General features: G+C 48.8%; 4 protein-coding genes across 6 annotated transcripts; 3 read left to right on the top strand and 1 right to left on the bottom strand.

Moving 5' to 3' along the window:
• Positions 1-3,055: 3,055 nt before the first annotated feature.
• CTDSPL2 (CTD small phosphatase like 2) lies at positions 3,056-17,457 on the top strand. Of its 3 annotated transcripts, XM_027733952.2 has the most exons (14): positions 3,056-3,135; positions 4,841-5,049; positions 6,245-6,383; positions 7,208-7,276; positions 8,518-8,667; positions 9,104-9,313; positions 10,114-10,192; positions 10,466-10,577; positions 10,872-10,958; positions 12,309-12,371; positions 12,466-12,545; positions 14,404-14,530; positions 14,850-14,945; positions 15,435-17,457. In XM_027733952.2, exons 2-14 carry the CDS (start codon positions 4,858-4,860, stop codon positions 15,498-15,500), a joined length of 1,470 nt encoding a protein of 489 aa, XP_027589753.1. In that variant the 5' UTR covers positions 3,056-3,135; positions 4,841-4,857; the 3' UTR covers positions 15,501-17,457. The 3 variants fall into 3 exon arrangements, with proteins under 3 accessions (XP_027589753.1, XP_027589754.1, XP_039241288.1); XM_027733953.2 differs by lacking the exon at positions 3,056-3,135 and having other exon boundaries at positions 7,211-7,276; XM_039385354.1 differs by lacking the exons at positions 3,056-3,135; positions 7,208-7,276.
• Positions 17,458-21,765: 4,308 nt separating this feature from the next.
• EIF3J (eukaryotic translation initiation factor 3 subunit J) lies at positions 21,766-30,246 on the top strand. The gene is made up of 8 exons (XM_027733921.2): positions 21,766-21,804; positions 21,887-21,987; positions 25,943-26,000; positions 26,239-26,330; positions 26,724-26,838; positions 27,652-27,810; positions 28,818-28,891; positions 29,248-30,246. The coding sequence occupies exons 1-8, from the start codon at positions 21,777-21,779 to the stop codon at positions 29,374-29,376; spliced, it is 756 nt and encodes a 251-aa protein (XP_027589722.1). The 5' UTR covers positions 21,766-21,776; the 3' UTR covers positions 29,377-30,246.
• A 481-nt stretch (positions 30,247-30,727) lies between these two features.
• On the bottom strand, positions 30,728-60,428 carry SPG11 (SPG11 vesicle trafficking associated, spatacsin). Its single transcript, XM_027733919.2, has 41 exons — positions 60,350-60,428; positions 59,570-59,906; positions 58,523-58,707; positions 57,554-57,781; positions 56,470-56,668; positions 55,759-55,896; positions 54,595-55,058; positions 54,222-54,367; positions 53,610-53,742; positions 53,357-53,512; positions 52,736-52,914; positions 52,420-52,596; positions 51,922-51,993; positions 51,375-51,502; positions 50,562-50,740; positions 49,626-49,833; positions 48,926-49,129; positions 48,133-48,239; positions 47,177-47,322; positions 46,684-46,845; positions 46,253-46,319; positions 45,645-45,810; positions 44,677-44,882; positions 43,997-44,105; positions 43,546-43,705; positions 42,208-42,438; positions 41,805-42,005; positions 41,402-41,509; positions 40,201-40,363; positions 39,867-40,081; positions 38,700-39,441; positions 37,861-38,003; positions 36,786-36,984; positions 36,154-36,291; positions 35,400-35,533; positions 34,443-34,550; positions 33,746-33,914; positions 32,987-33,075; positions 32,369-32,524; positions 31,572-31,723; positions 30,728-31,110 (listed from the first exon to the last, which is right to left on the bottom strand). Exons 1-41 carry the CDS (start codon positions 60,426-60,428, stop codon positions 30,930-30,932), a joined length of 7,464 nt encoding a protein of 2,487 aa, XP_027589720.2. The 3' UTR covers positions 30,728-30,929.
• Positions 60,429-60,521: 93 nt separating this feature from the next.
• CIAO2A (cytosolic iron-sulfur assembly component 2A) lies at positions 60,522-65,505 on the top strand. The gene is made up of 5 exons (XM_027733922.2): positions 60,522-60,659; positions 61,849-62,013; positions 63,202-63,251; positions 64,298-64,343; positions 65,068-65,505. Exons 1-5 carry the CDS (start codon positions 60,536-60,538, stop codon positions 65,163-65,165), a joined length of 483 nt encoding a protein of 160 aa, XP_027589723.1. The 5' UTR covers positions 60,522-60,535; the 3' UTR covers positions 65,166-65,505.
• Positions 65,506-68,490: the final 2,985 nt, after the last annotated feature.

The following is a 68,490-nucleotide window of genomic DNA, read 5'->3' as shown; positions in this document are numbered from 1 at the left end:
TTCAAATGGAATTGATTTAGTGCCCTGGAAGATGGGGAGGAGCAGAAAAGGGAAACAGAGAATTTAGAGGTGGTGTTTGCATTGCACCTTTGATAGTTAAAATTCCTAACTGTTGTTTTGGTGGAACTTGTGGTTTCTTTATACATTTTTCCAGATTTCTTAACCCAGTACCAACATTTGAATAGTACGTATTGTGTGATTTGCTGTTTTAATAAATCAGTGTCTTTTAATTTTGCTTTTATCTACACTAGACTAGCACCACTTCCAGACTCCTTTGAGTCAGGGTTTCCTGGATAACTGCTCTCTCAGTTCTGCAGTTGCAGACAAACACACCTAAAGATTTGAGAAGTCTGACAAGTAATATACAAAACACATCCACCAGAGTAACACGAAATTGCTGTAATTTTCTAGGGAAGGGGAATAAATCAGTTAAAGAAAGGCCAAGAGTCTTTGGGGGGAAAAGCCTCAATATCTTTGAACTAATAAAAAGCATTTCCTTGAAGTTTGTGAAGTGCTTTGGGGCCTGTGTGGATGAAAGGCTTCATCTGTCTGTCGTTTCTGTGGCTGTGCTCGAGTCCAGACCCGGGGGGTCCTTACACGTCACCCTTCGGCTCCCCACCCAGGGACCAACTCGTCCCTTCTCTGTGCAGCAGGTCTGTGTTTCCTTGAAGCATCCCGAGCCCCGTGTGAATGGATCTCAGCCAGCCCAGGTTGCTCATCCCCTCCTTGGGATGTTTCCTCGTGTTGAAATCTGGGTCACATCCCAGCGATGAAATGTGCTGACGAAATACCTCTGGTATTACTTGTTTAAAAGCAAACTGAAGAAAATATTTGTTCTTGGTTCCTCTGTCCGTGGATCTGCACAGAGATCCAGGAGTGTGTGAAAGAGCCACCCACAGCTCAGCAGGGAGGTCTGGGGGAGCTGGGCTGGGACCCTGAACCTGCCGCCCCTCAAATCCAAACCCCTCCGTTGTCACAGCACTTAAATCTGGGGACAGACCCCAGCTGTGTGTTGGTCATGTATCCATCTGTATCCACGCCATGCATTGATGCTCTTGCTCAAAATCTAGAAGTTAAAATAATTTACTGCCTTCTTGGCTTTGTCTACAAAACATTTCAAGACAAACCCCAGATAAATAACTTTTTGCCTCCTGTGTTCCTGTCACTGGACTTACACTCCTGAATCCTCCAGGGCTCCTCTGGTATGGAGGCTTGGGGTGGATGGATTTCCACAGTGGTAGTTCTGTGTTATTTCTGAGTGCCAAAATGAATGGGGAGAAATCCTTCAGCACTATATTTAATTTTTCCTGTCACTTATCTCTTCCTATTGTTCGTCACTATTGTTCTTTTACCATCTTCAACTTTTTCCTGTATCAGAAAGCCCTAAACCCTGTAATTAGATGTGCCTCACCTAATTCCTCTTTTAATAGTCTAGGGAAAAATAGAGAAACAGCAGTGTCATATGGTGGGAAAAAGCCATCCCTAGCTGCAGATTCCAGGTGTGTTCTTAGTTTGAAATATGAGTCATTCACAGGAATTTCTTTCCTGTAGGTACAGTGTACCTGTGCCACAGAATAACAACAGTGTTCACAGGTAGGGAGCCTGACACTCGGGCTGTGTGGATCAGGATAGTGAATTCATTGCAGCCATAGCTCCTTCAGCTGCTGTGTTTTAAGAGCTCCTTCATTTTATTTTCCCGTCCCACGAATTGTTGTTTGAGAACTCCACTTAGTCCCTCTTTGCCAGGTATTTCTCTTTTGAAGAATGGGTTTTTCCTCCCCCCCCACTTTCTGGTTTATTCTAACTGCAGCAGGAGTTCATCCCACATCACCCTGCCCAGGCTGGGTTCCCCTCACACACCTCCCTGCAGAGCCCTGGCTCGGTCCCTGGTCACCCGGCCAGGGATGGCACTCAGGGGAAATCCAAATCCTGCAGCTTTGAGGAGACAAATTCTCCTACGTGCTTGGACTTGATTGTTTTCACTGTGTTAAGTTTTGTAGCCTGGTTTGTGCTTGGTTCGGGGAAGAACCACGGCAATAATTCAATAAAAACTCCCCTGCCAAAGGGATCAAGCACTGGGAGAGCAAACTCGTGTCTCTGAGAGGATTGTAGGTACCTGTTGCTAAGTCCATTAGCGATATTTATAACCCCAGGCATGATACCCCGGGTGTGCAGTGAGCCACAGGACTGTGGCAGGGGTGTGCAGAGGAGTTCAGCTCATTGAACAGTAGCAATATGTACTTGCCACTGACAAATATTCCATTGGTTCATTTTTTGTCTGCCCAATATTTGCTTCAGTTCTAGAAAAGTCAGGCGACTTGTACCATAGCAAATTTTATGTAACATTTGCATTCTCAAATTGGAATTTGTCTGGTGTGAGTCTTCCTTCAATGTTTTACAGTTTTCTCTAATTCCTTTTTACACGTATTTGTTTAGTGTGGCCAATACACCAGTGTGGGCACAGGCCCAGGGCAGTGCCCTCCCTGTGCTGGCACTGCTGGGGCACCTCCAGTCCTGGGGGCTCTTCTGGGCCCTCATGGCAAGAGAGACCTGGAGGGGCTGGAGTGTGTGCAGGGAAGGGAACGGAGCTGGGAAGGGGCTGGAGCAGCAGGAGGGGCTGAGGGAGCTGGGGGGCTCAGCCTGGAGAAAAGGAGGCTCAGGGGGGACCTTCTGGCTCTGCAGCCCCCTGACAGGAGGGGGGAGCCGGGGGGGGTCGGGCTCTGCTGCCAGGGAACAAGGGACAGGAGGAGAGGGAACGGCCTCCAGCTGGGCCAGGGGAGGGTCAGGTTGGATATTGGGGAAATTTCTTCATGGAAAGGGTTGTCCAGCCCTGGCACAGCTGCCCAGGGCAGGGGTGGAGTCCCCATTCCTGGAGGGATTTAAAGGACATGTGGATGTGGCACTTGGGGACGTGGGTTAGTGTGGCCTTGGCAGTTCTGGGGGACAGTTGGATTCCATGGACTCAATAGCCTTAGAGGGCTTTTCCCACCTCAGGGGCTCTGTGACATCACTGGCAGATCACAGAGGTCACAGAACCTTGGCCTGCAGTTGGACCTGCCTGGGGCTGGGCCTCACCCAGTCTGCCCACCTTTGCTGCAGGATGTGGGGGCTGCTGTGAGCCCGGTGCTCTGCCTGGTGAGTGCTCTGGGAACGGAGCCTCCCGGCACTCCCAGCTTCCCTCCTCCCATCCTTGCACCTCTACCCTCCAGCTCCGGAATCCACCAGCTCTGTGGGCTCTGTGCTGTCCAGGTGTAGCTGCAACACCTTTGTGTGAGATTGAGATATACCTTTGAACAAACACAGCTGTGTACAGGCTTTGGACTGGTTCTGAAAAACACAATCAGCATTTGTCTGTCTGTGACTCATCCCAGCGCCACCGTTGCCTTTCCCTAAACCTGTTGTGACATTACTTACATGCTAAATGTTACAGACTGTTTATTCTGTCTGTGCAGCGATCAGATCCACACTAAATGGACTGCAGAAAGGCAACTTACATGTTAAATGTTACATTTATTCTGTCTGTGCAACAGTCAGATCCACACTAAATGGACTCCCGAAAGGCAGACACTGATTCCTGTCGTGATAAGCATACAATTTCTTTAAAAACCTGCTTTTTGTCATGACTTCAGCTAGGAAAGGCAAAGTACTTTCTTACCAGTGTTTCTGTGCGTTGCACCTCAGATGGATTTCTTGCTACTTCATTTTTCTGCTCCTGATCCATCAGATGAATGATTTTAGGCACATGAGGAGTCCCCTTCAAACCAGCCCAGCTCTGGGCTCCAGGCAGCTGCAGAAGGCACGTCCCCAGCCCAGAGAACAGTGACACTGAGGCACAGGAGTGACAATACCAGCAGTCCACTGGAAGGCTGGAGATAAATGGGATGCAATCCCTGGAATGGCCTTTAACTCTGCTTTAATAAATACTACCCTTGCACCAGTCTTCCTGAGGTCTAATGTGCTTCCCAAACTTGGCTCTAGTGAAGCTCAGTTTGGGTTCCTTTGCAGAGCTCTCTGTCCTCACCCACACTGAGTGCACAGGCTCATGATTCCTTCTGTGAACACTTCACACAAATTTAGATTTATGCCTCATCTCAAATGTAATGTGGAGACTGAATGAAGTGTAGTGAGGAACACGGGGTGGAAAGGCCTTGTCACAGTGTCCAGTCGTTTGGGGCTGGAGCCACCATGCAATCAGTCCTTTCACCGAGGCAGTGCCACCATCCCAGCTGACGAGGTGGGATCAGTCCCAGGCTGCACTCGGGGATCTCAGAGGTCTTTTCCAGCCTGGACGATGCTGTTGTTCCGAGCAGGTCGATTTTTCCTTCCTGCCACTCGGGTTGTGCCAGAGCTCGTAGATGTGCTGGTTGGCTGTGTCCGTGCCCGGGTGAGATCCATGTGCTCCCGTGCCAGTGTTGTGCTTCCCCCGAGCAGCTCCTGTGCCATGGGTGAGGCCGTGTGTCGGGACGGCAGAGCTTGGGATGGCAGCGTTTGGGATGGCAGAGCTCGGAATGGGAGAGCTCGGGATGGCAGTGCTTGGGATGGCACTGCTCAGGATGGCAGACTTCGGGATGGCAATGTTTGGGATGGCAGTGTTTGGGATGGCAGTATTCGAGATGGCAGAGTTTGGGATGGCACTGCTCAGGATGGCAGAGCTCCGGATGGCACTGCTCAGGATGGCAGAGTTTGGGATGGCAGTGTTTGGGATGGCACTGCTCAGGATGGCAGAGTTTGGGATGGCAGAGCTCAGCACGGCTCCGCTGTTATGTAACTGTGCAGTTCAGCAGCCGAAGCCTCACGCGTTTCTTCAATGACTGAGTATTCCTGGTTGTGCCTTTTATAGCTTTCCATGTGGTGCCCATGAAGATGAGGCTGAGAACGCGGAAAGCTTCTCAGCAATCCAACCAGATCCACCCGCAGCGGGCGCTCCGGGCCAAGCGGAAACACTCGGAGGTGGAGGAGACCTTACCTGGGGGCGGGGGGAAACCACAGAAAAATGACACCGGCCTCTTGTCTTCGATCAAAAAGTTCATTAAAGGAAGCACACCCAAGGTAAGCCAGCTGTGGGGCTCTGCTTGGCTTTCAGTTGGGTCATAGTCAGTTCAGTGTGTTCTAAACCCATTTCTACTGAGAATAAATAATGTGGAAGCAAAACGTAAAGAGATGGAAGGCAGCAAGTGCCTGTGAGAGTTGTGTCAGGAAAAGCAGACTTGGAAATCCTTCAGGAGTCAGTCATAGGTGTACTTAACAGTCTAATAAATCACAGGATTTATTACCTGGTATTTCTTTGTGAAAGTGTTGGCTGATGAATCCAGTAGATTTTTAACTGCTGTTTTAAAGAGTCCTTGAATCCAAATTCGAGGAATTACCAATATTGGCAACTAAGGCAAGCCAGTCTGTAAGCATAAATTTACTGAGTGTTTTTAGCATTTTTATTCAAAACTGGTTAGGAGTCAGTCAGTCAATAAAGGTCAAACCTCACAAATCCATGTGTCAGGGAATTGCTGCAACTGTGTGATTCCTGCAGTGGGCACTGCCCTGCTTAGGGCATCAAATCCAGGTATTGCCAGGGAGAACCACGAAATCTTATCTTGGTCCAGACAGAAATCTGAGCTTTACTGATCTTCACATGTGAACACCTGTCACATATACATTGAGAGTGAATTATATATATACATGCATACATATATATATATATATAAACTTTGATAGGCTGAATGTAACCTTGCTTCAAAAACCTGTGGTTTTTTCTCTAAATGAAGGCCAGTCTAAAAAATCCATCTTCATTCAGTCCCAGCAGTTCAGATACTGACATTATGTAACTGTGAATTTTAAAGAGGAGTAGCTGAGAAGTCGTAACTAATTTACAGTGTATCCCAGATCAGCTACATGATAAATAAAAATCTGATATAAATTCAGAAGTATTTTCTGGGGTTTGAACTAAAGTGTTAAAACAATAACTTTGTAACAAGCTGAAGTTCAGATAGTTTTAAAGTAACTTTAAAGTATCCTTGAATTGTGAAAAATATAGTCAAATAGAATATTTCATGACATGTTAAACCAGGTCAACCTGTCCTGGAAACAGAGAGGTACCAACCAAGAAACATTTCAGCAACAGTTAAATCTGCTTCCAGTTTGCTTTTCATTAAACTGTGACAGTTGATCTATTTTACAGACCTGGTCTATTCCATGGAAAAAAGAAGGCACTGTTCAGTATGTTTCTTTTTTGCCTCCTTTCTCCTTTAAGGAAGAAAGAGAAAACCCCACCAAAAGGAGTCGAATTGAGCGGGACATCGACAACAACCTGATCACATCCACCCCTCAGACGGGGGACAAGCCCAACAAACAGCTGTCCCGGGTGCGGAGGAAAAGTCAGCTCAATGGAGGTGGGTACAGCCCAGCTGGGCAGCCAGGGCAGGGAATCCAGGGGGTACAGCCCAGCTGGGCAGCCAGGGCAGGGAATCCAGGGGGTACAGCCCAGCTGGGCAGCCAGGGCAGGGAATCCAGGGGGTACAGCCCAGCTGGGCAGCCAGGGCAGGGAATCCAGGGGGTACAGCCCAGCTGGGCAGCCAGGGCAGGGAATCCAGGGGGTACAGCCCAGCTGGGCAGCCAGGGCAGGGAATCCAGGGGGTACAGCCCAGCTGGGCAGCCAGGGCAGGGAATCCAGGGGGTACAGCCCAGCTGGCACTGCAGGGCCTGGAATCCAGGGGGTACAGCCCAGCTGGCACTGCAGGGCATGGAATCCAGGGAATCCCAGCTCGACCTGAGCCGGACATTCCTGCAGCAGGGAGGTTACAGGGTTTGATTGACTTCAGTGAGGGCAAGGCTGAGCTAATCACAGCAAAACAAGAGTTCCAGGGCTGCAAGCAACACTTACATCACTCCTCAGACATGGTCAGTGTAAGGACTCTGTAAGAAATATTTGGATCATCAGCAGCTATTTTGGAACTAATTTAACTTTCTTTTTTTTAATTGTAATTCTAAAAAGCCAATAATAGTTATTTGATTTAGCTCTTCTTACATTTTCTCACAAATAAAAGTGAATTATGACTCCCAGCTCATGACCTTTGTGGAAGTAACCAGGTGTCCTTAATACTGAAAACACTTGTCAAACACACAGACAGGTTTCTGTCATAGAATTGTAGGAGACTTTGGATCAGAAAGGAACTCTTAAAGGTCATCTGGACCAGTTCCCCTGTTCCCCTCCCAGCAGTGATGATCCAGCTCAGAGTGAGATGTGCCTCTGGAGTTAGATCAGGCTACTCAGAGCCTTGTCCAGGCAAGTTTTCTATCTAAGGATGGAGATTCCCTGTTCCCTCTGAAAACTGTCTGTTCTTGAATATCTCTAATAATGACATGATACAATTGTCAGTGATATTTAGAACATCGTCCGTGGTTCCAACTTTAAAATACCATTCTTTAAACTTCCTTTCTAAGGAAACTGTGAGGGTGGGGAGGCCCTGGCACAGGTTGCCCAGAGAAACTGTGGCTGCCCCTGGATCCCTGAAGTGTCCAAGGCCAGGTTGGACAGGGCTTGGAGCAACCTGGGACAGTAGGAGGTGTCCCTGCCCAGGGCAGGGGGTGGGATGGTCCATAAAGTCCCTCCCAACCCAAACCATCCTGTGACTCCGTGCTGTTCCAGGGCATGTGGAGCACCCTCAGCCTGTGTTACTGTTATAGGGATACAAGTTCTTAATTCAAGTATTCCCCATTGGTGGGGGCTTGGAGCTGCAGCTGGGACACTCCACGTTCCATACAGGAACAGAGCAGTGTGGAGTCCCTGTGCAGCTCCATCAGGCTCAGCTGAAGGGACATTCTCAGCTCATGTGCATGAAGTCCATTCCCTAGCTTCCATATGGACAGACATCTCAGAGCCTGGGGGCTGGGAAGAAAAGAATTCTTCATCTCAGTCTCAGAACTGCCATGAGATGGGAATTGGAGTTCTGGGATATACATAACTGTACCTGCACAGTTTGGGAAAACCTTCATTGTTACATGTGATATTGTAATGTGTAGATTTATTTAATTCTGCCCTTTGTTATCTGTGATAACAACTAAAAATTATTTCACTTTGGAATTGTATTCATGCACATATGTGTGTGTATGTGGAGACAAACAAATTCTGGACTCGAGGCGGTGCAGTTTGGAGGCTCAGCCTTGGGAGTTCACTGACACTTTCTCTTGGTTCCATCTAGTGGAGTCCCCCTGACACTGACACCAATGTGCTCTGCAAGGGGCACAGCAGCTCCAAGTCTGTCTCCCACCAAGTCCATTGAAAGGATTTAATCTTCTATTATTTATGTAAACAAGGAGTGTTTCCTAATCTGGAGTGTTAAATTTACGATGGTGTTGAAAATTGACTTTTTGTTTTGATGCTGATAGTAAATGACTGGCTCCTGTGGACAGAGCTGAACCCTGAACAGGAGGGATCAGTCCTGGAGAGCAAATGCTGACAGCAGAGGACAGGATGTGACTGAAAACAGCAGTGTGGTGTTACAGGTCATAACTTTTCTCTTGCAGAAGCTGGAAGTTATGAGATGACAAACCAACACGTAAAGCAAAATGGAAAATTGGAAGATAACCCCACCACTGGCAGCCCCCCACGGACAACGTTACTGGGAACCATATTTTCTCCTGTTTTCAATTTTTTTTCACCAGCAAATAAAAATGGTGAGTCTTAGGTAAAAAGCCAGTGGTGTTAAACCAGAGAGTGAGATTTTTTTTTATGAAGTTGCTGTTCTGAGCAACAGTACACTTTGCATTCTGATTTACAGACCAAGAGTTACTGCTGCCAGATAAAGGGCTCTGCAATTCTTAGATGGGTTGATCGTTAAGGAAGGAAGAATAAGTTTATAACCATTAGAATATCTTTGTGCACCTTTCAGTAAAAAAAAAAAATAAGAAAGAAAAAAAAAAGGATTAAGTTACTTGTCCCAAATGTATCTTAAAGCCATTTGTCAGGGCCATCATTTTGGTTCTGGATTTTGTAACGTGACCCAACGCAGGTCCCTTCAGTTGTTCTGCAGCTTTGCTGTGTGTGGTTAAGAGGGGCTGTGAGTGTTGGGGGGGAACTCAGAGGTAACGAATGTCCCAAAATCCCCCACAGGAACATCGGGGTCGGACTCTCCGGGCCAGGCTGTGGAAGCTGAGGAGATCGTGAAGCAGCTGGACATGGAGCAGGTGGACGAGATCACCACGAGCACAGCGACGTCCACCAACGGCGCGGCCTTCCCGGGCCAGGCCGTGCCCCTGCGGGGCCCCCCCGGGCTGGGGGACACCGAGGAGCCGGGGGACCGGGACCTGCCCCCGCTCACGGGTACGGACGGGGACCTGCTGCCTGCCCCATCCTGCTGCCTGCCCAGCCCTGCTGCCTGCCCCATCCTGCTGCCTGCCCAGCCCTGCTGCCTGCCCCAGCCCTGCTGGGAGCTGCTGCCTCGCCTCAGCCTGGGCCACACAAACACTGCTCGTGCTGGTTTTTGTGGTTAATGCACTAATCTGGCTCGTGCACCAAAGGCACAGTTTGGGCAAGACTTGTCTGTTCCTGGTGCAGCTCGGGTGGTCTCACAGCAGTTCCTCACATGGAAACAAAGGTTCCAGAGGAAAAGTGTTTCTGTGAGCATTGAGTACCCCCCCGCTGAACATGCACACTCTGGGCTTGCTGATCTCCAAAGAGAAATGGGCTACATTTTGGTATCTTATATTAGAACCACGTGGTGAATGAGAACCACACAGACCCTACACACAAATCCTGATAAACTGTCCATATTTCCTTCAAAAGACTCATCATACATCTTTTTTTTTGGACAAAAGTTGTAGCCATAAAATGCAGTTTCTCTGTGGATGGGCAGCATCAAATCCTTAACAGTTCCCTAAACCCTGCCCAGACCCTCAAAGCTTTGGGGATGGATAGTTTTTGAAGGCTCCTGCCAAGGAGGTAAATGTGACTTCTGAGCAGCCCCTGGGGTGGGAGGTGGGGCTGGGGACAGAGTATTTCACTGTTGCTTCTTCCCTCGTGTCTCAAGTGCACATTGTGGCTTTGAAGAACTGCACTAATAAGACCAGCTCTTGTGGTTTTTTGTTTTATTTTTTGTTTTGGTCATTTTCGTTGAATTTTAGCACCAGTATCTCCAGACAGTGGCTACTCATCAGCTCATGCAGAAGCCACCTATGAAGAGGACTGGGAAGTCTTTGATCCGTAAGTGCCAGTGTTTGTACTGAAAACAGTCAATTGATCATTTTGGGTATTGGATTACGATATTTTAATTTATATTTATTATTATATTAATTGCATCATTTTAATATTATGATAATGAGCTCCAAAAGCCCTTAACTTAAAAAAATAATTGTAATATTGTTGTGGGGTTTATTTAAATTTAAAATACTTATTTCCTGTGCATCCTTAAATATTTCAAATATTTAGTTGACCTAAAGCATTACAGTTTTACAGCAAAATCTGCGTTCTTTTCAGATATTATTTCATCAAACATGTGCCCCCACTAACAGAAGAACAGCTGAACAGGAAGCCAGCTCTCCCACTCAAAACCAGAAGCACACCAGAGTTTTCATTAGTTCTAGACTTGGTAAATATCTTTATAAACACAAACCAAAGCAGGGGGATGGGGCATTTCCCTTATTTTGCTTGTGGAAATCAGTCATGTTTGCTTTAAACAAAAAGACTGTTGAATGTCAGATAAATTTTAGTATTTTTAGTCAAAAATAATAGTTAAAGTAGTTAAAAGTAGTTTGAAAAGAATTAATAGTGGCGGGAATAGAATGCTTGTTGTATTTGTCAAATACTTGCATCCTTTTTTTAAAGAAAATTACAGTTTTTATAATTTCACAATCTTTTCTTTCTTTTATGTATTTTTTAATAGGATGAAACATTAGTGCACTGTAGTCTAAACGAATTAGAAGATGCTGCACTCACTTTTCCAGTTCTTTTCCAAGATGTCATTTACCAGGTAAAAAGAATAACAGAAACCCGTTTACTTTGTTTAAGGTGGGAATCCTTGGGGTTTGTATTTGTTCTTATCTTGTGTAAAGAGAGGGAAGCCTGGTGATCAAGTTACACCATCCTGGTGATGAGCTGCGGGTGGCACATTTGGCAAGAAACTTTGTATTCACTTCAACTGTTCCCCTTGTCTTGCCCTCTGGTCACTTGGTTGTGTCCACATAGAAATGTGTTATAATTCAGTTCATGCACTACAACTCCTTGTGGACATTTACTGTGATGAGAATGGAAATTTAAGCCTATTCCTAAGTGACTGTTAAAAAAACTGATAAAGCTGAAATCACCCTGAAATGAGGCAGTTCAGCATCCTCCCTTCTCTCCCTGGATATTTCAGTACCTTTCCTCAAAGCTGTAGTTCTGTGTGGGCAATCTCTGAACCAGAAATAACTGTGAGCAGAGCCTGGGGCTGCTGGTTTTCCCCTTTGTGTTGTGACTGTGGGCTCAGGTCACGGCCAGGTCTGTCCAACACACACCAGATATCACCTGAGGGTTGGCCCAGGTACAGAACAGAGCCTGGCACGTGCCCTCACTGCCACCAGGTGCTCCAGGGCCCTGGGGCTGCAGATTTACAGAGGTGCCTCCCTGGGAGCCCAAATCCTGTATTTGGAGTTCAGTCAGAGGCAGAAATCTCCTGACTCGGTGTCTCTTTTGTGAGTCCACAATTTCTTACAGGGAATGATTTCTCTGTGTGTGCAGTTCTGGGCTGGTGGTATCCAAGCTTATGGAAATTTGGAAGTAGCTGAAGCCTTTTCCAATCCCTTCTACCACCCCAGGCTCAGGTGTAACTGTGTTCAGGTGTGACTGTGTTCAGGTGTGACTGTGTTCAGGTGTGACTGTGTTCAGGTGTGATTGTGTTCAGGTGTGACTGTGTTCAGGTGTGATTGTGTTCAGGTGTAGTTGTTAGTGGTGGTTAAGATGATGATTTAGTTCAGGTGCTGGCTCACGGTGTCCAGTGCTGGAACTGGTGCTGCCCCTCTGCTGAGAGCCGAGTCAGGATGTTCAGTCAAAGCAACCAGTTCCATTTTTAATTTAGAGACTGTTCAACTTTTATATTTTATTGAAATTATTTCTAATTCCGTCCAATTTCCCAATAGATCAATGTTATCATCTCACACCTTCACTCAGAGCTGCTCAGGCTGTGAGCCAGTGGAATATTGGTGTAATTAGGTTATAATGGAAGTTACTATTTGCTGTTTATTTCTAATGCCCATTTTGGCCTCCTCTGTAGCAGGTGGCACAGTGTGGGGTGGGGGAGGGCTGGAGGAGTCTCAGTGTTCACTAAAGCCCATCTCTGCTCCAGGTCTATGTCCGGCTAAGGCCGTTCTTCCGAGAGTTCCTGGAACGTATGTCTCAGATTTATGAGGTAAAACAATTGGACACTACTTTTGAATTTCATTTTTAAGTTATATCCACACACTTGCATGTCAAGTAACGACTTTTTCCCCTTCAATCCCCAGATCATTCTGTTTACTGCTTCTAAGAAGGTGTATGCAGACAAGTTATTGAACATCCTGGACCCCAAAAAGCAACTGGTCAGGTAAAAACAGAACATTGTGAACATACCCTCAAGGACCAGCACCTGTACCTGCTCATCCTCTGTTAGGCTGGCTCATGGCAAATGTCCTCTTGAGGACCAGAAATGTGCTTTGGAACACACACTGCAAATAAAGGAAATTAACTGAATTAACAGATTACCTTTAAACTACTCAAAATCGATTTATTAACTATAAATTATGACTTGTATAACTTCTACAATCAGCATGCTGTTTGTTCATATTCAATCACAAAATCATTTGTCTGTTGGTTTTGTATTAGAGCTGGTTTGGTTTATCATTTCTCAGTACTGAGCTTTGCTGGGAAGTGATTGGCTTTTCCAGTTCCTTGAGGCAGAAAGAAATTCCGGGGGGTGAGATTCTGTTATGCTCCCCTGGAAGGAGGACTGTACCTTAGGAAGTTGGAACCAAAGAGATTTCTGCTCAGGGGTTCCCCCTCCTGGGGTGCCCCAGGTCAGGGAAACGAACACCTGCCTGTTGGTGGTCAGAGCTGTGTGACCTGTACCCAGCATCTCTGCACAGCCCTGCTCTGCATCCTGGTATTGTATATTCTGAGGGAAACTGGATTTTCCTCACACACACAAGAAAAGACAGTGGTTTTCTCCATTGCGTTCACTCGGTGGCGTGGGCACATCCCAACTCACTTTTGAAGTGCAGGAATTTAAGATGTCACTCATTTTATCCAGGAACAGTTGTATTGTGTCTTGGTTTATGTGACATCCACCACAGAATCTCAGTCTGGGCCTGGTAACCTCCTTGCCACTGTGTAAACTAGACTTGGGAATCCTTTCAGTCCTTGGAATACCTGAGCCTGGCTGTGTCAGCGGGTGGGACGGTGGGCAGGAGGCACTGGCACCTCCAGAGCGTGAGCCTGGCTGTGCACCGAGGTGTTAAACCCCCTGCAGGCCAGGACTGGGATCATTGCTGTGTTAGGGCAGGGGAAGGCCAGGGTTTGGGACTGGGCAGAGCTGTCCCCGAGCTGCCCCAGCGGGGCTGTGGCTCCCGTGCCTGCAGCAGCCGTGGTGCCCGGGCTGTGCCCCAGCCCGAGGTGCTGCCAGGCCTCCTGTGACTCACCCTCTATATATAAATGCTGAGGCAGCAGCTCCTTCCCTCCATGGCAACGTTGGGAGCTCAGCTCCTGTATGGAATTAAGCACACTATGTACAGCTTCTGAAAACTCCATTTAAAAATATAAGCAGCCCGGAAGGGACTGCACTGTCATAGGGCTGGGCAACCCCAAACCTGCCCAGTTTACAATTTATAATTCTGTTGATGTGCCATGAAATGTGAGTTTTATTCCTGCTGTTTTTTTAATCTGACTCCTTCTAGTCAATCCATCCATTTCTTCTGCCATGACTTACACAGGAGCAGATTAATTGGAAAGGAAGGAATTGATGGGATGTTTTGGCCTCGAGGCTTTTTTTTCGAGCTACAATAACTGAAATAGGTTAATTGCCAACAGAGGTGTAATAGGAAAGGAAACATTTCTTGTGGGACAGAGTAAAGGGATAATAACCCCCAATAAATTGGCTCCTGTGCAGCACCTGGGGCATGGCACATCACTGGGGTGTTTTGGGTCCCTTTGTCAGTCTGAAAGGGATCAGAAAGCAAGAGCTGTTTAAATACACACACCCACAGAACTGGGTTAGTGCAAAATTACCTGAACTGGGCATTTTACCAGTAGAAAGCTCTAAAGTGAATGGGAAAGGAGCACAATTCTTTAAAAGGGGCAAGGAGATTGGAAGAGAAGAGGTCGGGTAAGGCCTGGCAGAGTCACCTGTTCCTGACGCAGCGGGGATGTTGTCATTGACCTCATTAATTAGTGTCTTCCTTTAATGACAGGCATCGACTTTTCCGTGAGCATTGTGTGTGTGTACAAGGGAATTACATCAAGGACTTAAACATCCTGGGCAGAGACCTCTCCAAAACCATCATCATCGACAATTCACCGCAAGCCTTTGCTTACCAGGTGAGGGGCTGTGGGCAGCAAACCCCTCAGGGAGGGCAGAGCTCCCTGGGGCAGCACACTGCAGCCCTGCAGCTGGAGTTCCCTTCTGACTGAAGTCTGGGGCCAGTGAAACCCTGCACTTGGATCTCTCTGCTTGTTTAAGTTTGGGGCTTACATTTGTTTTTGAAGTTTACAGACCAAAACTGTGGGGAAAATACACGTTAATGAACTCTGACTTGGAAACATATTTCCTCCAGATGCTATTTCACAAGTCATATTTGTAAATAAATTAAGTATAAATCATGTCTTGATGATTTTTTTTTTCCTTTTTTAACTTTAGCTTTCCAATGGAATTCCTATAGAAAGCTGGTTCATGGATAAAAATGACAACGAACTCCTAAAATTGATTCCATTTCTGGAGAAACTCGTAGAGCTGGTGAGTGTTTCCTTTCTGTGGCTCTTGCCAAAAACGTCAGTAAGCTCTTTTAAGTATTTTCACATATTTTAAGGGTTTTGAGTCACTGAGGTTTAGGCTGATGAGGGTCCTGTGTGTCCCTGTGTGACTAGGCTGCTGTGGGCTGGATTTTAGAGTGGGCACAGGGACGTGTTCACACAGCAAAGGGGGGACCGCTGGCTGTGCTGGAAACCAAGGGCAGTGGGGTGGGAACATCAGTGATAAGGAAATGGGGGGTCTGGGGACATTGGCATGACACAGTGCCCGTTGTTGGGAGTGCTGTGTGCCTTTGTTCTTGAAACAGATAAATCACCCCAAATCGTTGTGGGTGTTACGTAGTTATTTCTGTAAACCTCTTGAATGACATCATTCATTGCTTATGTTTTGTTATATTAAAATAGGGGTGTTAGACAGTGAACCCTGTGATTCCTGGCTGTGTTCATTGCCCTAAACCTGCACTTCTCCCCCCAGAACGAAGACGTCCGACCTCACATCAGAGACAGATTTCGCTTGCATGACTTGCTACCCCCCGATTAAAGCCTTTGCTCTCGCTGCCGAGGGGAGGAAATGCAGGACCCTGTTGGACTAATACAAAACATTGCCATTACTGTTGAAATTTTGCATTTTTGTACCCCGTCTTGCTTTTCTTATCTTTGGTGCCCAACACTGATCAAGGGTTACAGAAAGAGACTTTCTACACCTGAGGTTGCCGCCATCAGTACAATCCAGTACCCGCAGTAGGGAGGCTAGAACAGAAAAGGCTTTAGAACTAGTGCAACTCCAAGGAAATTTTTTATGTACAGGACATCTGCAGTTTATAAAGAAAATTCTGTTTCTGCCACCAGCAGTTTGACCTGTAGAAACACAGGATTTTATGATACAACAGAGATTGAAAATGGACTCGGATTTTCTCTCTGTTCGGTGCTCTAAGTGGGTTTGTAGCCACTTTTCTGTTACTTTTAAGATTCTCATTTCAACAGGAATGGCCAGTAAAAGTTGTTTTATTTTTCCTGTTAAGGTTTATAACCTTTTTACATTTTTGACCTGTATTAGATTAGAATTTCATTATGCATTCCTTTTAGTTGAGGCGCTTCATAGTTTTTCTGAAACTAGCCAAATTTTGTTAGTTTTTTATTAAACAGTTGGCTGGCCGTTTCCCTGCTTTGTCTGCCTGCATCCTGTATATTTGTTTAAAAATATTCTCTAGTTTTAGCCCACGTAAGTTTCATTTAGAAAGAAAAAAACCCCCCTGCATTTATATTTTCTTTCTGTAATATTCTACTGTAGTCGAAACCTTTTCAAAAATCAAGAGACTGGCTAGATAAGAAGATAAGAATTACTAATATTCCGAATCTTTTAAACCATTGTGATGGCACGTACTCCGGACAGAGCACACCTGGCAGCGGCCCCACGGATGGACAAGGAATACCTCACACTGTGCTGTGCATGGACCTGGCCAGGAGGAGGAGCGTGGTGAGCTGGCGGGTTTGCTGGGATCCCATTCCTGCTGCCTCGTTTGCTCCGGGACTGCCGTGCTCCGCTCAGTATTCCGGGGAGTCGGGCCTGGGCTGGGCACCCCTGTGACACTCCCGGTTCCAATCAGCCTCTCCCGGGGAGCAGCCCTGGCAGGGCTCCACCTGCCATCCCAGTGGTTTCCCGAGGGAATAGGCCCCAGCCGTGGCTCCTAATGCAGCGCCCCGGAGGTGATATTTTTGTAACGGTGGGAAATCTGCTTTTCCGGAGGCTTTTTATGGAAGGTAGAATTTGTACAAGGTAGGAAGCTTTGCCTCTCGACTGCATTACCACGCCACAGGCTCGGACTGGTTTTGTGTAAAAGATGTCACAGAACGGCACTTTTTCTAAAGAGAAGTTTGCTATTTTGTATGCTTGATAAGAAAGTACAGTATTGGAAATTAAAGGTGGACAGCTGATAATTGAGAAGTATGTCAATTAATTTTTTATGTATATTACCTGTTTACTTGTACAATTTTATTGTACAAATTACATGCAGCTTCATTTTCAAATGAGTCCTTAAAATAAGGAAAATCTTTTTAGCAAAACATTTAATTTTTGTATTTTTGATTTTAAAAGGCATGAGTTATGTCAACTTTTTCCAGTGTATTAATGAAGATTTTAACTTTTCATCAGGTTGAGTGTTTTCTTACTATATTATCTGTTGTGTATGTAGCTAGCACATGGTGTCACTGAACTGTTAAACTTAGCATGTAGAGCAAGCCTGTTTTGTGGAAAATCCTTATTCATTAAAAACAAAATCATCATGGCAGATTTTCTGCAAAAAAGTGAAAACATTTGCAATTCAGAATACTGATTTTTTTTGTATTTAAAGAAAGGTATTTTGCTTGCAGGAAAGAAATACTACAGATTCATTTTAATGAGAATCTTTTAAATGTATTTATCTTTAGGGCATCTGGGCATCTTTACGCTGTTTGTCTTATGTCTTTATTGAAATAAAATGTACAGAACATTACCTTTACATCTGCTTCGTGCAGCCGTGTCGCCCTGGGCAGCCCTTCCTCGGGGGCTGTGCCCATGGCTCTGGAAGGATTGCTGGATTTTGGAAGTGGGCAGCTTGTGTTGGAGCTGCTCCTTGGTTTGCCAGCCCCTTGTCAGTTGTTCTTTGTGATGTAAATCTGAATTTGAGGGGTTTCATTAGTTTAGGGGCAGAGCTTTGTGTAACAGGGGGTTTGTCCAAATCTCTCACGTCACAGAGCTGCTGTGAATCCACTGACCCACCAGAGTGAGCCCAGTTTGGTTTAGTTCGTGGCCCTTCTCTTGTTGTAAAGGGTGTTCAGCTGTTCAAACAATGTCCTTGTCTCCAGGTCCTCTCAGTGGCTCCCCCGGTTCCAAAGGTGCTGCTGGGCTGAGGAGAGCAGAGCCAGGTTAGAGCTGTGTCTGTGCTGTGCCCACCAGAGCCGGGAGGGAAACCCTCCTGTCAGGGGGGATGGTTCTGCACTGCCCAGGGGACAGGCACTGCCCAGGGGACAGGCACTGCCCAGGAGACAGGCACTGCCAGGGGACAGGCACTGCCCAGGAGACAGGCACTGCCCAGGGGACAGGCACTGCCCAGGGGACAGGCACTGCCCAGGACACACAGCCAGTGTTCCTGTGCTCCCGTGCTGCCAGCCTGCTGGGTGTCGCTGAACACTGCACAGAGGTTCTGCCTTCTGCAAAATGTGCCTTCCTACAGACGTCAAACCCTTCTGGAATGAAGCAGAGTTTTAATGCACAGGTTTTATTTCTCCTTTTGTCTCGAGGGCAAGTTCCCTGTTCCTCTGCCGAGGGGCTGGGCCAGGTCCTGTCCCCAAAACCCCTCCTGTGACCAGGGCAGGCTCAGCCACGGGTGTTACTGAGCCTTGAATGTCTGGAACTCAAGCAGTGCATCTGCAGCTGGATCATTTATACCCATTTTATGTATTTTGGGGAAATACAACACCCTATTTTCAAAGTTCTGAATGTTTTCTTTTGTGGTCTCTTGCTGGATCGTGGTGATCCTGTGTCCATTTTCCATGTCCCCATGGATTCTGTTCTAGGTTGGAGCATCTTGGTTCTGGCAGCACAATACCACCTTTAGACCTATTTTGGCAATACCTGTTCAATCCTTTGTTTTCCCTGGAGTTTCTCTGTAGCTGGAACAGCCCTCACCTTGGTGTTGCTGCTTCCTTCCACCTTGGATTCACCCCAGCTGCCGTTTTTCATTACTTTTGAATGTATCAGGAAGCCTGGATGTCTCGGGAGCGGAGCAGAAATCTCCCAAAGCACGAGTGGTGTCAGCCAAGGGTGGCAGGAGGACACGGATCAGCTCTGGGCAAAGCCCTTAAACTGCTGTCAGACCTCCGGGGGTGCCGGGAGCAGCAAAAGCCCTCGCAGAGCACGTGGTCCCCTCCCCAGACACTGCTCTGTCCAGTGCTGGAGTCACAGGGATGGCTGGATTGGTGCAGCTGGAGAGCATCGAGCCTGCTGGGAAGAGGGACCAGGAGGGAGTGGATGAGGAGGAGGAGTGGGCACAAATCCCACCAGCCCAGCAGCAGGACAGCACAAATCCCACAGCCCACGGTCTGGAACAGAGCCAAAGGGAAGGAAAGCTCTGCAGGGACACAAATACTGGGATTCTGCTGACTAAATACCCATATTCCCTTAACTTTCCTCTGGAGGTTGGAGCCAGGTGGGGGTTGGGCTCTGCTCTCAGGTAACAAGGGACAGGACAAGAGGAAACAGCCTCAAGTTGCACTGAGGGAGCTTTAGGTTGGATATTAGGGAAAACTTTTTCATGGAGAGGGTTGTGCAGCCCTGGCACAGCTGCCCAGGGCAGTGGAGTCCCCTCTCTGGAGGATTTAAAAGCTGTGTGGATGTGGGTCAGTGGTGGCCTGGGCAGTGCAGGGGATGGTTGGACTCGGTGGTCTCTGACAAGGCTGTTCCAGCAGGAGCCAAGAGGAACCGATCCCTTCTGCTGCAGGAACGTCCTCCACTGTAAGTAGCACGTGCATTCCATGGCCTCTGTTCTTCCAGAGCAAGGACTTCGTGGATCCACGTGGCAGAGCCCACAGGTGTGCCCTGTAGCCGTGACAGTTCCATGCTGGTGCCATTCAGCTCCTTTAAACCCAATATCAAGGACAGATCCAAGAAGAATCAAAGCAATCCCAGTCGGGGCTGTGCTGTGGGTGTCAGCGGTGTGGGGAGACCAGCCCCTCATTCCAGAAGTGATTCTAATCCTTCACGTATTTCATCTGCAGGCAAAAACACTGCTTTGAGGATTTGAGCTAAAAGGGACATCAAAATCCATCCTGGGAATTGTGTAAAGCTGGAATGTGAAGACTGAGGGAGTTCCGCAGCGTCTGGGCCGGTGAGTGTGGAGGGTTTCCCTCCTCCTGCTCCTTCCTTCCCTGGGTCACTGTTGCTGCTTCCTTGGGCCAGGCACGGGCTGAGCCTGAGCTGGGAGCAGATCCAGCCAAAAACTGACCCCCAGAGGAGAAGGGGAGATGGAGGAGCTGCCCAGGCTGCTGGGAGTGGGAGGGGGGTGAGGGGTCACGGGAAGACAGTTTTTCTGGAAAAATAATTGTGGCATTGAGCTGGTTCAGCTGGAGAACAGTGTCACAGAGTCCCACGAGGACACTCAAGGACACTCAAAGAGTTGGTCACAGCAAGGCCACAACATTTCAGCTTTGCATCGGAGGTTCCTGGTGTGGAGATCCTGGAGTGGAGGAATGGGAAGGAGCACAGGGGCAGCGGGTGCTCAGTGAGGGGTCGGACTGCTGGGAAAAAAATACCCCCAAACCCCCTTTGTTTGGAAGCAAACAAGGATGTTCTGCTAAGGAAGGACGTGGACACACCTTGTGGAGCACATCCCAAGTTTGCTTGTCCATGCAATGTAACTGTTTTGCTTTATTTTTTTGATACTTGCAAGAATGTCGTCGTACCAATGGGCCAAATCTTGTAAAGTGTGATGGGAGGAGAGGTCCTGGGCTATGGATTTGTGTTTCCTCTGCAGTCATTTCTAATCTATAGAATCAGAAAGATTTATATTGAATATTTATGCTCTGGCTACTGTTTTTATGAGTTTTAGCTGATATCATCCTTCACTGAGACTCTGTTTTCTGCAAATCGAGACATTGCTCCTGTCGGTTTTCAGCTTTGAAGGGAAGGAATTGTGTCTATGTTTTACAAGCTAAAGATACTGGAGGCCAACAATGAAAAATTTCAATGTTCTGTGTAAATCCAAATCACTGCACAATTCCTGGCACTTTTGTGATTATCCCCACAGCAGCCTGTGAAACCATGTGTGGACTTGGTGAGGGTATAACTTGGGACATTGTTTGATCCATAGTTACATCTCTGTTGTTATTTATATGGCCTGGTAAACGGGGGCCAAGGAAGAAAGGATGATAAATTTGGAAGTCCTGTTTTTTCCATCTCATGTTTATCACAGTGTCAGAGACCATTCAATTGTTACCTGAAAGACATAAATTTGTTATCTTCAGACAAAATCTGGGAGCTGGCAGTGAAATGAACGGGATGAAGGGAACGTTCCCAGCTTTTCTCTATTCGGTGTTATGTGGCAGAGATGAAAGGAGGAAAACCACACCCCGAAGAGGTGGACAGACCGTGCCGGGGCGTTCTGGTGCGGAGCAGGAGCACGGGGCGCGCTCCCGTCAGAACTGCGGCCGTGGCACGGTTCATGCCCGTTTTCAGAGGGCACAGAGGCAGCGCTGGCGGGGGCAGTGCCCGTGTGCCGGTCCCGCTCCCAGCCCGGGTTATCGGTGCCCAGGGGCCGGGGCGGCTCCCGCGGCTGCGGCCCCGCGATAGCGCCGGGACGGGAGGGCGGGGAAGGAGCTTCCCCCGGGAGAGCCCCGGCCTGCGGGCCCGGGGAGCGGCAGGGCGGGCAGGGGCGGGATCCCGGTCCTGATCCCACCCCGTCCCTATCCCCATCCCGATCTCGGTCCAGACTCGGTTCCCATCCCGATCCGGTCCCGACACCGATTCCATCCCTGTCCCTGTCTCGGTCCCGATCCCAGTCCCATCCCTATCCCGATCCCGTTCCCATTGCCGATCCCATCCCTATCCCATTCCATCCCTATCCCATTCCATCCCTATCGCCATCCCATCCCTATCCCCATCCCTATCCCCATCCCATCCCATCCCTATCCCATCTCCATTCCCATCCCATCCCTCTCCCCGCCGTTCCCGCCATGGCGGCGGTGGCCCCGCCCCGGTGGGCGTGGCCGAGCGGTGGGCGTGGCCGCGCCGCCGCCGTCCCGTGGTGCCCCGCGCGCTGCCCCGCGGCCGGGCCGGGGCAAGATGGCGGCGGAGGCGGCGGACTCGTGGGGTGGGTGCGGCGGGGCCGGGGGCGCCGGGGGGTCCGGGGGCGCGGGGAGACCCCCGCCCCTCACCCGCTCCTCTCCCCACAGACGCCGACAGCTTCGAGGTGGTGGAGCCGGTGACGAAGCGGCTGGTGCCGGGGGTGGCCGGGGACCGCTGGGCCGGCGAGGATGAGGAGGACGATGTGAAGGTGCGGCGGGCGGGCCCTGCCGGGCCCCGCGGGGCGAGCGGGCTCTGCCGGGCGGCGGCGGGGCCGGGGCGGAGGGGCCGGGCCGCCTTCCGGAGCGCCCCCGGGACGCGGCGGGGCCGGGCCGGGCCCCCACGGGCCGCGGGGGCTCCTCGGGGCGGGTCCCGCCGCTCCGCCCGGGCGGCAGCGACCCCGGGCCGGCCACGGCGGCGGGTCCGACATCGGGAGAGCCCGGGCCGGGCCCTGCCCGGTGCCCCCCGGCCCCCGCTGCCAGGGGCGTGCAGGGGAGGAAAGGACAGACAGAGGCTCTGGAAGCCGAAGTGGCGCCTCCTGCTCCCTGCGGGACCCACCTGCTGCTTCCCCGCTCCTGGGCGCTTTCCCGGCCCTTCCTGCCCCTCTCGACCCGTGGCTGTCCCTGGGTGACACGGCAGGACCGGGTTTGATGACGGCAGTGCTGTGCTGGTGCTTCTGTGCTGACCAGAAACTTCTGGGTTGCCCCAGCACGTCTTTGCCACCTGTTCTTACCTCTTCACAGCCCATGGAAAGGGTTGTTGCTGTTTCAGGGTGGTGTCTGTTTGGGATTGGGGTTGAAACGTGTGGATGACCATTCCTGGCGTCTCTGAAGGCAGAGGTTCCCCAGGGGCCGTTTGCTCCTGCTTGCTTCCAGCTGCCCCTTGGCAGGGTGGTGGTGCCACAGAAACCTCCTTTGCTCCCTGTTTATATGGATGATGCAAAGGGGTGCCAGGGAACACACAGGGAATGTGCCAGATGGATTTCAAGGCCAGGTTGGACGGGGCTTGGAGCAGCCTGGTCTAGTGGAAGGTGTCCCTGCCCATGGCAGGGGGTGGGACCAGATGGGCTTTAATAAGGTCCCTTCCAACCCAAACCACTCCGGGATTCCATGAGTAGAATTAGTCAATCAAAAAAGACCTTTTTGTTTCCAGTGCAGCCCTGGGACATTGTAACAGACCCTGGGGATGGGATGGGTCACTGTAACAGGGGGGAAGGTTCCTGCAGTTCCTGCCCTGGAGTGTTGCTGGTGCTGGGTGAGGACTGGGTTTGGTGTCTGGACACTGTTACCAGAATCTCTGGAAAACACCAGCAGTTGTTCTCAGGGCCCGGGGTGGGATTCTGTCCATAAGCACTACAAAAAGTAGTTCATCTTCTCTTCCAGAAAGCAAAAGTTACCAAATGTCTGTGAGTTACATTTGTCCACTTTCCTTCTTAAATTGAGTGACTGCCAGGCCCCGGGGGTCCCAGGTGACACCTGGGAGCAGCAGGACAAGGACAGGAGTGGGAACAGCAGCTCCAGGCCTGGGAACAGTGTGGGGCTGCAGCTGGGTCGGAGTTAGGCAGGTGTCTGTGGGATTTGTACACCTGGGGTTTGTCCAGGTGCAGCTCTGACTCCTCTCTGTGACATTTCCTGTTCCTCCTTCCTTGGGGAGCTTTCCTGCTGGGATGGAGCGGGTCCAGGAGAGCTGGACTGGGCTGGTTCTCCTGAGCACACCTGGGGGTTCTGTGTCTGTTTAACAGAGGAACAAAGTTTCCTCACATGGAATCCCTGAATCCCAGGCTGGTTTGGGCTGGAAGGGACTTTAAAGCTCATCCAGTTCCACACCCTGCCATGGGCAGGGACACCTTCCACTATCCCAGGTTGTTCCAACCTGGCCTTGGACACTTCCAGGGATCCAGGGGCAGCCACAGCTTCTCTGGGCAACCTGTGCCAGGGCCTCCCCACCCTCACAGGGAAGGGTTATTCCCAATATCCCATCTATCCCTGTCCTCTGGCAGTGGGAAGCCATTTTACATCTTACATTTTATATCTTACATGTAATAAGAATGCAGCTACTTAACTATTTCCAGGGGATTATGGATTTAGAACTGGAGCTCCATCTAGAGAGGATCCAGCAAAGGCAGGTGGTTTGTTTTGGTTTATTTTCCTTTGATTTGCTCTTCCTGCCAAGTCCCAAAGCCCCCAGAGCTGGGCTGGGGGTGGTGTCAGGCTCTGGATTCCTCAGTGCAAGGGCCCCCTGTGGGGAAATTCCCACACGAGGGAAGTGACGTGGCCTCAAGCAGCAGCACCAAGTGTTTTGTGAGCGGGATTGTCCGAGGGTATGTCACGCTCTGGAATGTGCTTTGTGTCTTCAGATCTGGAGTCTATTTTGGATGATTCTGTAGCAATGAACTCGCATTAACTGTTAGTTGGGAAATGTCGACTTCCCCAGGTTTAAAATTAGCCCCTTTGGTAACAGAACTCCTCAGTACTCCCCAGCACACGCGCTCCCAGCAGCTGGGCCCCTGCCAGGGAATTTTGATGTATTGACTCAGTGCTGGCAGAGCCAGAGCTGGGCAGTGCCTGTTCCCACCACGTGCCCTGGACCTGTCACTTCCCAGTCCTGTCTCCTTGGAAGTTGTTTCAGGAGCCCTGATGTGATTGGGGTGCAGAAACAGTGTTGAAATGCTTGGAATAAAGGTGTTCTCTTGGAATTACTGTAGCAGTGCAAAGACACAGCACTGAGGCAGTTTGCTCTTCCTCCAGGAGAGCTCCCTGGAGTTTATAGGCACAGCTGGTAGGCCATGGAATTCCCTGGAGTTCCTAGGCCAGGAGGGCTCTGCTGGGGGTCAGAGCATGTCCCATCAGGTGCAGCCCCTGCCCACATGCCCTCTGGGAGGTCTCCCACAGTGCCATGGAGTGTTTTCCCTCCATCCCTCCTGGCCAGGCCCTTCCCCTGGAGGTTGGCCCTGGTTCCCAGCCCTGGTTCCCAGCCCTGGCCATGGAGGATGGGGCAGGGGCAGAGGCAGCTCCTGCAGTGCTGAGTGCAGCTATTTAAGAGGTGGGTGTAACAAACTCTTAATTAGATGGGAGCTAAAATAATGCTGCTCCAGATTCAAGTCAGCTCCTTGGAATGTGGCAGGGAAGCCGAGTCCCTTGGAAGTGCCAATTACCCGGGGTGAGCTGGTGGATGGACTCGGTGTCTCCTTGCTGGGATCAGCACATCCCAGTGGGACCTGGGGCTCTGCACCAACCCCTCTGGGGGAGCCTGCCAGGAAATCCCTGCCTGCTTTGCCTGGCCCCTCACATGGCTGCTGGGAGGTGGGAACAGGGAATGATCTGTGGGTGGGAAGAGTCCTTTGGTGGCTCCTTTGCTTATAAAAAAGCAACTGTCCTTGGTCAGAACATTGGCCAGGGGAGGTTTAGGTGGGATATCAGGAAGAATTTTTGCATGGAAAGGGTTGTGCAACCCTGGCACAGCTGCCCAGGGCAGTCCCCATCCCTGGAAGTGTTCACAAAACACGAGGACATGGCACTTGGGGACTTGGGTTAGTGGTGAACACGGGGCTTGATGATTTTAGAGGTCCCTTCCCACCTGAATGTTTCCCTGAAAACCTGTTCAAACCCGTGGTCTTGTGACTGTTGGAATTCCTGCCTAACTCTGGGCTCCCTGTGTCCTCCTCTGCTTCCTGCCTCTTCCCCTGCTCCCACAGCATGGCTTTGTGTGCTGGTGGTGCGTTGGCAGCAGCTCCAGGGAGGTTTTCACCTGGGCTCTGCAGTTCCATGGGCACCACGGGAATGCTTTCCCAGCACAGGGAGCGGGGCCCTGGGGGTGGTGTTGAACCAGAACAGCCTGTGCTGGTTTCAGATGGTTCCCGCAGAGCCACATCCACCTTCAGTGCCGTTCCAGGGTCTCATGATACAAGAAATGAGAATAAAATCCTGTTTTTTGGGGGGGTATTTGGCTGTTTGTGACCTGGCTGTTGCAGCTATTGACATGAACTGATTATTTAACCAAAAACTGCCTTATTCTTGGTAAGAACTTGTCCAAAACAGCATGGACAGCCCCCAGAAACTTGTGCTGCAGCTCCCACAGCTCCCTCACTCTGACACGTGAGATTAATGGGTTTGTGGGCATTTAAAGAGATTCAGGGTATCTCTAAAAGAATCTTTATTGCTTTGCAGGATAACTGGGATGATGAGGAGGAAGAGGAGGAGGTGAAGGAGACAGAGGTAAAACAAGGTAAGACTTCAAGGTAACACTTGGCTCTGTACCAGCATCAGAACAGACACTGATTTTGTCTGGGGGTGTGTGAGGATCCAAACCTGGGCTGGGCTTGAGTTTAACAAAAGGGTGTCTTTGCCTCTGTGTTCAAGCCCCAGTAGCTGAGGTGGGTAGCTTTGAGTGTTTATGATTGTGGGGGAAAAAACCTCATCCTCAGAACTCCTGAGAGCTGCATTTATTGTTCCATGCCTTACAGAACCGAAAGTTTCAGAAAAAAAGAAAATAGCAGAAAAAATCAAAGAAAAAGAAAAGCTACAGAAGAAAAAGCAAGAGGAGCTTAAAAAAAGGGTAATTCCTGATTTCTTCTGGGTTGTATAAATTGCAGAGGGCAGGTTTGATGGGCTGTTTTGGAGGTTGAACAAGACCTGTAAAGGTCTTGACTCGTCTGACAGACCAACCTTAGGTGTTGTAGGGGTTTAGTTCCTGTGTGATTGAACCAGTGATGGGAGCAGTTCCTTTGGGTGCACCACGTGCTGGCAGAGGCAGGTGTGGGAGCTCAGTGTGGTTGGTGTTCCTCCCCATGGCTTGTGAGATGCCCATTCCTTGGCACAGGGCACTGCTCCAGGGGGGGTTCCCAGCTCTGTCCAGGCTGACCCAGGGCAGGAGGGGGCAGTTCAGTGGCCCTGCAGGAGCCCCCACGTCCCAAGGGTGCCATTTTCTCCTGTGTGCATTTCCCCCCAGTTAGAGGCACCAGAGGAGCAGAAGGAGCTCACACCAGAAGAACAGTTGGCAGACAAACTACGGCTAAAGAAGCTACAAGAGGAGTCAGACCTGGAGTTAGCAAAGGAAACATTTGGTGAGTGTCAAATCTGTCAACCTGCAGGAGCCTGCAAAGGCTGAGCAGGGCTTGGCTCTCAGCACATGAGCTGTGGCACTGAGAACAGAGAACTGGCAGAGATGCTGATGCACAGCAGCATTCCTCAAAGAGGGAAGTGTCTTCCCTTGATTACAGTGGGTGATTCAGCTCATTGCTCAGGGGAAATGGTGCTGTGAGCTGTCAGAGTGCAGTGCTTGGGGCTGCACTGGATACACCTGCAAAGAACCAACCCGAGTTTTGCACTCAGGAGCCTGAGACAGGAATGGTTTATCTGAGGGGAAAGGGGCCTCGTGCAGTGCAGGTTGTCCAGAGAACAGGAATAGCTGGGTCAAACTCCTGAGCTTGAAAGAGGGTTAGAGGCAGACTTTGGAAAAGGGGGAATGGCTTCCCACTGCCAGAGGGCAGGGTTAGATGGCATACTGGGAATGATTCTCCCCTGTGAGGGTGGGCAGGCCCTGGCACAGGTTGCCCAGAGAAGCTGTGGCTGCCCCTGGATCCCTGGATCCCAGGCCAGGTTGGATGGGGCTTGGAGCAACCTGGGCTAGTGGGAGGTGTCCCTGCCCATGGCAGGGGTGGGACTGGGTGGTCTTTAAGGTCCCTTCCAACCCAAACCATTCCAAGATTCTTTGAAATCACAGAGTTTTGCAGCAAAATCCCCTCCTGTGAGGCCAAGGAGTCAGGCTGGCTCTGTGAGGAGCAGAGCTCAGTGGGGTGGGAGCAGCCAGGCCGGCTCCGGGGTCACCTTTTAGGGTCCCAGCTCATGTTCTCTGTAACCTCTGTCTTTCCACGCAGGTGTAAATAACACTTGTGGAATAGATGCCATGAATCCCTCTACAAAAGATGACTTCACGGAATTTGGCAAACTCCTAAAGGAGAAAATCACACAGTACGAGAAGTCGTTACATTACGCCGGGTTTTTGGAAGCGTTAGTTCGGGACGTCTGTATCTCCTGTAAGTTCAGACAGCCCCCCGTGCTGCCACATTGGGATGGAGCTGGAGTGGAAAACATGCTGTGATAGGGAATGCTCAGTGGAGGTGGCTCTGTGGAGTTTGCACTAAATGAAGCACTGACCTGATTCCATTCCCACAAAGTCCGTTAAGGATTCTCTCGTGCCAGAGCTGCTCTTTCTGCACATCAGTGAGAGACAGTCATTGAAAAAGTGTGAATTTTTATACTTATCTAAATCCTGCATGTTTTCCTTGAAGCCTTTTTTAATAATAATAATAGTAATAATAATAATGATAATGATGATAATAATAATAATAATAATATAAATTATTATCTAAGGCAGATAACTTGAGTTTCCCTCATCTGGGGGGAAACTATTCTAAAACTGAGTTTGTGTAATTCTGGGACTGCAGAATAATTGTTCTGGAATTCAGCGTGTAACTACAGAGAGAAACTACTTCAAACTCCTTTTCCCACTGCCCTGGTGGCTGAAGCACTTGGAGAACTCAGTGGGATCTGTCCTGTCCTGTCCCCAGTTGTCCTTCAGGGAGCGGTAACTGGATCCCAGTGAGGGTAAATCCAGCCATCCTGGCTGGCAGCTGGGACCTTCCATCTCAGACAGATTCCAGAGCCCCTCAGGGGAGGGACTGCCAATGTCTCACCATTTAGTGACAGTAATTTATTGTTAATCCACTGCTCCTTTTGATACATTTTACTGTGTCCGTATTTTCCTCTTCAGATGCCTCATTAGGACTCTTGTGTTCATAGCTTAATTTGCAAGTTTTACCTTCTAAAACACTCCGAGGTACCAGCTGGAATCCTTGTTAGGATTGTAAGGACCAGAACCTTTCACTCTCGTTTGGTGATTTAAACAAAGATCCTGCCCATAGTTACACTAATGCTCGGCTCCAGTTTTAGAGGCTGTTGATGTTATTTAACATTTGACTGCATTGTAGGAACATTGATAAGGAATCTTTTTCTTTTATCCTTTTTCCCCCCCCCAATGCAGTGGAAGTGGATGATTTGAAAAAGATCACAAACACTCTGACAGTACTATGCAGTGAAAAACAAAAACAAGAGAAGGTAAGATTGCTCAGGGCTCACAGCACCTGCAGGGGCTCCCCTGGGAGGTGGTGACAGGGTAACTCTGACTTACCTAACGGGTTTGGGGTGAGTAGGAGGAGGGGAAATGGGCCCCTTGGATGCTGCTGTAGTGTTAAATCCTCTTTGCTGTGTGAGGTGAGCAGGAGTTGATTGACTGTTGAGATTCCAGGCAAAACATGGATTGATTCCCATCCAGGGAGTGGGTGGGGTGGGAACATCAGCACTGGTACATTGAGCACAGGGTATGTGAGTGCTCCTACCCAGTGGGGTCACTGACTGGGGCAGTGACAGAGCCCTGGGCCTGTCCAATAAACCTCCTCCTCCCCCTCCTGCAGAATAAAGCCAGAAAGAAGAAAAAAGGGGTTGTTCCTGGAGGGGGGCTGAAGGCGACGATGAAAGACGACCTGGCCGACTACGGGGGCTACGACGGCGAGTACGTACAAGACTTTGAAGACTTCATGTGACATTTATCTTCCTTCTGTTGTCTTTCTGTTGCCCATAATCCCTTAAACATGTAGCACAACTTTTCTTCCTTTAAATTCTGCCAAATGCTACAATCAGAATTGCAGTATCTGTGTGCTGGGGGTTGGACGTGCCCAGCCCCGGGCGGAAGCTCCGGGCGGGGGTAGAAGGGAAAAGGTCTGAAAATTGCAGTTAAAAACCCAAAATTCTGATGATGGGCACTGCTGCTATTTAATTTGATAGCAACAGCCACTAAATTGGGAAGGAATTGGAAAGGGGTGAAGGATTACAACCAGCACAGCTCCATGGCATGGCCTCACCTGCCCCTGTCCAGGGCCAGGGCCATGAGCACGAGCAGTTTGCAGCAAGGGCAGGGTGTGCACGTAGAGTTCCAGTCGCTTTGTCTTGAGTTAGAGCTTGAGGTTCTCAGTATTTTGGGAAGGGCACTGCTACCTTCAGTGTGGGATACTGCACCTGGGAGCCTGTCCCCTGGGCCAGCCCTGCTCCACAGCCTGACACCTGAGCAGCAGCTGCTGGGGCAGAGCAAGGCAAACCCACTTGTGTCTCCAGGATGAACTTTAGTTCCATTCACCTAAATTTCTACTAATGCAGCTCTTGGGGTGGGTGTTCTTTAACAGTTAATTAATGGGTTTAAGTGTAAAACAAAAACCAAACCACAAGACTTCCTTGGGGCTCTCCTGGGTTGTGGTGGGTCTTTCATGACTCGGCCCTTTTCTTCCATTAAAAAACCAAACTTGCTTTGCAAACTGCAGCAGTTCCTCCGGTTGGGCAAATTGTTATGTTAACAATTACAACATCTGCAATGTTTTATAAAGCAACTAATTTAATAAAAATCACTATTGAGGACTTCACCAGGCTGGCCTTGGAGCAGTTCTTTTGGGACTGACAAGAAATACCTGAAGAGGAAGCTTTGCAAAGCTAAGCTGTGCTGTGCCTGTGCCGGCTGCCTGAGCCTGGAAAGGAGGTTAATATTTATATAAATATTTATATTTAATATCTAGATTAATATTTAATAACAGTAAGAATTCATTTGCACTCAATTACTTCTTTTACTTCAGGACAGCAGAATTAGGAATGTGCTGTTTGGAGCTGTACAAGACCTTAGAAAACAAGCCCAGTCTAATCAGACTGGACTCAGAGAATGGATTATCCTTGTGTGTACCTGAAACCTTTGCTAATTCTGCTTATTCCACCCCCTTGTACTGGATATTCTGCACAGCTGTTTGGATGCAACTCCTGAGGTGCTCCCTCCCCCCCACCCCAAAATTTAAAGGGCTGCTGGATCTCTGGTCCATCCCCACCTGTGCCACTCTATCTGCTGGTGACTCCAGTCATTTATAAACAATAAGATTTATTATTATACAATTTTAGGTTAATACAGTCTCAGCATTTAAAATATTTACAACCACCACCAGATTTCTGGAGTAACTTTCTCTCAGCAGCAGAGCCCTGGGAGCAGGTCACTGATAACATCTGTGATCAGCACTGACCCTGCAGGAAGTGTTGCAGCCGGGCTGTGCTCCAGGGCTGGAATTCAGTTGGATAAGAGGTCATTGAGGCAGCAGCCTGTCTGAGGGTCCTTCAGCAGGGAATTCACCACATCATAGAACTTGTGGTCATAGGCCAGCCTGTAGTAGGTGTAAATGTCCTCACAGTGGGCGAGGAACCGCTTCAGGTTCTTCAGAGCAGCATCAGCAGGGGGGTGTTGTTGGACCCTGAAAACAATTGCACTGTGACTGAAACAGAAAAGCTTCCCAGGCACAAAGAGACTCCTGGTCTGGGCCCGTAACAAGAGCTCCCTGTTTGTCCAGCTCAGGAACAAGGGTGGAGCAGTGCTCCTTCCACACTGTGCTCAGGAAACTAAACCTGCAAAGAAATTGTCCCTGCTGGGGGGGAGGCCCTGGCACAGGTTGCCCAGAGAAGCTGTGGCTGCCCCTGGATCCCTGGAAGTGTCCAAGGCCAGGTTGGATGGGGCTTGGAGCAACCTGGGCTAGTGGGAGGTGTCCCTGAGTTGGAACAGGATGGGCATTAGGGTCCCTCCCAACCCAAACCATTCCAGGATTCTACCTCCAGCCCCTGCATATCACAAGAAAGGTTTGACACTTCCCCGCTGTCAAAGCTGCTCCTCCCGAGGTCCCTGTGGAGAACAAAGCTGCACCTGGAGCACAGAACTCACTTCTTGGCCACCTCCTCGAACAGGCTGGGCCTCAGTGGCCTCTGCTGCTTGAACTCCTCCAGGTAGGTGAAGTCCCCCTTGGTGATCACCTGCTGGTGCAGAACCTCAGCCCAGTCTGGGAGGAACTCGTAGGCCTCGGCCACGATGGCTGCCTGCAGGGAGAGCAGGGGCTGCAGTGACTCACAGGAAAGGGCTGATGGCACAGAAAACACTGGAACAGTCCAGGTCTTCTGCTTGGCCCAGCTCTTGATGCAGAGGAACAAAGGTAACAAAGTACAGCACATAATCCTCCTTAACCCCTAAACAAGATGTCAGAGGGGGGTTGTCTGTTGTCTTTTAGATAAACCTTTTTGTTTCTTATTTCCAAATTTACAAACTGATGGATGCCAATGTAAATTAGATTTAAAGCCCATCCAGTCCTACCCCCTGCCATGGGCAGGGACACCTTCCACTAGCCCAGGTTGCTCCAAGCCCCGTCCAGCCTGGCCTTGGACACTTCCAGGGATCCAGGGGCAGCCACAGCTTCTCTGGGCAACCTGTGCCAGGGCCTGCCCACCCTCACGGGGAAGATTTCTTACCAGTATCCCACCTAAGCCTGCTCTCTGGCAGTGGGAAGCCATTCCCTGTGTCCTGTCCCTCCGGGCCACTGAATATCCCAGGATATATATTTGGGACAACAGCCCCGGGCCGTGGTGGCCCCGTGGAAGGGCTGGGCAGTGCCCCCAGGACACAGTGCCCGGGTTCTGCCCTGTGAAACAGCCACTGCCAACAGAGTGACCCGAGGGAGCCCAGCTCACCTGGTAGAACCTGGGCAGGGCCAGGATGGTGTCCATCAGGTCCTGCCTGCCCAGGCTGATGATCCTGGTGCTCTGCCCCGAGCCCAGGAAGTGCAGCTGCAGCGTGATGAGCCTGGTGAGGCGGCGGCAGCGCAGGGACTGCCGCACACACGAGTCCTGCAACAACAGAGGCAGAGCAGCCCTGAGAGCAGCCAAGGGCTCCGAGCTGGGCAGGGATGGAGCGCTGCAGGCTTAGCACTGACCATATTCCAGTAGTTTTAAACACAGCTCCACTCCCCACATCCATCAGAATAGTTCCACCATAATCACACCCTGGTTTAAACACTTTGTTCTACTCTTACTCTTTAAGTTCCTGGTCCCTGCTCTGAAACTGGGGAACTGATGTAACCCCAGGGGTTAAAGCCTGAGCAGGGGCCAGCACAGCATCCTGGGGCACAGCTGTTACTGGGGCTGCTGGAGCCGCTGGGCTGGCACAGACAGAGATTCCCTGGCTCCTTTTCCAAAGGCCAGGATGCTGCAAACCTTCCCCAGAGCAGCTCTGGGTGTTCTCCCAGCTCAGCCCACTCCTGACGTGCTCCCAAATCTATACACAAGTCGTTCCACTCCACCTCACTTTACCTTGGAGTAACTTTCTGCTGCATCAATGAAGAGAGTCAGAGCTTTCAGCAGCAGCTTCTTTAAATTTGCAACATCCTGGAGAGACTCCTCTGAAACAGGAAAAAAAAAAAATAACCAATTATTTATAAAGGTAAGTTACAAAAATCCCTCCCAGTGCCAGGTCTGTCCCTGGTGGTGCCTCAGAAAGCAACAGACTAAATCAGAATTTTTGTTTTAAAAAAGCAGGAAAAAACACCCTTGCTGCCTGTTCAGTTGTTAATGGACCACAGGTACTGCTGGGGCCTGGCCAAGTGATTGCAGAAGTGGAAAGGAACCCCAGGCACACATTTGTGGTAGATCCCAGCAGTGACTATTACCAGATCAATTCAGAAATCATTGGCACAGCTCCAGCACTGGCTGCTGGCTCTGCAGAGCCCCCTGTGCCCCCAGCCCCTCCCAGCTGTGCAGGGCTCACACGGGGCACCCTGAACTCTTCCCTTGCACAGACATAAACCCAACACTTCACATACACACTCTGTACAAAACCACTGTGTCCCATCCTGTTCAAGGGAGGAAAACATGGCTTGTCCCACGTGAGGGACCACAGGAATGGTACATCCAGTAAGAGCCAAAAATGCCCCTCTTTGGAGAACACCCAGGCAGTCAGGAACTGTCAGGGACAAGAACCGCCCGGGCCGGGCAGGCAGGAGCAGTTTAAGGGGCGTTCCCAGACAAGCAGAGGGGCGTTCCCTCCCCCTGCCCCGGGCTGTCGGCACTGACCCCAGGGCCGGGACTCGATGAGTTTGAGCTGGGTGCGGGCGGCGGCCTCGTGGTTCTCCCCGATCTCCCTGCACATGCTGAAGCACAGCGCGATCATGTTGTGCTTCTCGCTGTCCCCGGGCCGGCAGCGTTTGATGTACTCGAGCAGCGCCGTCTTCAGCGTCCCACTCTGGGGAGGGAGGGCACTCTGAGCCTGCGGGCTTGGCTTTCACCCACACTCTGGTACCCGCAGGCAACTCTGGTACAACGTTCCAAAAAGTGATCGCTACACTCTCCATACTTGGGAGTCATCCTTGGGCTCAACTACATCCTGCTGGGCAAGAAAATCCAGCACCTGGGCATTTCTCTACTTACAAATGTCAAAAGTGACTTGTTTTAAACAAAGCTATGAATATTATGGTTTTTAAAACCCCCATGAAACTTTAACTGGAAGTAAAAGCAAAGCAGGACATGAAAACTCTGACAATGCCAAGTCTGAAGTTTCAATGCCGCTCTCATTGCAGCCCTGAACTAATTAGAAAAAACTGGTTCAACTAAACCTAGAATAACCCCAGAATTCATTTATTTCTATGAAACAAGACTCACAGTTCCTGCACTCCAATAAGTAAAATCCCCAGGTAATCCCACGTTGTGTAAACACCAGTTTCTGATGCAGCCACACCAGTCCCCGAGTGTTCCCCCCCTCCCCTCCACATACCGGGTCCAGTTTCTTCCTCATGAGCACCTCGAAGTGCTGCCTGTGGTGCAGCAGCTCGAAGATGTAGCTCATCTCCGTGTACCGCCCGATGCCCGTCAGCAGCCGCACCTGCGGGACCGGGACCGGGACCTGGGCCAGGGCAGGGCGGGCACAGGGGCCACCCCAGCCTGGCACAGGGGCCACCCCAGCCTGGCACACGTTCCCCTGCAGCCACAGGGGCCACCCCAGCCTGGCACACGTTCCCCTGCAGCCACAGGAGCCACCCCAGCCTGGCACACGTTCCCCTGCAGCCACAGGAGCCACCCCAGCCTGGCACACGTTCCCCTGCAGCCACAGGGGGTTAGTTTTAAACCAACCTACTGCATCCTTTCTACAGTGAGGCGAAGGGACATCGTTTCAGCAAATAAAAATAGCCAGGGAACATTTTAGCACGGACACCATTCCACTGGGCATGTCCCAGGAATCCTCCCAAGACAGGAATGAAAAATGCCCAACAGCCCAGTAACACATATCAGCACATTTCACCAGTGACTGAATTACTTTCCCATTCCAGTTACTACACTGTTGCCACCTCACTATTCCACTACCTCCACCTCTTTTTCCAGAGAAGTCATTTAAGAGCATCTGTGACATAAAAATCATCACCTGCACACAGCAGACCAAACACTCAAGACCAGTCACTCAGAGGTGAATGACTGAACTCCATCCCTGGAAGTGTCCAAGGCCAGGTTGGACAGGGCTTGGAGCAACCTGGGCTAGTGGAAGGTGTCCCTGCCCATGGCAGGGGGTGGAACTGGTCCCCTCCAACCCAAGGCAGTCTGGGATTCTGGGATTCCATCACACACCTACTCCCCACACTGCTCACAGTGTACTGTTACAGTGTACAGGGACCCCTTCCCACAGCCCCTGGACAGGCACCCCCAGCCCTGGACAGGCACTGAACCCCCAGACACGTACCACCAGTCCATACTCCTCCTTAGGAGCCAGGTGCTGGTCGGTGAGGAGCCGTGCTGCCTGCAGGACTCGGGTGATCCCTTCCATGTGACAAGTCAGACTGAAGCACTTGTGGGCCAGGATCAGCAATTCTGTAACTGAAGAACAAAAGAACTCCAGGTGACTCTCCAGAAGTGATGCCATCCCTGCAGAGGATGCACAACCTCTCCAGGGACAAACAGCAGAACTGCAGGAGAACGTTGAGCTATGATGGTTCCCCTGTGCAATCCTAAGGAGTAACAGTTTCCCTAAGAGTGTTCATTCAGTCTGGGGGAAAGTCTGGGGGTTTTGGATCATTTTCTGAAACATTATTTTATTTCACACACACAAAACTTCCAAGCTCCTCCACCAAAAGCTGACTAGCAGATAAATACATCAGCACCCCACCACCTGCCAGCTCTGCACTGGGAAAAGGAAGGCCACAAGTTTTGCATCTGGGTTTGAAAAACCATTCCATTTCTAACTCTGATTAATATGAAGAAAGTCACAACATCCACCTTCAAAATTTCAGGTCACTTAATGTGATATGACACTTAAATGACACTGATTTACTGTGCACATACTCACCTCAATTACTTTAATATCAAATTAAATTTAATATCAGATTTGAGATGAGTAATGAAGATCTCCCTCAGCATTGCTTCTCCTCTTTGTGCTGTGATTTTAAAGCACACAATGCCACCCTGGTTACACCAAGTATGATTTGCCATTTACTCACTGCATGACAGTTCCCCACGTGGGACAGAGGCAATTTTATCCAGTAACTTCATGCCAACCAAGGTGTGATCCTGGCACAGTTTGGCAAGCTCCAGGAATGCCTGGCTCTCCACTGCAGGGTTCAGAACCTGCTTCTGTCCTGTGGCCAGAGAGAATCACATCACTGCTGCTGACTGTTCAGGATAGAACAATTCTTATTTTTTATTATTAACAAAAAATTCCCAAACAAACCAATCTGACTCCATCCAGGCTGACTGAAGACTTGGGACTACAATCCTAAAGACAATTTTGATGTTATTTCTTTGCCAGTTCAACTGAATGCAATCCTACTGAACAACCGCATTGTTGTATTTCTCATTTCACAAAGTAAAAAAAAAGAAAGGTAAAAACCCTCTGGCCTTTTTTTAAAAAATATTAAATTCACATTCATGAAAAATAAAACCTTAACTACTGCAACACCACAGTGTACACAAAACAACAATAAATTAACATTTGTATAAAACGTTCCCCAAGGGCTGCCCAAACTGACTGTAATTAGCACTCTGGTATCTCGAGAGCAAGGGCTGTTTTTCACACACAAACACCACACTCAGAGACAAACCCACCACAATCCAAGCCCGAGGCCATTCCCACCTTTGCCCTCTGCGGGTGCCAGCAGCTCCTGGGTGATCTGCTCTGCCAGCAGCTGTGCCACAGCGCCGGGCTGCAGCCCCTGGCAGGCGATGAAGGCCTGTGCCCTGCGGCCCCGCTCGGGCCCGCGCCCCGCCAGGATGGCCCGCAGCACCTGCTCGGGGGCCTGCGCCGACATCTCGCTGAAGGAGCAGCCCAGTTCCTGGGAGACACACGGGCACTCAGCAAATCCCAGCCCAGAACATCCCTGACCTGCAGGACATCGTCCTGACCACCTTCCCCAGGCAGGACGTGCAGTCCCGCACTCCCCGAGCTGTCGCCAGGGACAGAGGGGATTTCTTGAACCAAATATAAACCTTAACACCTTAACAATATTTCCTCCCAAACAAGGAATTGTGTTCTACTTATGAGTCTCCTTTTCCTCTCCTCTACATACCACAAACTCCCAGTGAAAGAGAGAAACCAGATTTCACATTTGGAAGGGCAGTGGGTGAGGCTCTGGGTGAGGCTCTGCTGTAACATCATAGCTTCACCAAATTACAAATTAATCAAAAACTGTATCTCAGAAACACGTTGATTGACCCTTAATTCAAAAGTGTGGACATCCAGGTACAGGCCAGAAGGATATGGATGGGATAACAGGGAGCAAGGCAGCCACATGACTAATTCTTCTTAGCAGCTCAAACCTGAAGCGCTCACTCTGAACATTCAAGGCATGAAAAATTCTGTAGGAAAATCTAAGAACCTCTGTGACAAGGATGATGCCAATATTTTCCCTGCCTGGTCAGAGCACGTGGGACTGCTGAGCCACTGCAGGCCCTGGGGAAAGGCTGCCCCTGCACTGCACTCTGTGCTGAACCCCAAGGGAGTTGCTGCCCTGTGTGCTCCAGTCTGAGGGATTCAGGGGGACAGCTCCCAGCAAGGGCCTGAGGCAAAGTGCTGGGGCAGCAGCATGTGCTGGGAAGGTCATCAAAAGGGCACAGCAGAGAGCCCCAGGCTGAACTGGGGCTCAGTGGGGTCAGGGCAGGGCCTGGGGCAGAGCCCCTTTCACACACAGCCCATGTGCCCAGGGTGGTACCTTGGAGAGCTCGTACAGGCACAGGACCTGCCTGCAGTAGTTCCTGCCGTGCACACACTCCTCTGTGAGAGCCTTCAGACTGGCCACCACCTCATCTGCTGGACAGGCAGCCACCAGGTGTGTCCAGTCTTCTAAGCTGGAGGCTGGAAACAAAAAAAAAAAGGAACCATAAGGTTTTAGGGTACAAACAATATGACAGAAGAGAAATAAGCCAAAATATGCACACTAATATCTCAGATATAAAATTCCTAGGCATAAGATTATATAAGGGTTCAGCAGACTTTCTGATGGCTTAGGATTCACTGACTCCATGTCTGTTCAGCTTTGCACATGTCAGTGTTAGTTCCAGCTGACAGTTTCTCACTCTGGCTTCATAAACATGCAGAGAACTTTATAAATAAACACTCTCAGCCTTAGCCTTGCTATTAATAAATACTAAACCCTTTATAATGCACAAAGAAGTCAGAGAAATCTATTACTTGAAGAATATCCCTGTTTTCAGCTCCAGAAATATTTCCTAGATGCGTATTCCAAAAGCAGGAACAGAGATGAAGTTTCAGTGGTGCTTTACCATTACTGGGAACTGAAATGAAAGGTTCAGGGACCATGGAAGCTGCACACAGAAACACCCTGCCTGAAGCACACAGAGGCAATGAGCACTGCAAGGCTTCAAATTCCTTCCACGAGAGGATTTACCAGCCAAGAAGAGAAACCACTGTCACAAACACCTATTTCCTGCAGAAATCCGGGGGAAATGAGCAGTGTTCCGAGGGAGGAAGAAGTCAGTGGCAGGTGAGCAGGGGATGAGCAGTGCAGGGCTGAGGGAAGGAGGTACTCACGGCCTGGGGCTCTGCCCTCCCGGGGTGCCTCGGCCGCGCTCGGGCTGTGTCCGTGCTCCGCCAGCAGAGCCTGAATGTCGGGGTGCAGCTCGTCCAGCCCAGCCTGCCCCGAGGCCAGGGCCCTGCAGTGCAGCACCAGAGCCAGGTCCCTGTGGCAGCACTGGAAGTACCTGCAGACCCTGCTGGCCTCGTGCACGCTGCCCTCGTCCAGCAGGGCCCCCACCAGCCCCCACAGCGCCGCCTCCTCCGCGCCAGCCGGGGCCTGCCGGGGCTCCAGAGCCACCGCCCCCAGCTCCAGGGACTGGGGAGAGTTCAGAGCGGGCAGCCTGGAGAAGGAGAACTCCCTGGCCAGGCTGTCAAAGGACAGGTCCCTGCTGGCCACGGCAGGGGAGGGACACGGGGACCGCTCCGAGCCCTCGGCCCGGGACATTTCCCGTGCGATCCGACAGATCCACATCTGCTTCTCCACTTCTTCCAGCTGCTGCAGGGACACCGAGGCATCCTTGGCCAGCCAGTGGCCAGCCAGGGTGAGCAGCAGGTGTCTCTCCATAATGCTGGTTACCCCCTCCTCCCCTGAGGATTCCAACACCGAGTTTGCCTGATCGAGGAAAAAACTGGCTGCAGCTTGGCTGGAGATGGAATGTTTCAGGAAGGTGTCGTTGCACTTCTTCCAGAACTCAGCTCTGGTCTGGGTTTGATGCCACTGTCCAACCTCTCTTAAACGATGCAGATCTCTCAGAACCTGTAAAATTCACAGAGGTTTTAAACAATCCCGTTTCCAAGGAAGAAAACTCACATTGAAACACAGAATTTGGGCAAGTGTCTCAATATGCAACAAGTCACAGAATTCCAGGACGGTTTGAGGTGGAAGGGACCTTAAATATCATCTCATTCCACCCTCTGTCGTAGGCAGGGATGGGCAAATCCATCTATTTTTCTCCCAAAAATAACACTGATTGCACAGCAAGTAAATAATGGTGAAGAGGAAGGACAGCTGTACTGCCCTTTGCAGCCCAGCACTTACAGCCAACAAGTTTTGTGCTCTTGCACTTAAAATAAAGTGATTTAAAGGAATGTCTGTGTTTCAGGAGGGATGAGAGGTTGCATCCTCGCCCCTGGCAGCCCCAGGAGGATGGAGGTGCCCATCACCACTGGACTGCACTGTACCTCCTGTGTGACCACGCTGTCCACCGGCAGCTCGGCCAGCGCCGCGACCTCCCGGGCCAGGCAGAACATCCCCTTCTCCTGCAGCTGCTCCAGGATGGCCCTGCACTCCCTCTGGAATGTCTCCAGGCTGCAGCTCGTCAGGATGGAGCGGTTCATGGATATGGAGGAATCCTTCAGGCTCTCACTGAGGGCACAGAGTTTCTTCACGTAAGGGCCTGGTTTGAGAGGATAAACAACAAAAGGCAGCTGGTTTCAAACCTGAGGGACTCTGCTGCTGCCCTCAGTGTCCAGCCCTGCCAGAGGGCAAAGGATTCACAGGGGAACATGTATTTACCATCCAGGAGGAGATTTTCTGCTGCAGCAAAGAGCTGTAGGAGCTTTCCCAGCTCATAGTCCGTCCTGCACTGCTGCATCATCAGCTCCAGAAGGAACAGTGCCTGTGACTCCAGCCATGGCACAGGGAACTGGGGGGCTGCTGGTTCTTCTTCTGTTTTGAGCTGTGCAGGTAAAGATTTTTAAGTTCTGGGGTTTATTACAAATATATTCTGCATTTTGGTGGGAATGGCACTGGGAATGGAAGGTGTACCAGATCTGTCTCCTTAGGGAACAATGACCTGCCATTCCCAAGGGAGCACTGATCCATTACTGATCTGAAAATAGTGACTTTTACAGCAGGGTGACCACCAGGGACTCCTGATGCTCAAGGAAGAGAGAAAAGAAGGATCAGAAATGGACAGATTAAATAAATTGCTGGGTAAATAATCCCTATCACTGCTGGATCCTTTACAGCACATCTGCTTATGAAGGGAAAGGGTTAGGGTCAGAGCTCAGAGCTGGCCTGGGCCTGAATTCCAGGAGGGAAAACCACAAATGACATGGAATGTTTGTCACCAACATATTCAGGAAACTAGAAAATTGTGCAGGAAAGGGAAGAACTGATTTGTGAAAACATCTGTCTGTGACAGACAAGGAACAGGGGGTGAAACCTCTGGTCCTCCTAAACCAACTGCTCCACCAGGGTTTGGTCAAGTGTGAAATTCAGATCCCTGAGTCACCTTCCAATACCAGAACTGCAGCAATACCACAGACTTTTCTGAACCTTTCAAGAGATATTCCCTGTAAGTCACTGGTTTATCAGTTCAGTATTGACTTGCCCTGGTCAACAGAGAATAGAGAATATCCCACAAATAATTCAATTATTTGAATTATTCCTTACTCACTACAAGTAATTCAATTTACCAGCAGTAGTCAGTGCCAACCCTCGAGCAGTGAACTGCTCACACCAGGAGGGTGACATTGTATTTCACTCTGCCCACAGCAATTTAAATCAAAATCATTCAGGAAAATGAATTGTGAGTTTTGTCAAAAACATTTTTTCAACTGTCAGCAATGAAAAGAATGTGGTGAAACCTGCTGCTTTCCAATCACTCCATGCACACCCCTTTCCACTACTCTCACATGTGACACTGGATGCCCCTCACTTCCAATAAAGGCAGACCCAGGCAGTGACATTCAGAGAAAATTAATTTCCTTACCTTTGAGAGACTTTCCTGAAACTTGTCCAGTTTGGTTTTAGCTTCATTGTACTTTTTCCAGTTCATACACAGTTCGTACATCTCCAGGATGTGCAGTAAAGGGGAATCCTTTAAGACACAAAACCAGGTTATAATTATTTTCTAAAAGTACCTCAATAAATGTAGAATTTGTCTTCCTTAGTACCAAAATAGTAAAGCTCTAATGTATTAAAATTGCAGGCAAAATTGATGTATGATCTGCAAATCTGTGGTACTTGGAAGAATTTCCATTCCAAGATTTTCTTCCTTGACTGGGATTCCAGTGGATAACCCAGGTTATCCCAGAGGGGGATTTACAGGTCACCTCCTCCTCCAGATGGTTTGAGAAACACCCAAATACGCCCCCAGAAACACATTCCCTCACCTTCAAAAACAGCTGGAAGCCATTTAGAAGTGTTTTACTTTTCTGCTTCCTTAAGAAGACTTTCCAGATAACTGAGAGGTCCTGCAGGTCCCACTGGTGGTTTTCTGCTGAGCTCTGGATGTGCTTTGTTGCCTCAGCTCTGGTGGCAACATCCACAGAGGTGATGATCCAAACACAGAGGCAGGGAATGATGTCTCCATCCTGGGAATGCCAAAAGTGGTGGGTTTATATACCACCTCATTAGAAATCACTTGGTGAAACGTGTCATACTATTCACAATCACTACAAAACCAGAAAAAAGCAGCTTTTAATGCAACTGCACGTCTACCACTGCTCAGAACTGTGCCCAGCCCCCAGTTCTCACTGCTCATTTCTGCAGGACAGTGACTCCAGGGGTACTCACAGGGACACAGGCAGCCAGCACACTGAGCACAGGGGCCTGTGCCCTCAGCCCTGCAGCCAGGAGGTGCTGGCAGGGGCTGGGGCTCCCCTGGCACTGCAGCAGCACCTGGAACAGACTCTCTGCAGCTCTGCCCTGGGCCACAGCTCTGCCCTCAGGACACAGGAACTTCCCCAGGGCCAGCACCAGGTGATCTTGTAAGGGGGGAGGGAAATCCTGAAGGATGGAAATGACCTGGGAAAACACAACCAAACCCACCTCTGCAGTGAGATCCACAGAGAGGGAGGGGAAGGAAGACTGAAGCATTAAATACACAAAGACAAACATTCTTCAAATCCATTTTTAAAACATTCTACAAATTCAGCTTTTTAGAACAATTTCAGAGACGTAGAGAGGAAAAAGGGTTCTGTAGCTGTGAATGATTCTAATAAAATATTGAAGTCCATCCTGTTCTGTGAAACTAAAATGCCTCCTAGAGACACTCAGTTCTGCCATGTCTCTTGTACTGCCCACAACAGAGCATGAAAAGCCTCTAGTGAGGTGCTTTTGCATGATTATCTATTTTTCTTTTCCAGACAACAACAAAGAGATCCAAGTTAAAACCCCAGACCTCCTAACTATTGTCTTACCTGGAATTTTACAGTTAGCTTCTGCACATTTCCCAAATTGCTTTTATGTATTGTTAATATTTCATTAAATTTTTAAATCATGTTCAACACCGAAAATGGAAGATTTGGATTTGCAAAAGTTTAAGTATCTTAACACAAAAATCAATTTGAGTTTTGAAAGGAAAGACGAGTGGCTTTATTAAAGCTTCCACTGAACATCTCACAATTCTCCAATAAAAACAAAGCACTAACTAAATGATTTTAAATTAAATTTACAATCAGTATGAGCATGTAATAACTCTAACTAAATTAAAAATGAAAATTAAATCCCTTCTTGACAAACGTCCAATTCATGTCAAAGAGACACTCAAATAACTCCTCCCTGAAAATTGTCTCCATGCTGATTAATACAATCACAAATGATTTTTCCAACAAGGGGGCTTTTTCTAATTTTTTTCCTTTCATAGCTCACTTCCATGCTCTCAGACCCATGTTACTGGATCTGCTGGACAGGCAGTTCCCTCTGCAGCAAATTCCCTTTCCTTGTGTCAGCTTTTCACACACCAAGAGGAGAGAAGAGCAGCCAAGCTGGGAAGTGTGGCTGCAGGGGAAGGGCTGTCACAGCCAGGGGGATTGACATCCAAGAGCTAAATCCCTGCAGCTGCTGAGCGTGTCTGCTCACTGCTGCTGTCCCGTGCAGGAGCTGTGTGAGCCTCCCCTGGGCCCAGCTCACCTCCCCAGGCTGGTGGCCGTGCAGGTGGCTCTGCAGCAGGAACTGCAGCCAGTCGCTGGCCCGGGCGCACTCCCGCAGGTAGGACGTGCTCAGCCCCAGGCTGTGCAGCCTGCAGAACTGCATCACCAGGGCCCACTGCCTCCTGGAGTCACTGCACGTCCTGCATGGAATTCGGAGAGCTTCAGCTGTAATAAACTGCAATATTTATCCCAGCTGTTCCTGTACAAACTGACCCTGTGTGAGACCCACTGGCTGCAAAGGGCAGCACCAGCACTCCCAGGGACTTCCCTACAGACTGGGTCACACTCCCCTGTGGAGCTTCCACACTGCACCCTGAGGACATTCCCACCCACCCAGGCAGGGACACAGCCCTGTCTTGTGTCTTTAATATTATCAAATGGCAAAATTCAGTGCTCACCCAGCACAACCCTCTAAATCACACTGTTCTCACCTCTTTATTCCCTGCTGCTCAACTGCATCCCAGAAGGCTTCTTCCAAGGAGGGAAGAACTGCTGCTGCTGCTGCTTTTTCACCATCAGCCAATTTTGTTAACTTTTCAACTGTTTAAAAGAACATATTACTACTGCTGAGATGCTATTTGGGATCTGAGTAAGGGCAGTATTTTCAAAAGCACCAGTGATTTCCTAGTTGGAACAATGACACCTGTGGACCTGGAGTGAGGAATTCAACTAAAATTATCCCCAGGATAAATTAAATTTCCCTACAGCTTTGAACACCCAATTTCACTGCTGTAATACAGTTTTCAAACATGAAAGAGAAAAGAGATTTGGTAACAGACTTTGTTTAACTCTCTATTATATTATTACAACATTAGGCTGAATCTCACTAAACATTACAGATCCTTAGGCGGCTGTGGCACTGCCTATTAGATCCTAATGCAGTTCTGAATCCATGATTTATTATATGTTATATAAGTCTTCCTGCCTTGACATGACAGGTTCAAAATGCACCTTCAAAATTAGTAAAAAACAGGAATAAAAGAAGAACAAAATCCTTAGATGCTTTTCCTGCATTCCTGAGCCATCAGTCACCATCTTCCCATCCCTCTCTGCTGCCTTTCCCAAAAAACCCACAGCACTCTATTTCAAACCAGACAAAAGACACCCTTACCCAAAGAGTCTCTGATCTGACTGTGATGAGATTCCTCATTTCTAGTTCTGTAGCTGAAAATCATGTTTGCAACTTTAAGGTCCACCCTGAGCTTGAGGCTGTCGAGGCCCAGCAGTTCCAGAAAACACACACAGGCTGCTCCGACTGCAGGGGCTCCAAAGGAGGACAGGGCTAAAACATGGGCCTCCTTCCCTGCCTGCTGGATCCTGGGACAAAAGGAACACACAGCATTGTTTTGTACATTGGTTTGGAACCAATTTCCAACAGGAATATTCCCCAAGCAAACCAGCATCTACAAAGTTTATGTGAAAGGTAATTACAAAGCAAAAATTTCATATTTATAAGAAATGTAGGTATGACAACAAAGCCTAACAAAAGAGAAACTCATCTGGTCAGAAATGATGAAGAGGAACAAACAGTGACTAACACACCAACCAGACATTCCAGAAAAAGTGATTTGTTCTGATGTAACTCCTACCAATTTTGAATTTACTTAATAGTAAATTTAATACATGGAAGATGTGTAATCTGACTGTGTCCTTTTGAACTCCTGATTTTGAAGCTTCAGCCAGAAAATTTAATTCCATCAACCTCCAGTACATTTTTGCCTTATTAATTTAACTAAAGAAGTGTCACCCTTTGGAAATGTCAAAGAAAAGGGGCATCTTTTCCCTACAAAGTGGTCCAGGGGCTCAGGTTCCTAAAAGAAGAGCCCACCCGTGTTTGATAAAAGTGGAACATTTCCCATTCCTTGCTTGCCTTGTGCAGATTGTATTTAGGTAATTCAGAACAAAGCTCACCTCCACCCAGGTGATATTTCTGCCCTACTCAGTGCTGGGCTGAACAGACTCCAGGACACCCAAACTTTCACTGCTCACCACTCGTTTGCTGCCGGGGAGGATCAACGTTCCCCCACGTGCTCGACTCTAACTTCTAAAGAACTCTCTGTCAGCCTGGAGGAGACTTACAGCTGTTTGGGGGTTTTGCTCTTCGCCAGCTGCTGCACCAGGAACGTCCCGAAGGCGAAGGAGGGCCGCCCGTGGTGCAGGTACCAGAGGAAGTGCAGGCTCTCCAGCACGGCGTGCCTGCGCACCAGCGCGGGGGCAGAGAAGTGGGGCAGCTCACTGGGGGCATCTGGGGAGAGCAGCAGCAGCAGCATGAGCTGACTAACGGTTGAATTAAACACCAAAAAATGGCTTTTAGCTACAAGACATGACATGACAATCAAATCCCTTTCCTCTGCTCCTAGTTCAGACCTCGGCATATCCAAATCCCACTGAAATTCCACCTCTCAGTGGAAAATCAGAACTCTGGATCCCTTCTGACACCCTCAGCTTGCTTTCAAAAGGAGACATTGCTTTTCTATCTTATATTTAGAAAAAAATCTGCCTGTGAAGATCTTAATGTAAAAAGGTAACTTATCTGGGATTTCAGTTTAAAACACAAATCTAGTAAATGACACTATTTTTTTGGTGAAAGAAATGGCCTTTTGAGTCACTTTACCAGCCAAATCATTCCACTGGAAGGTATTTTTTTCTAGGCCAGGAAAGCATTTAAACCTCGACAAGGAGCATACCTGATGCAGCAAGAGTGTTTGTTGACTGCCAGCCAAATAATTTCGAGGGATCAAAGGGAACTAATGACTGAAAAATTAAAAACAAAATACATTGAGGCAGCTTAAAAATTTCCCATCCTTTAACTCTCAGTTCTATTTCTCTTATACTGTTGAAAACATTTTAAAATTTAAATATTTTCATTTCTGCAATATTAAACAACTTTCTCACTGAACACTGCAAGAATATCCCTCCCTGACATTGCAGGGCTGCTCGAGTTAAACACTGCAGACTCACAGCATTTACACACCACTTTAAAATTACACTGTTCAGAATGAAGCCATAAACTTAAGCTCCAAACTAAGGATTCCAAGGAAACATGGCCCCCACCCTCCAGGCTTTAGCTGAAACAAGCTTCTCTTTACTTTTCTCCTGCCAAAAAGCACTTTGGTACCTGAAGAAGGTGGTAGAGAGAGATGTCAGGTGGCAAAATTCCATGAGCAGTACAGGAGGGAAAGAGAGCAGCCTTGAGTTTGGGGTAAGGGGTCAAGGCCATTTTTAAGAGCTGTGGATCAACTTTCTTTAGGGGTTTTTCTGTATCTTCATTCTGAAGAACCTATATTGCAAGGAAGCAAAGTTAATTAATTAAGAAGAAACTGCACTAAGATAATACCAGAACAATTTTTGAATGTGCCAAACTCCCTCAGGGGAATTTGACACGCAGTGACAACAGAGAAGTATAATTTTTTTCCTGTAAAATGCTTTTAAGTTGTATCAGACACATCTGCAACAGCACCTGGTGTTTCAGGTGACTGTGCTGTGTATCAAAACACCCTCTGTGTCAGTAAATTCTGTTCCAACACGTGGCTCACTGAGCATTTTTCTATTAAAAGCAGAACTCCTGGTTGCAGAGGAGCTGCTGAGGGATGTGGTGCCCCCCCCAGTACCTGGTCGATGCCCCCAGGGCAGTACATGGTGGTGGCCAGGGCCAGCAGGGTCCTGCCCTCCAGCAGGATGCTGCTCACACTGGCCTGGTTGCTGGGAATCAGGATCTGAGCGTTTGCCAGACTCGCCTGGAAAATCATCCTTGGATCTTAACAGGAAAAAAAGTGAGATTTAGTTTCAAGCAAATCCAGTATTAAATCATTAATCACACATTACAACTGTTCTCCAACTACGAAAAATCCTGAATTTTCTACCTTTTGTTGTTAATACTGGTCTTTCTCAATTTACTTACAAATACAGATAGGTTAATCTGAATTTTACCAAGTTTCCCCCAGTTTCAAACCACAGTTTTGCCTACACGGATTGACTGGGATTGAGCCCCACAGTTAAACACTGAGTTGGTTCAATACTTCATCCTACACTGATCACACTTTCTAAAAAAAGCTTCACTTGGGCTTATTTCTATCTTTTGTTAATGTGTGACTCCGCAAAAGATGAAATGTTTAAAATGTGCAATGAGTCAAGGGCACAAATTCTGATTTGCAATGACAATAACAAGAAAAAGCAGAGATATAATCCAAGGGCAGAGAAGTCAAATGCACCAGAAGGACTAGAGAAAGGTTTCATTTTAGTGAGATGTGCATTTTCTTATGAATCCTCCTTCTGATCAACCTGTTGGGAACATAATAAAATTGGGGGTAATGATGATCACACACAAAATAATGCTCACATATCTACAGTCTCCAAATCCTTCTGCACAGTTTCAGGAGGAAAATCAAATCCTGCACAGTTTCAGGAGGAATTATAACCCAAACTTTAGAGATGGGGAAGTGATGAACACAGAAGTGATTTGCCAAGGTCAACAGAAGGTTTTCAGCAGAGCAGAGGATTTAATCCAGCTGTGCCCAGCCCTCAGCTGGAACAGAACCAGGAGCCCCCTCTGGAGGGAGATTCCTACCTCGGGGATTACTGGCAACCCCTCGGCACTGCACCAGGAACTCAAACCAGGGATGTGCTTCGTGCAGCTCCTTGTTATCCAAAATAGGGCAATTTGAAGGGGTTAAGCTGGAAATAAATGAACAGCACAGCGAAAACACAGTATTTGTAACCACCCTCTGCCCCAATGTAACACAGCACTAAAGACTGGGAGTTATGCAAACTAAAATTGATTAGACAGGTAACAAAAAATGACTTGTTGGCTTTTTTCTGGTCCACTTTTACATTCTTGATAATTCCAGTGTTAGACTGGAGTTACAGAAATTTTAATTGCAAAGTATTCATTAATTACAAAGTATTCACACAATTCCAATGCCTAACATTGCTTCCTCCTTCAAATCCCAACTTATGCTAATTTGGATGGAAACCAGCAATCTGTGAATGTATCAAGAATGAACTCACGCTTGTGTTCAAGTGACAGTTTCTGAATTCTCTAAATTCTGAGTTTTAAAGAGCAAGTTGTCTTGGCTCATTTTACATTGTATTGCTCATAGCATTATACTAATTACAACTGTAATTGTTTCCTTTGATGACTGACACACAAATTAATATTAAGACAACCTGAATAAAACTTCAAAATACAGTTTAAAACCTCCCACACTGCCCCACAGATTTTGCTAAGTGACACTGCTGTGATCCAGGAGGTCCTTGTCAATAGACAGGAAGGGCTGAGGAACACTCTTACCAACAGCTGTTAAAATTGTGTTTCATTCTTTAAACCCACATGGGATTTGAGGGATGGAAAGCATTCTTACCTGTAATAGTCCAGGTAGGTGTATAACAGGTACTGCAAATTGTGCTGTAAGCAGTGGAGGACAAACTGAGCATGGAAGTCCAAGCCACTAGCAGAGCTGTATTCTGGGACAGGGTGAGGATTTTGCAGGACTCCCCCAAGGTAGGACAGTCTTTGGAGCAGGAGCTCAAAATCCTCCAGCTCAGAACGGACAAAAATCCCATTTCTGTCAGAAAGCAGAGAAAGCACAGACTGATCAGACAGTTTGCTTCTCAACACGTTCTGAAGGGTGTTTTCAGCTCAAAATTAAAGCAGACCTTTCCTTCTCAGAGATTAACTCACTGCTGAGGAAAACACAATGTGCCAAAATATGTCTGATGGTGCTCAAACAACACTGTGGTTACTGCAGGTCACTGCAGACAAAAGGTGTGAGGAGGGAAATCCTGTGTGCTCAGAATTCCCACTTGCATTGCAGTGGGCATCAGGAACATAATTACTGGGGAAGATCCAAGGGCTGAGGGAAGATTTCTCCCGTTTTCAGTTAACTGAAAGTGCAAGACTAAAATTAAATTTTAATGGATTTGTGCTGTTTCCAAAAAGAGCTCTAAATACAATATAGAAATTAATATGTATCAAAGATTTTATTACCTTCTCTACCCATCTGATTATCCTGATTATTCATACAGGGTAGGGAGTTAGTGCAGAGCACCAAGGGCACATACCTGGCCAGCTTGTTGAGGATCTCATGTCTCATGTAGCTGCTGCACAGAGTGTTCTGGTCAACCATGTCTGCAGTCAGAGGAGGCCAGGCAGCTGCTCCACACAGAGCCTGGCCAGGCTCTGACTCCTCAATCCAGGAACAAACACTCAGCCAATCGTGCTGGGCTGTCAAGTGCATCCAAAGAACCTCAGGACTGCATGTCTTGAGCTCTGTGTTTCAAAAAGGCAAACGGATGAAATCAGCACAAACAAACACTGCTGAGGGAAATACTGATATTCCTTTACCTACGGAATCATGGAATGGTTTGGGCTGGAAGGGATCTTAAAGCTCATCTAGTCCCATGGGCAGGGACACCTTCCACTGTCCCAGGTTGCTCCAAGCCCCGTCCAACCTGGCCTTGGACACTTCCAGGGATGGGGCAGCCACAGCTTCTCTGGGCAACCTGTGCCAGGGCCTGCCCACCCTCACAGGGAAGGATTTCTCACCAGTATCCCACCTAAGCCTGCCCTCTGGCAGTGGGAAGCCATTCCCTGTGTCCTGTCCCTCCATGCACTGATTTTTAATGAACAGTTGCAAACATGATGCTGAGATGAAGGATATTGTTACAGCTCGTCAGAGCTTTATGTTGGCAAAGCTGGAAGTAACACCACAGTGCAATGAGCTTGGGAGAACCTGGCAGAGCAGGACCCACTTACAAGTGGCCATGCCTTAGGCAAGTCCCTTTCAGCTAGTTACAAACTTTTCTCTCCAGGAAAAACACAGAGCCAGGACACAGCAGGATAAAAACCCACTGTTACCCATTTCACTGCTAAAAAGTGCCCCACTGTGGCACCTCCCACTCTGGTTCCAGCAGTGCCAGTCCTACACCACTGCAGTGTACCACGTCAAAGACAGCTTTCTAGTTCCCAGTTCAAGTCCTCATTCCCAGAACACTTGCCTTGGCGTGGTTTCCTGGGGAGAAGAATCATTTCCTGCATGGGCTCATCCCACCACTGAGCCCAGTCCAACATGACCCGGAGTCTCCTGCTGGGGGCCCTGTGTCTGTCCCAGCCCAGCACGGAGTCCAGCACTGCTGTGTGTCTGCAGAGGTCCTGGTCCTTCCTCCAGTCACTGAACCTGCAAGGGAGGATGGAATTGGGGTGTTCTTTATTGCTCTTTTAATAAGCAGTCACCAATCTAACAAACAGAAGGTGATGAAAAGGTCAACGACTTTTGCCACTCCATTTTGAAGAGCTCTGGAAGTGCCAGAGGGACTGACTTGAACTAAAGGTTTGAGAACCAAAGAATTACCTCATTTTCCCAAAACTGACATAGCAAATGGTAAGTATTGCAACATTTTTACAATTATTTAACTGTAAATGGTTTTTCTAGGTTAGTTTAGCTTGCTATATTATGGGTATATATCCAAATCAGCATTCCATCTGAACGTTTGATTAATAACTCTAATAATATCACTTGCTATTAAAACTGTTTCATTTATGGTGATGACATGAGCAGAAGGGCTCTGTTACCCCAACAAGACTAAGCCATGACTTGGTCTGGAGAGAACATGACAGCAACTGTTACGTTAATGAGGAAATTACTTCGTCCCCCCACTGACCCTGATTTCTGCAAACAAGGACCAGTGTGAAAGTAATGACATCGAGACTGTATTTGTTAGTGCAGTAAATCACACAGAATGTAGAGGTCAGCACATTTTAAATCCTATTAACATTATTAATTAACAATTAAAACTGTTAACCCACGTTACCTGGCAAGAGACTGAATCTCTTTATTTTCCTGGAAGGATTCCGAGTAAAAGCTTTCAACCTGATGCACAAAGTCTATCATTTTCTTCTCTTTTTCAGAAAAATAATTTTCTTCCCGTAAAACTTTCACCTTTAATTCAAATTAAAGTATTACCTCCAATTGTCATTTTGATCTACTTTTAATATATTCAAGTTGTAAATGACCCTGCAAGTGCAAACAGTTACCAACTGCAGAAAAAAATGCTGGAAGCAGAGGGCAACACACTTAAAGGACAAGAGGACTTGCACACATTCTGTGTGCAAGGACACGAGAACTAGAGCACAGCCACAACAAGGAAATGACATTTTAACCGATTTTTACTTGAACTACAAATATAAAGGAACATGGGCATGGTACTGGCATGTCTCAGTAACTGCACTGCCAGGATGCAGGGACAAAACCTGCCTGTCTGTTCTGAAAGTGAGTCCAGTACCCTGGTTTCCCTCAGCACAAACACACACAAGGTTCAGACCCGAGAGCTGGACAAGAAGAGCCTTTGCTGCACTTACCAGCAGATCTCTGACGTGTTTGTCCTCTGTGTAGAAACAGATCTTGTGCAATTCCTGCTTCACATCGAAGCCCTGGCAGGAAAGGAGACACCCATTGCATGCAAACTGTAAAATGCAGCTGTAGAGGGATGGAATAAATGCACTTGCTTCCCTTCCAAATCGTGATGTGATGTTCCCTTCAGCTCCTAAAGGTGTCACAGTAACCCAGGGATGTGCCTGATGTCTCCAGCATGTCTGGGTACAAACCCTGTGCCCTTTAACACCTCACCTGCCAGAACCACCTCCACACTTGGATCATGATATCACCCCCCACAAACAGGTTCCCTCAGCCTTCTGAGGGCACCACTGCTCAAAGCAGCTCTTTCAAACAAGTTAATTTTCACTGCAATACCTGGATCTGGTGGAATCACATCCACAGGAGCCCTGAGTTCCCCACACTCCCAGCATTCATTGACTTCATCAGCCACAAAGTGTGAAGAACCAGAGAACACCTCTCACCATATTTCTGAGCAGCTCTGAGGCCTCTCTGGTGTTGTCCTTCAGCAGACGGTCATAGACCAGATTCAAACCTGCCTGAAGAAATTCCTGCAGGTTCTCAGCAGGATGTTGATGCATTCGGAAGAAGATCTGGGCCTCTGGCATTTTGTTGCTTAAGATGGCCTCAGCAATGACTTCCTAAAGCAGAGAAGCAAAGGAACAAACTCATCTATCATCACTGTTGCTGATCTTTTCTCCAATACTTTAGGAAATTTCCACATCAGTGATCTCAGATACACTTGATAAGAACAGTAAAAACTGGATGACTCATTTTTACCTCTGGTGTCAGTTTTTCCCACACATGGCTTTCTTCTATCTCAGGCAGGTCTTCATCCAGATCACCTCCTGTGTGCACTGGATTGATTTGTGGGCGAGGATATTTTCTCAGGAATTTCCTCAGTTGAATAATGTAATCAGTTAGAATATCTGCAGCCTTCTGCAGGAACTCATCGGGTTCTGCCAAGAGCATCCAAGACATCAGTTAAACAGGAAGGGACAAGACAGGATTGTTGGTGTTTGGAAATGCTGAATGTTCTCCTGATTGATCAACAGAAACTTCACCAGCTCTCTCACCTGCACAGGTACTGCCAGTGCCCAGCACTCTCTGCATCCTGTCAGGACACAGTCACAGCCCCAACAGTGCTCCCTGCCCTCACTGAGGTGTTTTACCCCTCAGGGACCAGTAAATAATAACTGAAATTTTTTATTAATCCAACCAATTATTAGTCAGATAAGACCCATTTAAAATGCAGGGATGAAAATCTTTCATTCACTCATCTCTGGCATTTCCTTGTGTTAATTCTGGGCCAATGTAAACTTTTAATTAAAAAAAGTTGCTGTTCCCACTTCACTAAACAATAACACATTGCTAGATATGACTCAAAAGGAGTAACCTTACCCTCTGTGTGCACAAAGATTTCTTCCAGTTGCCTGGTAAGGAAAGTCAGGGTGAGGTTCAGGAGCTGCTCAGAGAAGTGTTTGCTGTGAGGCTCCATATCATTCTCTTGGATTGCTGAGCAAAGCAAGTTTAAAGCTGGCCTGAGCTCTTCCAAATCTGCAATGGTGACAGACAAAGATAAAACACCTGCAACTGTGCCAGAGAGAAAGGCAGTTCAGCTGAAACCTCTGTGCAGCTGCAGGGACTGACTTACTTCTCAGGTAGGTCTGGGATGCACCATCACTGCACTGCCCAGGCCCAGAGCAGGGAGCAGAGAGACTGAAAACACTTTCTTTGCTTTTTAAAAATAAGTCCACTGTGTCCAGCTGGCGATTTTCCAAACCTGCCTAGACAAACACGCAGAAGAACAATCATGCATGGATTCTAAATTCTACACGTGTTGTATACTTACTGCTGGTTCTCCTCTGGCTTTATAAGAATGGTACAGCAAACCCAAAACCTAGTTCCAAGGATTTCTTTTAATATTTGACATTTTCCAAGAGGACAAAAGCTGCTGCAGAAATGCAAATTGTCAAAAATGCTTTAGGGTCCAATCAAGAGGGATTTTTGAGCACTGCTTACTTTAAAATTTTGGTTTATTTTATTAATGGGCATTCACTTCGTTGTGTATTTCTACTTTTGGGTTGCTAACCTGCCCTACTTGGGGCTTTATTGTTTATTTAATAACTAAACCACTTCTTTTTGCCCCAGGTTTAAAGAGTACTTTTAATTGTGTCTAAAACCACCATTAGCATTGCATAAGCTGTGTTCATTACTTGAAAGAAGTACTTTTGTTATTTGTAAGACATGAAGCAGCTTTCCTTACCTCCAGGGCATGGATGGGAATGGAACATCGCTCCCATCCATTGAGGTGACAAACGGAATCCACGACTCCAGCACTGCCAAACATCATCAGCCTGTTCAAAAACTCCTCTTGGGTCACACCAAACAGAACTAAGGACAGACCACGCTCTAAAGAAAAGAATCAAACCATAATTGAAGATATTAATTATTAAAGCATTTCCATCCACTGCCTCTCTTCCCAAAGGATGACACAAAGCTGCAGCGGCTCCGTCTGGCTTTGAACCAAGCAATGCAAGAGCCATGAACCAACAGCAGCCAGGCAGAAAGGAAAGAACACCGTCAGAACCCCCTCCAAAAGCTGTCTGAGAACAACCCATGAATCCATGACCCCTCACCTGTGAGCAGCAGGCACAGTGGCACCTCTGCACTGCACTCCACGTAAACACTGTTTGTGCCGAAGTGGGAACACGTCACGTCTTGGGACTCAAAATCCCAGAGAGCAAGAGACAACCCCATGTCCTTTGTCACCACCACAAACACAGCTGTAGCTCCAGTGACCAGTTTACACTCCAGTTTCACCACTTCTTGTGGTGCTGCCCCAGGGATCTGTGTCCACTGCTGTCCTGCAGCCCTGAGGTCTGTGCCGTGGCTCTGGAGGGCTCTGGAAGCTGCCCATGTAACAGCCCGTGGAACAAAGGCCACCATCTTCTCTGGATCCTCATAAATGTCAGGATCATGATCTTCAAGATGGGTAAAAAACTGATACCAAGGTAAATTCAAGTCATTCCCCAGATCTGGAGAACCTGGTCTTCTTCTTCTTACTCTGTCCCACAGTGAGGACAAGTGTGCCTTCCAGGACCTGGGGAGAAGAGACCCGGTATTACTCCAAGAACAACACAGATAAAGTTTCCTCAGTTAAATAAAATGCACTTTAAGCTTAGAAAATCCATCTATCACCTTTTAACCTTAACATGGCCTGTTTGTTTCTATTTAAATGCTCTCTGCAGCCAAGCTGAGTGATCCCAGCTCCATTAGATGACAACATTCATGTTTACCCTTTTTCGTACAGAATTTTCTTTTCCTCACAGAAAATGCCCCCTCAGTTAAAAAAAATTTAGAACCAAATTAATTCTGGACTTGAGTATTTTATTACACTTACATCAAGTTATAATTAACATGTTTTTTCAGTATTAATACCCCTAAGGTTCACAACCAGTTAAAATGTTTTACGTGAACACAGAGTATTTTGAAGGCCACATACACTCATTTGTGCTAAACAAGCAAGGAGATGTAAAGTCCTTGGGATACAAAAAATCTGTCTATAGTGTTTAAATGAAAGGTAACCCCTTATCAGCAATTACTGTTTGGTAGTTGTTTAATGACACATGTAAAGTTCTCTCAGCCCATTTGCAAACATCATCCTCAATTCAAAACATTTAGAGCAGAATGAGCTGATTTTACTTATCACAATTACAACTGAAAAAACCCCCAGGATTTATTATGACTGATGTAAAGGAAGCAAAGCCCAGCCTGTCCCAGGCAGGGTTTTCCCTCAGTACCTGTCTGTGCGGAAGGGTGAAGGCAGGAGCTCCATGCTGTGCTCAGAACTGGCAAGGTCATCCTCATCCACTCCTTCAGGAGGCTCCATGCAAAGACTTTCAGGATCTCTCTTACAGAGCAAATGCTCAGGGAACTGCCTGTAAAGAAATAAATATTAATTTTCACCTCCCTCTTGAGATTTTTTTGCTGTTTAACCCCTCCAGGAGCCCTCAGCAAAGCAGCTTCCTCTCAGGTCAGCAGCACTCCCAGGGAGGTGTCCAGGTGAGCCATCAAACCCTGGTGCTCCTTCCTCTCAACTACAACCTGGCCCTAATTTACCAAGCCAAATCAGCACAGGTGTATCAGGAGTTTAATAATCCCAGACCTCACAGCATCTCTAAAAGGTGCTGCCACCCACCTTGGCACTGAGAACACCTATCCTAATCTTCCTAGGAAAAACAGAGAGTCCAATACAAAGGTTTTCTATTTGTTAACATACTTAATAGATAAAACAGATAGATGTTAATAGATAAATTTTCTTTGGTTAAAGTGACAGAGTGCAAACTGGAACGAATAATAAAGGACAATGTTTAAATAAATGGGAAATTTCTGCTCTACCACAGGGCCAGAACTCAAAATAAAAAGGTGACAGCACCTCAACCATTGCAGGACCAAGGCCAGGCACCTAAAGTCAGCTGAACCCAAACTCTTCCTTCAGGAACCCACCATACCTGAAGTAGCTGTTGAGCTCCACGGAGAGGGCACAGTGGGCAGCACTGAGCACCACAGCCATGCTGAGATCCTGGGACACCCTCAGGGCACTGAGTGGGGATGGCAGGGCTGGGCTCCTGCCCCCAGCCTGCCCCTCTCCCTGGCACAGGGCTACACTGATCCTGCCTAGGCTGGCACCATCAAAAGAGTCAAATATGTCTTTAGACAGCGTCAAGGAAAACGCCAGGGCTCACAGGCTCCAACAAAGGAGTAACACAGAAGGGGCAGATGGTGAATTTTGGGTAACTTGTGGTCCAGGCCAAGCTCTGCCCCACAGAATATGAGGAGTGTTTGTTTTCCAAGAGCATTCCAAGCTCAGCTGGGATCAGCAGAGGATTGTGCTGCACAAACATGCCACTTGTGCCACCTCAAAGGAGTCAAGTGATACTTGGAGTGACCTGTCCTGGCATTCTGTGGGGAGGAAAAGGTACCCTGAGCTCAGTGCACTGCTACAGGGGTAAAATGGCCAGGCAAAGGTACCCTGAGCTCCCTGCACTGTTACAGGGGTAAAATGGCCAGGCAAGGGTACCCTGAGCTCCCTGCACTGTTACAGGGGTAAAATGGCCAGGCAAGGGTACCCTGAGCTCCCTGCACTGTTACAGGTGTCAGAGGCAATGGCCAAGCACAGGGAAATGGAAGCTCGTGGAACAGCCAGGTCTGAGCCCCTGCCCAGCACAACACACACATCTGGCTCCCCAGCTGTGACTCCCTGTGTGTCTCTGGAGTTTCTAACTTTACTCAAGGAATTAGCTGGCAGTAGATGTCAGTGCATTATACACAGACCCACAGAGCAGAACCACTGGAAAACATTAATCCAGTGGGAAACAGATTTGCAGGGCTGTGCTGAGAAACATTTGATACACAACTACGGCATTTTCACTACAATAACCAAGATTTTGCTACATAACCCTTTTTGGAGGCATCTTCAAAACAGATACTTAAATGTCTTTAAAGAAATTTCTGCTCAACCCTGCCAGAAAAGAAAAACAACTTTGTTCTTCCCGATCATTTCCCCTGAGAGCTCCTCTCTCCTGCAAAGGATACAAATCCAGCCAGCACTATCCAACAGGAACAGGATCCCTCTGCAGAAGCAGGAATCTGTTATTCTCCCCAAAACCTCTGGAGGCAAATCCAAGGTGAAGCAGTCACAGGTCTCTGAGGGTGAGTCTTCCCCAGGAAAGGTCAGATGCACAAGGATGAACTGGTTGAGCAGAAGTTTGCACTTGTTGTTTCCGAAAGACAGAATCTTCACAGAGAAAACTGAAGGTAGACCTGTAAATTTAAACATGTTTTAGGATTACAGCCAGCTGGGAATTTCAATTTGCAAAGGAACCCCAAGAAAATGACAGCTCAAATTCATTCTCTGCTACCATCTTAAAAAAATTGGGATTGGGGAGGGGGGCTTGTTTTGCTTTAAATCTCACTCTCTATGTCACTGATTTTAGAACAGTTTCCTAAAACTTTTTATGTGGTTTTTTAAGTGAAGAACACAAAAAATCATCCCAAAATAATATTTCAGTCAGCACTGAAAATAAAAGCTACAAACTTTGGAAATAAAAATATTTTAGGAAGGGAGACTGTTTAAGAACATGTAAAACACCAAAGGTCCTGCAAAGTGTAACTGTACACTATGTTTGCTAATCATAAAACATAAGGTTAAACACTTAATCATTCTCTGCCGGGTTAGTGAGGAGTTCTGTCTCTGTTTTCTTACCATCAGTTCCAATATTAAAGGGGAAATTTGAGAGGGCAGGGTTGCTTGAACATGCTTCATTAAAATTTATTTTTAATTTCATATCACCCAAACTCGTGACCCTACAACAGTTTAATTCCCTCTACCAATGTCACCTTTGAACATAGAAATGTCCCTTTTAATTTTCCTGCTGATCACTCTAAATTAGAGTGGAAGTACCTGACACTTCCCTAGTGCTCAATCCCACTGTCTGCATTTGTCCCAGCACAGAACCAGACCAGCAACAATTTCACAAAAGGAACACACTGGAATTTACTCACTAATGTTTTTAACTTCAAGGAGCTTTTTAAGTGTCTCTTCCTTACAACTGTGCAGGGAGGTTAGGCTGGACTTTCCATCTTCTACAGAGAGTTCATAGACAAACAGTCCATGACTTTGTCCAAGAGCCAGGAGTTTTGACTTGTTTTCTTGCAAACCATCATCTTCTGCATTCTCCCACACGAAGCTGGAGATACAACATCCAGGAGGGTTATTGGCTTTATTTATTCCCTTCCCACATTTCCCACACTGACGGTTCTGGCCGTGCACTGATGAAGGGCAGCACCGTTTAACCTTCAGATAAAGACTCTGCTGCTGTCCCCCTGTCCCTGCCAACACCACAACACCAGATCTGTCCCGCTGCTCGGGCTGAGAAACTCCCCCAGTGCGCCTCAGACCTGCCCTGGGTGGGTGGGAGGAGGCACAGAGGAACCAGCTCAGGGTGTGCAGAGCAAGCACAGAGCAGAGCCCCGCAACGGCACTGAAACATTCCTACCCTGGAATGCCCCAAGCCAGGCTGGACGGGGCTCGGAGCAGCCTGGGATAATGGAAGGTGTCCCTGCCCGTGGCAGGGGTGCCACTGGATGGGCTTTAAGGTCCCTCCCAACCCAAACCATCCCGTGACTCTGTGGAGCTTCGAAAAGTGCTGGTGTTGCTCAACACTGCAGATGTTCAGAACTCAAACGTGACTGTGGTTGTGACTCAGCACTAAAAGCCACTAAAGCGGGTCACAAACACCATGTGAGTGACTGTCACCCACGGGGGCAGGACTGCAGGTCAGGGCACTACGGGGTCCGAAGAGACGACCTGACAAATTCCCTTTTCGTTTGCTTTGGCTTTTTGATCACCCGTAGTGAACTCTCCCACAGCTACACAAGTCAGGAGATGTAAAACAACGTCCTCTGCAGCACCGGGGCGTTACGGAGCCTGTCCCGCTTCGGGGCAGGTTCGCAGCCCCTCAGCCCCCGCACCCTCGACTGTTCGCCCCCCCCGGGTCCCCCAGCGCCGCACCCGGGGGTCCCTCCGGCCGCCCGTGCCCCGGCACTTACTCAGCCCAGTCCCCCGGCAGGGCCGTGCCCCGGGCCCGCCCGGCGCCGCCCGCCGCCAGCGGCTCCACGGAGATGCCGCCGGTGGCCAGGAGCGTGCCCAGAGCGTCCTGGGCCCTGCTCAGCCGCACCCGGGCCGCGTCCCGCGGGGCTCCCCGCGGCTCCAGGGAGCGGGGCACCAGGAGCACACGGAGCTCCTGCGGGGCCATCGCCTCCTCCTCCTCCGTCACCCTCCGCCCGCCGCCATCTTGGCGGGGCACCACCTTCTTCCGCCCAGCTGACCGGGCCGCCCAATGCGGAGCCGGGACTACAACTCCCAGCACACACCGCGGCGCGGGGCCTGTGGGCAGGGTGGCAATGCACGCTGAGAGATGTAGTTCCGTGAGTCCCGCCGGCGAGGGCAGTGCGGCTCGTGTCTGTGAGCGGGATTCGCTGAGTATGTAAACAGAATTCTCTGCATATTTAATTCCCTATCTTTGAGCAAAATTTCCCGTGTCTTAAGCAGAATTCTCTGTCTCTGCCTCTTCCTTTGATCTCTGTTGCGGACGGAACTGTGGGTTGGACGGGCGAGTTTATGCGAACTTCAGTGTATAAATCTTCCCGCTTTTTACTCCCTCGCACGCTCGGTTTGTGGGAATATCCACCCTGCCCCGTGCGTACGACAAACAGCGCCTCCTTTCTAACCCTGACTCTGTGCTTAGAGAGCTGCTCAAATCCCGCAGCGCCGCCGACCTGGGGCTCTCCCGGGGTCCCTCTGTCTGTCCCTGGGGTCTCTGTCCCCACCCAGGACAGCGGGAGGGGGCGGGCCCACACTCAGGCCCCGCCCCTTAGGTGGGACCAGCACAGCACCCTCCCCGTCCATTGGTCAATCCCCTCCCCCGGCGCGGCCCCGCCTCCTGCCCCGCCTATTGTCCCTCCCCCTTGGCCCCGCCCCCGGTGGCGCGGGCCGGGCGATGGCGGAGCGCGGCCATGGCGCTGCTGCGGGCGCTGCTCTCGCAGGCGCTGGGCCGGCTCTGGGGCTGCCCCGGCCATAGTCCCGGCCATGCGACCCCGAGCCGCGCCATGGAGCACGACAGGGCCATCGAGGTCTACGGTGACCGCCGGGGGGGCTGGGCGGGCAGGGGGCCAGGGCCGCGAGGGGCTGTGGGGCGGGGGGCTGTGAGGGGGCTGGGGGTGATTTTAGGGGCGTTCCTGCTGTGCCCTTGGGGGCTGAAGTGAGGGAGCCGTGGCCGGTCCTGCCCTGCCTGCCCAGCCGCGTGGTGAGAGCCGTGCCCGGGAACTTGGAGTGTCGGAGCACCCACAGGGGTCCCCGGGGGCCGGAGGGGGCTGTGCTCGGTGTGGGGCAGGAGGAAAGTTTATTTGGCTCGTTCGAGGGTTGGAATCGGGTGGGAAGGGGTTCCCTTGGGGTGCCGGAGGGTGCAGGCAGCGCTGGGGGCAGGGGCAGAGTCTGACACAGGGGGATGTTGTGTCCTTGGGGTGCTCACGGTGAGGGGGGACCCCCGGGAGTGCGGGAGAAGTGTCTCCGAGCCCCTCTGGATGGAGGCTGCTCCCACAGGGGCTGGGAAAGGCCTGGATCGCTGCCCAGCTCAGCCCCTGCCTCACCTGAGACAGAGGAGCAGCTGGACACACCTGGGAGGGCCAGGAATTCCAGGGTGGTCACCAGTGGATCCAGGGAAATGCAGATTGCTGTTACTGAGTGACTGTTTTGTAAAATGGGGAGAGATTTCACTGCTGGAAGTTCTGCTTGGGGAGGATTCCAAAGACCTTGTCAAGCCTCAGGGCACTGTTAGTTCGGAGAACTGAGGACACAATGTCAAACAAACTCAGTTTTAAAACTTGACTGGTTTAAATAGAGCTACTCTAAAACACCAGTGGCCCTAAGTAAAAGTTATTACTCATAACCCAGGTTGTGAATCTGAGCAGGGAGGCAAATCTTGAGGATTTTGGTTCATCCACAGGGTCAGGCTTGTCCATGACCTCTGCAGAATAAAGCACCTGTCCCTGTATAATTAGATTTGAAAGAGCAGAGGAATCCCTGAAGTGCTGCTGAACTAAATCAGAACTAATGGAACATGAAAAACAAACCCACAGCGAGCAACAAATGCCTCAAATTGTCCCTTCCAGAAGAATTTTTTGAGATAAAGTGCCCCTGGTATTTACAGCTCTGCCCCTTCCAGAGGGGGGCAAAACAAACAGTGCTGGGAAGGTGGTTGATAATGAAAATAGCTGTTATTAAATCCTGGAAAGCTGCTTTACTGTTGCTCCCTTGCCTTCTGCTTCAGACATTATCCGGACCATCCGGGACCCGGAGAAGCCCAACACTCTGGAAGAACTGGAAGTGGTGACAGAAGGTGGTGTGGAGGTGCAGGAGATAGCAGAGGAGGAGTATCTGGTCACCATCAGGTTTACACCAACAGTACCTCATTGCTCCTTGGCCACTCTCATCGGTGAGCTTTGGGTCCCTGAGCTGGGGACCACGAGCAGGGGGCTCGCTGGGGGTTCTCTGAGTAACACCAGGGTTAGGTAAAGTTCAGCCTTGTGCTGCTGTGTTGGTGGGACCAGGAACTGCATCTTGAGAGCCCAGCTGGCAGTGCAAACAGACCAAAATCCCAAACCAAACCCAAATCCAGAGAAATGTGGGGAAATCCATCAGTTTGTATCCAGCCAGGGGAACTCCTCAGAAGGAACCTCTCAGAAACCTCCTGGGAAGTGGCACAGAATTCCTTCTGTGTATTGGCCACCTTATTTCAGTAACCTTAAATTAAAAACTTGTCAGCTCTTAAATTTGAAACCCCTTAAACTTAATGCTTGTCTCCCTTCCCTCTCCCTTCCCTATGGGCTGTTCTCCATTCCCACAAACCAAAAATCCCCCCCATGCAATCCAGGAATCCCAAAAAAAGTCCCGAACCATCAGGAGTTGGAAGGGAATTATGTTGAGTGAGAATTTACACTGGCCTGTCTTGTCTTTTTATTTTTCCCTTATGGTTTGTGGTGAGATTTCATCTGAAAAATCCCGTCTGAGAGCTCTGATGTGATTTGTTTGAATGTGCCAAGGTTAGAAAGTCTCACCACTAAATATCAGAACTAAGGTTTCTCGGTGTATTCTAAAGATTTAAGGGAAATCGAGTCTTCAGTTTAATGAGGAAACTGATGTACTTATGCCCAAATAATTTATATTATTTTTTTTAACCAACTATTAAAAACAAACCAAGCATTCCCCTCAGTACAGGTGCAGCCTCAGGGATAGCTGGGAAGCTCTATATAAATATATATAGCTAAATATATTATATTATTTATATATATTATATTATATATATAAATACCAAATATAAATACCAATATAAATAAATATATATAAATACCAAAGCAAGTTGGAAAGGGAGGAATTTGTCTCTGTTTAGTGTTTCTAGGAGGTGATTAGAGACCAGAGACCTGAAAGCTTGTAAGGCAGGTGTGAACTTACCTGAAAAGCTGCACCCAAGGAGTCAAACCACAAATTCTTTAGTCCTTCTGTGGCTTGTGCTGCTCAGAACACAAAAGGAGGTTGTCAGTTATACTGGTTGTTACATATGGATTCTCTGAAAATGCACCTCAGCCTGGAATTTTACAAGGAAATCTCTCTTTTGTTTTAACAGGCCTTTGTTTAAGAATAAAACTTCAGAGATGTTTGCCTTTTAGACACAAGGTAAAGTACCTGCTTTGAAACCTGTTTTGGGCTACATGAATGAGAGACAAGCTCTGAAACAGAGCCTGCAAGGCAGGGAATGCCCTGCTCTGTTGTCAGCCAGGAGCTGGTGGAGCAGGGCTGGGCATCAGCTTGGCAGTGAAACCTTGGGAACAGGTTTGGAAGAGCACAGGAAAACTGCAGGATTAAAACACTGGAACTGCTCTGAGGGAATCTTTATGATCCATGTCTTGGGAGCTGATGTGTGGATGGCACATGGCCTGATCCTGTCCATGTGCTGTCCCTGCCCCCTAAAACTGTCCCTGACAGGGGCCAGCCCTGGCTGGGGAGTGTGAGGGACTGTAATATATCCCTGGAGAAATCTGTTTGGGTCTGAGCAGGAACAGAGCAGACCTTTACTGACAGACAGTGATTTACAGACCTTTAGAGACTTGCCTGAAATAACTGACAGTATAAATTAATTACCTGAGGGCTTCTGCTGGTGATTTCTGGTGGTTGTTTGGTTTTTATAGTTGCTGCCTTCGTCTTTCCAGTTGAGCAGTGTAGAGTGAGACTTGTAGAAGATGAGGTAGATGATGTTTTTTGTGGTGCCAACCGGGCTCAGCTTCAGAGAGAGCAGTTAAAGGCCCAGGGCTTGTTTCCTTGGTTCCTTTGGGTACATCCCTTTCAGGAGATCTGCCTGCCCTCCAGCCTCTGTCAGGGGGTTTTGTTTTTTGTCCCAGGCCTGGTAAATGTTGGAGGTGGTTTAGGTCTGTTTAGATTCCAGTCCCATAATCTGTTCCATGCAGGAACAGACTGTGTTACACAGCCAAGTTCAAACAGAGTCTCTGGGGTTGTCATCACTGAGCAAAGCTTGTCAGGAGTGTCTCCCAGGGAGGCTGTGTTGTGGTTGTGTTGCAATGAAGTCCAGGATCAGCTCTTTCCATGGATCCCCTGTTTCTCAATAGGAATAACATGCATTGTATCTGCACTGGACGATGTTTTTCTTCCAGCACTGAATATATTCAGGTGTTTAACTCTTCTAACGTTGCTGATCTCTCCTGCAGCTGGAAATCTATATATCTGAGGGCACACATTCCACCGAAGAGGACAGTGAGTAGAGCTTGGGAATGAGCTGCTGCAGCCTGTTTGTGCTGGTTGAGTCCTTCCCTCCCCTGCCTTCCTGTCCTTCCCAGGAATTAATACCCTGTGAAAGCTTTAAAATCAAACCTGCCCTTGAGGCTCTTTCCAAAGCTGTGCTGGCTCTGTGACCACGTGCTTGCTGCTGGTGTGGTTTTTCAGTGCGGTTCTTGCAGGTGTTGTGTCTGTGACAAAAGAAGTTGCTGCTGAATAATTAACATGAAGAACCCACTGGTTGATCTTGCTGTCCTGAAATATCCATAACAAAAATATGTGTTTCTCAGTGCTTACAGTGAAACTCGAGGGCAGGGGCATTGTCAGAGCCAGAGCCAGGCCCTGCCCTGAGCAGCTGCTGGAGCCCCTGCCAGGAGTGTCCCAGCCTTGAGCACTGGGTGTCTTTGGCAAAAATGGGTTATTTTGGTGAAATAATTGAACCTGGAGAACTCCAACTCCTGATTAGTCACGAGTTTCACACTTAATTTTAAGACATGTCATTGGGGCATCTTAAATTCTGTTCCTAAGCCAGAGAAGCATCAGAAACGACCGATTTCTGATGGTGGGTCACGACTGAGCTTTCGTTTGCCTCGTTCCCCTTTCCCTCTTAACCCTCTGCCTTTGGCTGCTCCCGAGCCCCCTCGTCCCCCCTGTCCCCTGCCCCTGGAGCCTCCTGAGTTGCCCTTTGTGGGCTGTTTTGCAGTCAACAAGCAGATCAACGACAAGGAGCGCGTGGCGGCGGCGATGGAGAACCCGACGCTGCGGGAGATCGTGGAGCAGTGTGTCACTGAGCCCGAGTAGGAGCCTGGGCAGCTCCTCACAGCAGCTCTGCCTGCAGAAAAAAGGATAATAATCAAGGCCTTGAGTTCAATACTTGAGTTCTTTATACCTTCCACGTGTTTTTTAAAAACAAATTGTTTATAAGATAGATTTAAATTATGAGGAATCGGTCTCTAAATGAAGGGTATAGTGCCGAGAGCTTGGAATTTCTGGTGTCCAGAGGAATATTTTGTGATTAAAAGCAACACGTCCTCATTGCCTTCTGAGAGACATTGTGATATAAATACAGTTTTGCAAGTTAAATTTCTACATTGTTTCAGTCACTGCACTGTAAAAAATAAAACAGATTCTTGTAATGAAATGCTGCTTTCTGGGTTCTGAATTGTTTTTTTCTTTAAGCTTAAGTTTAGATTTCTGTTAGAGAGAAGGAAAGATTCCCTTCTTCATTTTATTCAACTTCATTTCAACAAACACATTAAAGCTGAAATTAATTCAGAAAAATAATTTTCAGCCAAGAGACTGGACTAGAACAGGGAGATTTTCACTGGGACACTATTGCTGCTAAATATTTGTGCTTTTTTTTCCCCTGTTAAGTACATTTCTAATTCTGGAGGCTTTGCTTTATAAACACCCCGAGGGTAAAATTTCCCTGTGGCCAACATCTTGTCAGTCTGATCCTGCTTTTTCTGATGGCTTACCTGCAGTGTGGAAGGTGAGACACTCCCACAGCCCTTCATTCCTCTGCTCCCCACTGCCCTGTTCCTTGTTGCTGCTCCCTCACTAATCTTACCTGGAGCATCCATAACATTTCCAGCTGCCACATGTTCCCCCCTGGAGAAGTTCCTCAGGATTTGTTTCCACTGCAGCTGTGGATCTGCCCCTGGATTTACCTTTCCCTGGGGAATGAGGCAGACATTCCCCTCCCAGCTGCCCTTCTCCAGGGGCACTGATGTCCAGGATGTGCTGCAGTGGCTCACGAGGGATTCTGGGAGCTGCTCCTCCCAGGAACTGAGTCCTCCGGTGCTTTGTGTTGGGTTCAACGGTGAGAAGTCCTTGGAGCTCAGTGCAAACATCTGGTTTGATTTCAGGGATTTGTAACCATTTTAATAATCTCCATAAAGCTTTCCTGGAGGCATGGAATGATGGAATGGACTCCAGCATTATGAACAGGGGGATGCTTCCCTTTGTAAAGCAGTGAACTGCCCCAGGCACAGCTGTGCCAGCAAGGGCTCCTCCCCTGCCCTATCCCAGGCCCAAATTACCCTGAAAAAGAAAATTAAAAAGGGGGCAAAGGGTGGGGGACAGAACAATCCCCCTTTTCCATAAGTTTCTGCCCAGTTGCAGAACCCTCAGTTCCAGCACATGTGGAAAATTGCTTTTCTAACTTCAATTACTCAGCTTCAATTAAATTTTAGCTAAATTTCAAACCCCTTTGTGTCCTCGTTGCTGAATTGAGCTCCTTGAGAAGCCCAGGTCTGGTTTAAATTACTAAAACAACTAAAACGGGGTTTTCCGGGTTGTTTTGATGATCAAAAGATGCAATTTTCTGGAAATACTGAACAGCTGAGGTCCAACCAGGCCAGCACATGTGGCAAACCCTCATTTCAGGGATATAATGCCATTTTTGGGACCAGCTTTGCTGTGTGCCCACAGGATTTCACTGGGTCCGTGTTCCCGAGGGCACAAACGTCCCAGGCACCTGCCTGGGGGTCCCAGGAACAGCCTGGCCCGAGCAAGAGCTCCTGGGGCTGGCAGAGGGTAAAGCAAAGAGTTATTCCAACCCAGGCTTTAGGGAACATTTTAAGTAGTTAATTTGGACCAGGAGTGAAAACCCCAAAGAGCAGGAGCGGATTCAGGCAGGAATGGTCCCTGTCACACCTGTGACAGTGCCAGGGAAGGGCTCTGTCAGACCAAGACCCATCACCCTGGTGGAAAACAAAGCGACCCAGGGAAAGCAAACCTGTTTTTTAATTTAGTAGATCTAAGGCAGGTCCTTCCACTTTTCTCTCCCAAAGAATCCCTGCACAGGGAATTTTCCTGCCCAGGGATATCTGGACAGGGAATTTCCCTGCCCTGGCAGCTTGTCCCAGCTTTCTGAGTGCAGAGGGGAGGGACAGATGTGCATCCCTGTGCCAGGACAGTGGGGACATGTGTCCTGCACCCACCCCCCCTGCCGGGGAGGGCTCCAGGCAGGTCAACTCCTGCAGGGAGGTCGATGCTCTGGGGAGCAGGAGCTGCGTTATCTGTTGGCTGCTTTCCTGGAATTTGCTTTCTTCTCTTCTGTCCAGCACGGGGGTTGATCTTTTCTCCTCAGAAATGCTGGTATCTGGGCAGCAAGGAGGGTCTGTGGGTCCTGTGACCACGAGATATGCAGCTCCTCTTCTTACATGAGGTGCCTGGTGCCTGTGCACAGCTCTCCCTGCACCACCAAAATGGCATTCCCAGCTCAGGCAAAGGCTTGAGGGACTGGGAATAGGATGTTCTGATGACCATAAGAGGCTTTTCCTTGATTCTGCAGTGCCTTGGGATCGTTAGTTCCAAGGGCTTTGTGCTGGAGCACAGAGGTCAAATGTCCTTCAGAGCCTGGGAATTCCAGCAATTTGGGAAAATGGATCTGACCCCAAAAGCAGGTGTCTAAACCCAGGAATATTCCCAGTTCCTCAGGGAATGGGTCACTGCTGGGGGGTGACTCCCCAGGAGCTGCTGCACTTCCCAGCATTTCCATTAAAACTGGGGTTGGGATCTTTCTCCGTCCCCGTTGCTGCCCCACAGACAGGGGTGGGCAGAGGCTTTGCTGCCACAGGGGTTTGGGGACACCGGGGGGGGGGACACCATGACGTGGGCGACAGAGAAACATCCAGGAGCCCTGAGCCGGGAACAGCTCCAGGAGGGGCCCGTCGGGCAGGATTTGAGGGGTCTGAGGAGCTCGGGGTGTCCCTCCAAACCCGGGAAGACACACACGTGTCCCCCATCCTCACTCGTGTCACCAACAACACGATGGTCCCTTCAGACTGTTCGTTTTGCATTTCCAGCGGGGACGAACAACTGCAGAGGGCACCAGCGAACCGCAGCAGAGCTGGGAGAGGAGCAGCACGGCCCTGCCCGGGCTCCCGGAATCCCAAATGTCCTGGCTTGGAAGGACTCGGCTCTCTCCACTCATGCCCATCACAGGGGGACCGGGTACCACAGCAGGAGTGTGGGCATCTGGGGTTTCAGCTCTCCAGAGGGAACCCGGGAAGTGCCTGCAGGGATGTGGGAGGAAGCAGAGACCCAGGAAAGCCCCCAGCCCGTGGAGCTGTGAGGATTCAGTCAGGGCAGACACTGGTGGGCACCTCCATCCCCACCA

The sequence above is a fragment of the Pipra filicauda genome, unplaced genomic scaffold (assembly GCF_003945595.2).
Source record: "Pipra filicauda isolate LSUMZ 115617 unplaced genomic scaffold, ASM394559v2 scaffold406_size631624_pilon, whole genome shotgun sequence".
Lineage (NCBI taxonomy): Eukaryota > Metazoa > Chordata > Aves > Passeriformes > Pipridae > Pipra > Pipra filicauda.
The sequence above is the reverse complement of the archived record's forward strand: the minus strand, read 5'-3'. Positions and strand labels throughout refer to the sequence as shown.

Coding starts and splice junctions, on each gene's coding strand:
- EIF3J (XM_027733921.2), top strand. CDS start 21,777: ATGGCGGCGGAGGCGGCGGACTCGTGGG. Junction 26,839..27,651: donor GTTAGCAAAGGAAACATTTG/GTGAGTGTCAAA, acceptor CTTTCCACGCAG/GTGTAAATAACACTTGTGGA. Junction 27,811..28,817: donor TCGGGACGTCTGTATCTCCT/GTAAGTTCAGAC, acceptor CCCCCAATGCAG/TGGAAGTGGATGATTTGAAA.
- SPG11 (XM_027733919.2), bottom strand. CDS start 60,428: ATGGACGGGGAGGGTGCTGTGCTGGTCCCACCTAAGGGGCGGGGCCTG. Junction 41,510..41,804: donor GCTTCCAGCTGTTTTTGAAG/GTGAGGGAATGT, acceptor TGTGTCTTAAAG/GATTCCCCTTTACTGCACAT. Junction 40,082..40,200: donor AGAAAATCTCCTCCTGGATG/GTAAATACATGT, acceptor CTCTCAAACCAG/GCCCTTACGTGAAGAAACTC.
- CIAO2A (XM_027733922.2), top strand. CDS start 60,536: ATGGCGCTGCTGCGGGCGCTGCTCTCGCAGGCGCTGGGCCGGCTCTGG. Junction 62,014..63,201: donor CTCCTTGGCCACTCTCATCG/GTGAGCTTTGGG, acceptor TTGTTTTAACAG/GCCTTTGTTTAAGAATAAAA. Junction 63,252..64,297: donor GTTTGCCTTTTAGACACAAG/GTAAAGTACCTG, acceptor TCTCTCCTGCAG/CTGGAAATCTATATATCTGA.
- CTDSPL2 (XM_027733952.2), top strand. CDS start 4,858: ATGAAGATGAGGCTGAGAACGCGGAAAGCTTCTCAGCAATCCAACCAG. Junction 12,546..14,403: donor CCCAAAAAGCAACTGGTCAG/GTAAAAACAGAA, acceptor CTTTAATGACAG/GCATCGACTTTTCCGTGAGC. Junction 14,531..14,849: donor CGCAAGCCTTTGCTTACCAG/GTGAGGGGCTGT, acceptor TTTTAACTTTAG/CTTTCCAATGGAATTCCTAT.